At 54.0% G+C, this 54,064-nt stretch overlaps 4 protein-coding genes across 5 annotated transcripts; 2 read left to right on the forward strand and 2 right to left on the reverse strand.

Moving 5' to 3' along the window:
- Positions 1 to 3,000: 3,000 nt before the first annotated feature.
- On the reverse strand, positions 3,001 to 5,679 carry LOC123036730 (nuclear cap-binding protein subunit 3-like). Its single transcript, XM_044456151.1, has 3 exons — positions 5,468 to 5,679; positions 4,571 to 4,636; positions 3,001 to 3,671 (listed from the first exon to the last, which is right to left on the reverse strand). Exons 1-3 carry the CDS (start codon positions 5,660 to 5,662, stop codon positions 3,534 to 3,536), a joined length of 399 nt encoding a protein of 132 aa, XP_044312086.1. The 5' UTR covers positions 5,663 to 5,679; the 3' UTR covers positions 3,001 to 3,533.
- A 15,090-nt stretch (positions 5,680 to 20,769) lies between these two features.
- Positions 20,770 to 34,827, forward strand: SMTNL2 (smoothelin like 2). 2 transcript variants are annotated; one of them, XM_044456186.1, is made up of 9 exons: positions 20,770 to 21,271; positions 27,216 to 27,306; positions 27,766 to 27,954; positions 28,877 to 28,957; positions 30,560 to 30,623; positions 30,939 to 31,106; positions 32,289 to 32,406; positions 32,567 to 32,718; positions 32,989 to 34,827. In XM_044456186.1, exons 1-9 carry the CDS (start codon positions 20,882 to 20,884, stop codon positions 33,113 to 33,115), a joined length of 1,380 nt encoding a protein of 459 aa, XP_044312121.1. In that variant the 5' UTR covers positions 20,770 to 20,881; the 3' UTR covers positions 33,116 to 34,827. The 2 variants fall into 2 exon arrangements, with proteins under 2 accessions (XP_044312121.1, XP_044312122.1); XM_044456187.1 differs by having other exon boundaries at positions 30,942 to 31,106.
- Positions 34,828 to 37,718: 2,891 nt separating this feature from the next.
- On the forward strand, positions 37,719 to 45,295 carry TEKT1 (tektin 1). The gene is made up of 7 exons (XM_044456148.1): positions 37,719 to 37,908; positions 39,012 to 39,177; positions 39,880 to 40,008; positions 40,869 to 41,012; positions 42,625 to 42,847; positions 44,084 to 44,280; positions 45,089 to 45,295. Exons 1-7 carry the CDS (start codon positions 37,719 to 37,721, stop codon positions 45,246 to 45,248), a joined length of 1,209 nt encoding a protein of 402 aa, XP_044312083.1. The 3' UTR covers positions 45,249 to 45,295.
- A 908-nt stretch (positions 45,296 to 46,203) lies between these two features.
- XAF1 (XIAP associated factor 1) lies at positions 46,204 to 52,125 on the reverse strand. The gene is made up of 8 exons (XM_044456147.1): positions 51,840 to 52,125; positions 50,876 to 51,011; positions 50,012 to 50,068; positions 49,340 to 49,538; positions 48,786 to 48,853; positions 48,050 to 48,385; positions 47,473 to 47,539; positions 46,204 to 46,354 (listed from the first exon to the last, which is right to left on the reverse strand). Exons 1-8 carry the CDS (start codon positions 51,983 to 51,985, stop codon positions 46,311 to 46,313), a joined length of 1,053 nt encoding a protein of 350 aa, XP_044312082.1. The 5' UTR covers positions 51,986 to 52,125; the 3' UTR covers positions 46,204 to 46,310.
- Positions 52,126 to 54,064: the final 1,939 nt, after the last annotated feature.

Below are 54,064 nucleotides of genomic sequence, written 5' to 3' on the forward strand. Positions count from 1 at the left end.
CTTCAATGCTCCTTCCTGAATAAAAGCGGAATGATTGCACCAAGCACTAAGCTTCTTTGTTCAGAGTTGAGAAGACGGAGAACGTACACGTGATATTCTAGGGGTGCACCTTTTTATCCAGAGTATGCCAGGAACATGCATGAATGCGAACAGACCCTGAAACGGCACATGGGGTTGCACATGGCGCCACGAGTGGGAAGGGCGCAGCGGAGGGAGGGGGCGCGGGGCCCTGCAGCCCTTCTGGACGATGCCTGCCCTCAGCAGCTTGGACCAGGGTCTGGCGTCACAGGGGGTGGTCCTCCTTGGGGGGCTGCAATTTGCCTCCATTTCATGTGAGTAGCTGTGCAGCCCGAATTAGCAACACTTTTCTGAAACTCCATTTAATTCCCCCCCCCCACTAAATTCCACACACTCTGAGAACACTGCCCCTCCTCTCCCTACATCTGGGGATGCGAATGGCACCAGGGCAAGTGTGACTGGGCCCCCGGCAAGGACTGCCACCTGCCTGCTCCCGGGCACCAATCCTGCCCCTGCGGTGGAAAGGGGAAGGTGGCGGGAGAGGAGCAGGCCTGGGAGATGCCGCTGCCCCCTCCTCCCCGGCTCTCTGCGGGGGGAGCCAGCCACGGAAACGTCTTTGGGGAACAGGGCAGGAGGGGGAGTGCGGGGTTGGGATGGGACGCTCAGAGGAAGTGTCACCGCAAAGAGCTCAGCAAGGGAAACTCCAAAGAGCTGCCCGTTTCCCAGTGCAAAAGGAGCAACCGTGCTCTGCTAGGAATCCCACGACATGATGAATAGCGTGGCTGGCAGTGCCGTTGATGGAGGGAGCAGTTTCCTGCATAAATAAGTATTTCCGGAAACAGTTGTTGATCTAGAGGAGCAAGTGGAACAATAGGAGGAGGAAAGGGACTGACTAGCAGCGGCAGGGAGCATGGAAAGGCAGGGAAGCCCCAGGAAGCCCGGCCTGGAGCAGGGCTGGGCTGAGCGCCACAAAACGGGCCGCATGGATCCTGCCGGGGCTCCAGGGGCCGTGGCGGGAAGGTCCCCCAGGGCAGTGCTGAACGTTCCTTTCTGTGTAGCCTGAAATTGGCCATGGGCTCAAGTGGAATGTGACCCTTGAGGAGCTCTGCAGCCAGGGAGGTTGCCGAAGGCATTCTGTTCCCCCACTGAGTCGGGCCCAGAGCACCAGCACCAAGCGCTTCTGCCTGGCTTCGTGGCACATGGGGAGAGCTGGAAGGGGGAGATACTCCTGGCATGCGCCCTGAGGGCTCCTCCCGTCCCCCTTCGGTGGGTGCCAGAGGCCCCTGCGAGCGTCCGGGGCCGCGCTTCCTGGCATCCAAATGGAACCTTGGTCCACTGTGCTTGGCTCCGCTGGGAGTGTGTCCTGCCCTCCCCTGCAGGGGGGAACAGGTCTCTCCCCACCCCCGTGTGACACCGCCTCACATACCGGTGTGTCGCCAACAGATCCCCTCTGAGTCTCCTGAAGAGACCCAGTTCCCTCAGTCTCGCCTCATTCGGCTTCCCCTGCAAACCAGCCACCAACCTTATGGCCCTGCGCTGCACTGACTCCAACCTGGCTATATCCTTCCTGAAATGAGGGGCCCAGAACTGAACTCAATACTCAAGTTACGGGTGCACCAGAGTCATATAGAGTTCCAGTAATACCTCTCTCGATTCAGATGCCACACTTCCAGCTATGCATCCAAGGGTGGCATTCGGCCTCTTCACCACCGCATCACACTGCTGGCTCATGTTTAGCCTGCAGTTGACCAGCACCCCAAGGTCCCTTTCGCAGGTGCTGCTCTCCAGCCACTTGTCCCCTAACCTGTACTTATGACACCCGTACCTATGCCCCAAGTGCCAGGCCTTGCACTTATCCACATTGAATGCCATCCCGTTGTCTCCTGCCCACTTCCACAGCCTGTCCAGATACTTCTGGATCTGGAGTGCCTGCTCCTCAGTTGTGGCCACTGGCCCCGTTTTAGTGTCATCTGTATATTTGATCAGCACACTGGTCACCCCTTTGTCCAGGTGGTTAATGGAAGATTGAACAGGATCGGTCCCAGGACAGAGCCCTGGGGGACCCCGCCTGTCACTGCCTGCAAAGTAGGCTGGTATCCCGGGAAGCAGGTCAGGTCCCTGCCAAAGGCCCAGGACCCACTTGCCCCCAGTGGCCACTGCCAGACCCCTCCTGTTCCGCTGGTGGGGGGCAGGAGGAGGCCTGGGAGATGCTGCTCCCCCCTCCCCCGGCTCTCCGCTGGGCGAGCAAAGCAATGGAAGCGATGCTGGGAAGGAGACCCAGCAAGAGGTCCTGCGGGTTTCATGGGAGCTCAGGGAAAATGCCAGGCCAGGGATCAGCTGCCGGGAGCACGGCAGGCACCCAGCCAGGCACGCGGAGGAGCGGAATTGCAGGATCAACTTCCCATCTCTGGCTGGGGAAAATCTTGGGCTCTAGTGGAAGTAACCACAGCCCGCAGCTTCTTTGAGGAAGGCAGCAATCGGGAGAGGAATGGCAAGCAGGACACCAGTCCCCAGCTGCCGCATCCCGATGTGCGCCAAGGGCGCCTGCCACGCTGCGAGTGGGTCTTGCCACCCGCCATGAAGCGGTGANGGGGGGGGGGGGAGATGGCTGTGATCGTGCTTGGGCCCGTCTTCCCTATCTATGGCTGTGATCGCAGTCTCACTCGTGCAGGGAACATGGGCGCGATCGTGCTGGGGCGGGGGGAGATAGCTGCGATTGCCCTAGGAGGGGGGAGATGCCCGCGATTGCGCTTGGGGGGGGGGGGGGGGGGACGTTGTCAGGGTGGGGGGGGGGGGGGGGGGAAGATGGCCACAATCTTTGTTGTTCTTTGGCACTTTGCTTCAAATTTTTGTGATAAAATTAAGGATTAACCTTATTTACATTGAACCTTATGGTGAAATTTGACTTGGCTCACGACCAATTTGGGTCGTGACGAGAGTCATGGAACGGATTAAGTTCATGAGCCAAGGTACTACTGTCCATCTGCTATTATTGTTTGAATAAAACTAATGAATCTATATTTCTACATATAATAACTATAGCAATGTAATGTGCTAAGTTATATGTAGAGTATTTTACACTGTTAAACAAGAAAGTAAAAGTGCAAAATTGAAAAGAGTATGTGCATACATTCCCATTTTCTCCAAATTTTATGTTTATTTCTGAATTCTAAGAAAAAAAAGCTGTTATGCCCCACAATGCCAGAAACTAAGTTCCAATCAATCCACCACACCTTTTTCAGCTTGTCTCATACAATTTACTCTAAAGTCACTTACTGCAAGAGATCAGGAAAATGCATCTCATATTTATACCACCAGTCATTTCCTGACTTATTGAAAATTGAGTCTTTTCCACCAGTGGTCCTTTTTTCAAGTAAAAACATTTTGTTTTGCCAACAGGAAACCCCAAGGGGAAAAAATGGTAATGTGTGCAATTGTTTGGTACGGCAGTGGCATCAAAACACTGGCAGTTCTGTACAGCCAAATGCAAATGGACAGTCCTTTTATTATTAAAGTCACTTGTTCAGCAACATGCAACTCTCAGTACCTTTCTTCATCATATCCCGGTCCAATGCCACATTTCTTTGAGCAAGATTCACCTCTGCACGAAAATGAAAGCGTTTTGCTCTTTGCTCCTTCTTCTCAATTGCTTCCTACAAAAAGCGAAGGTACCCAAAGGTAAATAAGCTTACAACTGTTCTTCAAGCAAACTGGAAATCAAGACAGCTGGCCCTGGCCAATTTGCAAGGAGCAGAGACCCAATCCATGCCACCATTTCTTTTACAATGTGAAGAAATATTGGAACACCAGCTAGTACAGAACAATAACAGAAATTATGGTCTGGTGCTTCATGCAGTCTAACAGAAATGGCAGGCTGCTCCTTCCCCTCAAGTCTCCTAGGCAGCCTGGAAACTGCGGTCTCTTGCAACAGAATCAGGTGATGAAATCCAAAGTCAGAATTAAGCAAGCACTGGGGCATATTAAGATCCAGAGCAAATTTAGGATAAGCAGCAATAAAACAGAGGGCTCAAAGCAATCCATTAATACATTGGAATGAAAATGCAGGAGGCTGCATTTCCAGACAATCACATCAGAACCTCAGTAACAGGCACATGGCTACACAGGATTCCTGTCCAGTGTTTGAGATTGAAAATGGAGAATTCTTGCCTCTGTCACCTGATAAACTGGAGGAGAGTGGAGCAGGAAAGGTGCAGTAACAAGGGGCTGCATGGACCCTTGTCCATGGCTTGCTCAAACTCAGCATGATTCTGGCTGTACTGCAAGATCTGAAAGAGGCGTGGCTCTTCCTTGGAAGCACAAGTTTCAACACAGGAGGGCTGATTCCCTTTCTCATCTTACAATATGAGGTGCTTCAGGTGCTATGGATTAATTGGAGTGAAAAGCCCCTTACTCTGTGGCTTCCAACTATGACTGCTCATGCCATCAAATGGTGAGGCATTCAGGCACCCTGTATCATGCTTAGATACAGCCTCCTCTCCCAGCTACCCACTGTCACCAATGAAACCAACAGCAGAAAGGATGTGCTGAATACCTTTGAAGTAACATCTATTCCAGTGATGAAGCTCCCAGCTTTGTTTTCATATCTTCTGCTGGTATCCTGAAATAAAAGCCAATCAGTAAATAAAGCATTTTGCAAACCAACAACCAAACTAGTGGTGTCCCTTCTGCAGCCTACCCAACTAAAAATGGAAGTTGCAAGCAAACATTACGCAAGAGCTCACAAACCGTACAGCTCAAGATGTGAAAGATTAGATCCGCTAAGCACTTCAGAAAGGAGGCTGTGCATCAATCAAGGCCAGCCCCCTACCCCATCCTAGCCACAGTCCCAGATGTTCACCCCTAATGCAGCCACTTGTCCAGACTCCTACCCTGATAGTCCAAACTAACTACACACATTGTGGCTGTAGTTCATAAGGCCAGTTCCCCCACACTCTCCTGGTTATCTGTTTTTCTAGAGAAGCTGTTTTCCCATCCTGGTCTGAGAACAAATGGAGGCTTGAGGTGACTCCTAACGGGTCACAGCCTTTCCAACGGCACCTGGAGTGCATCAAAATCGCAACGAAAGCTTCACAAAACAGAACTGCCCACCCTGGTCAAGCCTTGCTCTGTCACGGGCACCATCATGGTTACTGTGGGCTCTCTGAGCTTGTACTGCAGGCCTGGGGCCTCCCAACCCACCAAGTTATCCAAGGAGCAAGGGCTGGAAGGCAAGCGCCTCGGGAGCCCCTCGGAGAGAGGACCGGACTACCTCCTCCTCTCCCCGTGGAGACACGCCTTTTACTGGGGACGGACGGGGCTCGTGAGTACTTTCCAGCATGTGTCCAGGAGACAGTGTTCCTCCCTCCAGGTGCCCGGGAGGCCCTTTCCACCGCATCGAAGGGAAGCGAACCGAGACCTCCCCCGCCACCCCGCGTCCCGGCCGCGTTACCGGCAGCAGCTCTCGGAGCGCGCGCCTCCCCGGTCCGGCCAGCTCCGCGGGGGCCTCGTGCTCGCGCCCGACGGGGCCCTCACTGACGGGCTCGGCGGGGGGTCCGGCCTGCAGGAGCAGCTCCCCCTCCTCCACCTCCATGGGTTCCGGCTCGGCCGCCTTCACCGACACGCGTAGGCCACGCACAGTGGACATCGCGAAGGCCAGGACGCGCGGGCGGGCCGGCCGGAAACAGGAAGTGCGGGCGGCGCGAGCCCAGAGCGTCGCTGGGGAGGGCGAGCCGGAGCCGCGCGCCGGCTAGAGCGGCCCCGCTGCCCGCCCTGCGCTCTTCCACGCGCGGTGCGAGTCGCGCCGGCGGCGGACCCGGATGCGGAGCTGCGCCGCGGCGCCTGCGCTCCTCCTCCGTCTGCAAGCACGCTCTTAAAACGTAGCTTGCGCGGTCGTCCTTAAGCTCCTGCAACCCAACCGAGCTGCCCGCGGTACTTTGGGGCCGCAAGCACCGGCCGCGGCTGCCTTTCTCCCTCGCCCAGGGCCGCGCAGCTGGAGGCGGACTCGGCTTGGGAAGAGTCGCGCAGGCGGCGCCCGCACTACGGGCCTTCCGGCAAGCGAGGGAGGCTCATCAACGCGACGCCCGAGCCGTTCGGACCCACTGGGGTGCCCTGCATGAGCGGGCTGCCCCGTAGGAAGCCCATGTGCGGGACAGAAGCGCGACAGCGCCCTCTGCCCACGATCCCCAGCAACGCGCACAGAGCCGGCCTTCCCCTCCCGCTGGAGACAATGCGATCATCAGCCATCGATCGCTTCTCCATGGATTTGGACGTCCCCCCCCCCCCTTTAAAATCATCCCGATAGTTCAACCGAAGTGCTGTGGTCTAGATGCCCACCGCGCACCAGCCTCCCAGGAAGGGTCAAACGAGCCCCGTGGGCTTCTTGAGGCTGACACAGCTGCAGAGGACTTAAGGGACCAGAAAAGTGGTGCCAGAATTCCAAAGGAAGGAGGACGGGAGAGGTACCGTTGCTCAGACGCTCCCGGCTCCAGTCCGTCTGTCTAACCGAGCTTTCCTTCCTCCCAAGGATCCCCAGTAGAAATTTTGTAGCTGTTAACTAACTCGCCACAGGGGCACTGGGTCCCCTCTCCCTGCTCCTGATCTAAAGGGAAACGACTAAGATAGCAGCCACTTTAAGCAGTCAGTAGGTGTCCTTCCGGATCATCAGATCTAGCTCCTTGCTTCCAAAGCCAAATACACCGCTCCTGTCAAAGGAGCTTCCAATAGGTTGATTGTCTTAAGTAATCAGAAAATTCGAAAATAACCTAGCAAGTGATCCGTGGAGAAAAGCAGGCTGCAGGGGCATTGGTGGGAGGCACTTTTGGTGCTCCATCTGCACCACTGAGTCCTGTACCAGTATCTGCACTTTTAGATGCTAAAGCCTGGCACTTTGGTGGGAGTGCCACCCCGCCAAAGCCAGTTGCCCTCGCTGGACAGATGAACTGCCCACCAACAGGACCTCCTATTTCTTCTCAGTCTGATCTTCGGTGGATCAGTTCTGAGCCCAGAAGACAGATAGGTACTGAATATTCTACAGAGGATATAGGCTGTTGGAGAGGCATCTTGTTCTTGATGGAGTGTCATGAACCATATTGAGCAAGCTGGAGACTCTTGCAAGGCTGCCATAAGAATTGGGCTCCAATTTTTGAATAAAATTTTAAAAGATCCATCGTATACATATAGTTACATACACATCATATATCTCTGTAGGTTAGTTTATGACAGAACATGTTACCCTTGTTAAACATAAGTATGCACGGATGTCAACAATCGTGCCCCAATTTGTCCAACCCAAAGGCTACCTGTTAAGCCCTTATCAAAGAGTTGTTGTATAAAAACATCACTTTTTGCTGAGTTAAGCATAGCCTAAGATCCATGACCTTGTAATAATAATGCTAATTGATGAGGAGGATTTATTTATTTATTTATTTATTTAGAAAATTTCTAGGCCACCCCATTCAACGAAGCCTTGGGGCAGCTTACAAATAAATAAAATACATAAATAACAATATAAAATACACATAACTGTATAAAATAAGTCGCCCTGGCCAAAAAACTTTAAAAATAACATTAACAATTAAAATGACGCTTGAATAAAAAGGTCTTCGCCTGGCGCCAAAAAACAAATAACGACGGTGCCAGGCGGACCTCTCTGGGGAGCGCATTCCATTGACTGGGCATGATGGTTGTTCCAGTATATTATTCCATTCCTGTTTAAGACTTTGGGTATCTTACTTAATCACCAATAATCAATAATTATAGACATGAATTGCAGGCCACTGTAACTGCTCAGCCTCAGCCAATACTTCTAATAACACAGGCAGCTCTGAATCTGTAAAGGCAAACCTGGATTTTGACAATGCAGCTGCATGTATTGCCATACAACTTTCAATTTATATACAGAAATGGCAGAAAAAATATTGTCAGGGCCAACAAGCTGATCAAAAGTAAAAATCAGCCTGCCTATCCAAGCCTGCCAAACAAATGTTCTCATGTCAACCTAAATTTAATTTTAAAACCCTTAATTTTGAATGGGAAAATGTATCAAACTGCAGTTAACATGAAAATACATGCCACAATTCACCTGCTACCACAACTGCTGGGGACATAGGATCTATTTTGGTATGTTGAAAGCACAGTGCAATCCACTTGGGAGCAGCAGGAGGGGGCTATTTCTGGCTGACTGTTGTGAGAAACAGGATGCGTAGTCCATAATCAGGTGGGCTCTTTTTATGTTCTTGGGTTGACACTCTCTCATTTCTCCTGACCCTTTTTGGCAGGCTCTCTCTCCATAAAGCTGGCTTCTTCCCAAGATGAGAAAAGCAATACTGAAGGTGTAAACGCATTGCAAACCAGATCTCACATCTCTGACATGCTCACCCAGGAGATGGGAGGAGGAGAAGGCGTAAGGCAAAGCCCCCCGCTCCCGGTACAACTTGGTTTTTCCCAGAATGATTGAGCAGAAGGTAGACATAGGATCCCATTGTAAGATAGAGACCCTGGAAGGTGCAGAGGTCCAGATATAGAATGCGTGCCAGAATGGCCACAGCCCCAAAGAAAACGCATACAAAAGGAGGGAGCTCTGTCTAGAAAGAGACAGAGCTGGACAGGATAAGAGGGAAGCATGTCCCCTGAAGGGCTGGGCTAGGCTGTGCATGCCCTCCACAGGCACCGTGCCAGTGGCCAAGATGCTTGCTGGCTGCCGCGGCAAGGAGACAAGGCAAGGGAGGGGTGAGGACCTCCAGCTTGTGGGAGCAGCCACTCCAGCCCCATGGTTAATGTTTTGGTTGGTGTGTTTGAGGTCATCTCTTTATGTGTGAAACACAAGGTAGAGTAGAATTCCTAAAAGTCATTTTTTCCATATCTCCTGCCGATTGTAGGCACAAGCCATGCTGAATCCTTCCCAGACCCAGCCGGGAGGCACGTCCTGTCAGGGGAATCAGCAGAAACCCAACTGAGGCCCATGCTTGAGCCAATCAAGTCCAGGGCCCAGAGGAAGCCCCATGGGAAAGCACACCAGGGAAGGAAGCACCCTGGAAGGTGTGGCAGCACTGGGGAGCTGGGAGCCTGGAACCAGAAGCACCCGCACATTCCCCACCTTCCCAGTGAGGGCAGGCAGCCTCCAGGGGCACTCAACAGCAGCAGCCCCCTGAGGGTCCCCAGGCCAGCTGGCCCCAGCCTTCTGCCTGCCTTCTGCCAGGGTGTCGTGTTGCCTTCCCTGGTGCAGCCAGTTAGAACCTTGATCTGAAAGGAATGGGAGCCATGCCGAGAATGCCGGCCCCGCACGGCCTGCTCGGAGGGCTCCATGGCTCTCACCCAGGGTGGTCAACACTGGACAAACAACTTTTGCAGCCATGGCAGCAGCCAGGCAGGGCTCCGGTTTCCCCAGGCAGAGGAGGGAAGGGCCCCTCTGGGACAGGAGAGCTGGTGGGCTTGGCTGGGAGCAGAGGACAGGGACTCCGTGCAGGAAGGGATCTGGCCAGTGTGTGGTCAGTGCTCTGGTTTGCCCAGGAAAATGTCTGAAGTACTGAATGGAAAGATGGTGGGGCAGGGGATCCTCTGAACAGCTGCCCTTGATGGTGGAGCAATGTGGGGCTGGGGGCACTCGCAAGCCTCAGTCCAGACAAACCACCACTCTGCATTTTTCCTGTGGAGGAGACCCCAAGCCTTGTCCTCCCCCTCTTCAAGTCACATATTCCAGGTGCATTCACTCTCAAGAGCAGAGCCAGCATCAAGTATGTTGCCTGCAGATTAATTCTGCCACCTCAGAGCAAAGCTGAGTTTTGAGGAGGGACTGAAGGAGAGGGGCAGCTGCAGGGAGTCATGGGGGCATACAAGAGAAACATGTCCCCTGCTCTGCCCCTGCTGTCTATCTTGTTTGTGGCTTCCCCCAGGGGCCCCCCCCACCATAAGTGTGCACACCAGATGGTGCTCCCCAACTGTGGGAATACAGTTACCCCTCAAAACAGAGAGCAAGGACAGCATCCACACAATGGCCCTTTCGTGGAATGCAGGGAGGGACGCTTGCACCCCACACCCTTGCCCAGAGCCTGCAGCTTCTGTACCCACCCTTGCCCCCCCCCCCCCGCTGACCCATGGCCTGAAAACAAGCCCGTCCAGCTGCATTCACTCCTGTCCCCACTGCATTTGCCCTTGTCTCCCCACCCCTGCATGCTCTTCTCCAACACGCACATGGCTATATTTAGACTGTGTCAGTCTGGAGCAGAGACTCGCCTTGCCTCATGTAAGAACCTTGGAAATGCGATGGGAGAAGGGGAGGTGGGCAACGAGCCAAGCCTTCAGCACGTAGGACAGGGGCTACCCAGAGAGAGGACGTGAGGAGCTTCCCTTCTCTGAAGGCTGCCAGGTGCTCCCTTTGGCATTTCACCACCGCCCTGTCTACGGCTGGTCTTGCTTCCCCATTGAAATGTCCCCCTTGCAGCATCTGCCACTCGCCTGCTCTCGGGGCTGCAGCCAGCACCACGCAGGGCAAAGGCTGCAAAGCCCCCTGGGCAGCCTGCCAGTCCAAAGGGCCTGAGAGAGCCAAGGCACCGAGTGGCTTGCCCTCAGGGGAAGTGAGATGCCTGGGCTTACCATCTCCTCACCACTCTGCCAGCCACTTGCCCAGGCCAATGCTGCTGAGGGCTGGATCAGGCTCTTCTCCGAGGGAAGCCCCTGTCTGCCAGAGGACCAACTCATGGCGGTTACCTTCCGCTTGGGAACTGGAGGGCCAAATGGGGGACTGAGGGGGCTAGTTAGCACTGAGATGGCAGAGGGCAAGATCACGTTGTGTGGAAGGCTGGCCAGGCCAGGGAAAGATGACCCAGCAGTTGCCAGCCATGCTGTGCTGTGCTCTCACCCTCCACACTGCAGTTTCGTGGTTGCCCTCTCAGCCTGCCTCAGGCCTCCAGATCCTGTCCCCAAAGGCCAGATCAGTGCAGAATAGGACCATCCCCATCCATGACTTAAGGGTGGGTGAGTGGCCTGGATGGGTGAGTCTCTCCCAGTTGTGAAGAGGATACTCGGTAGTCTCCCACAGGGGCCCATGGCTGCGATGGGCCCGAGCTGTAAAGTTCAGGCCTGGGTTTCTCCTTCAGAAAGTAGGCCTTCTTGGTGTGGGTACTGCTGCCTGACAGTAGCCCTGCTCACCCAATTAAAATAGTTGTTATTTCCTGGTCCTGAGGAAAATAGTCAAAGGACTTGTAACACACAGCTGTGTTTGGCCTGGGATTCTCACCTTATCAGGCCAGTTAATGAGCTTCTGCTTGGTGTTAGCTCATGCCTTGCACTATGGCCTATGCTATGGCATGTTATGAGAATCCTGATTGACATTGATGGAAAGCCTCAGGTGCTAGGGCTTGTGGCTGGCTAACAAGGATGGGAAACTTTCTGTCTCGCAGAGCACAACGATGAGAAGGTGCATATGGCACACAGTTGGGCTTGCTGTCAGTGCAAGCAGGTAGCTGTATAACACGTAGGCCCTGCCCCAGGGAACAGCTGGCCCCTTTCCCACTAGCAGTTCATAAAGGCTACCAGGTTCCCTTAGGGCAGGGTTGTGCAGACACCGAGTACCTCAAGGGGCTTTGCTGGCCATCCATTCCAGCTGATCGGAGCCTCTTGCTTGCAAATGCCTTGCTTGTGAAATCCCTCAAGGTGCTAGGTTTTTGGAGTAATTTGTCAATCTTTTCAGTAATGCCTTCTTATAAGCAAGCTCTTATATCAAGAATTGAGGCCTTTGAATTGTGGTGCTGGCGGAGACTCCTGTGAGTCCCTTGGACTGCAAGGAGATCAAACCAGTCAATCTTAAAAGAAACCAACCCTGACTGCTCTTTAGAAGGCCAGATCCTGAAGATGAAGCTCAAATACTTTGGCCACCTAATGAGAAGGAAGCACTCACTGGAGAAGAGCCTAATGCTGGGAACAATTGACGGCAAAAGAAGAAGGGGACGGCAGAGAGCCCTGGAGCATCGCTCCCTTAGTCCAAAGTATTGAGAGGTGAGACCAAGCAAAGCCTGAATGGCCCCAAGCTGGCTGTGCTGTCAGCCTCCTCACCCTTCTGAGGCACCGGGGTGGGGAAACGGTGACCCTTCTTCTGCTGCTGGACTGCTGAACACCCAGGGATGATAGGAATTATACCTCTATAACATCTGGAGGACCAGTGACTATGCAGTCATCTCAGCAGTGGGTTGCTGGCTGGCAAAGGACAACTTCCAGCTGCCTTGCAAAAGAAAGGGAATGTGCATGTTTTTATATTAGTATTATTTTGGTTCTGCGTGTGGAGTAGAAATAGCCTCTTTCCTAGAGATCAGACAAAGGACAGAATCTGGAGCTCCTCAAACCATGACGGGCTCCAGATTCTGTGTCTCTGCATGGCCCTTTTCTGGAATGAAAACTTGATTAACACCCCCTCTGGGACCCACACAGCTGCAGCCAGAAGATCTGGGGATATTTTTAGCTCCATGATGATGGACTGGAGGGCAGGAGGAAAGAGAGAATCAAGCGCCAGTGGCAGCCTGTAGCACTTTGCACTCCTGGGCCCAGGTCAAAACAGCCAAGCCAGGCTGCAAAAATCAGAGACACCCTCACCTCCTCCTCAGGCCTTCAGCTGCAGCAAGCCAGTCAGGCCGACCTGAAGCAGGTCAGCGGATGGAGAGCAGAGCCAGGCTTTCATCATGGGGAGGATAGTCCAGCTCCCCGCTGGGCTATCACTAGCTGGGAAGGTAGCACATGTACTGGTGCCATCCTTGCACACTGAATGCGCCAGGAAGGGGCATCTTCCCATCCCACATTCTCCCAGTGTGGGGGACTCTGTTCCCCTCAGGCCAAGCTCAGGCCAAGTCCAGGTTCAGGCCATCTAGGAGAGAGGCGTCCTTCCCCATTTCAGACTGGCTGAACTAGTGCACCAGCTTCAAAAAGCACACTACCCATAGCTGTGAAGAGGCTCTGCTTCTCTGTGGGGTCTCGTAAGCACGTACACAGCTGTCAGGGCAGTGGTGGTCACATGGGGTTGGCTCACACACCCTCAACAACTCTGGCAGGAGCAAAGGCAACAAACTGGAACTGAGGAGCAGCCTGCACATGTGGCACTAGCGCCTGAGCTGCCAGCGTGGAGACAACAATCCTCTGCTGCCAGTTGGTGTTGACAATACTGAAATAGATGGGCCAGAGCAGATCTGGCTGGACTACTGCAGGTTTACAGCTTCGAAAGGGGCAGCCATCACAACAAAGCAGGTTCCAGGGCTCAGATGAGGCTCAAGTAAGATGATGATCGGCCTGGAAGTCAATGATACCAGCATTTTTACTAGCCTTTGCTCCATTTCTGCAGTGAGTCTTGCCTTCTCATGATGTGGTTGAAGTACCACAGCTTCACTTTGGCCATTTTTGCTTCCAGGGAAAGTTCTGGTTCAATTTGATCTAGGACCCATTTGTTTTCTTTCTATCAGTCCAGGGTATTCGCAAAACTCTCCTCCAGCACCGTGTTTTGAAGGCATTGATTTTTTTTCCAGTCCACTGTCCGGCTTTCACACCCATCCAAAGTGACTGATGATATTGGCCTGAGTCTCCAGTGAAGCGGCCTTATGCTTGAGGATCTTTTCTCGTTCTTTAATTGCTGCCTTCCAAGTCTCAGCCTTATAATTTCTTCTTGGCTACAGTTTCTCTTTGAATATTGAAGCAGGATACACAAAATATGTCACAATTTTAATTTCTTAATTGTTATCATTAAAATCCTGTAATCCTTTGGTCATTGTAATATTTGTTTTGTTAACTGCAGCTGCAGATTTCCCTCTTAGGATGGGTGGGACAGGCATGCTTTGGAGACTTCCCTCTCTCCCTTTCTCTCTCTAGTGGTGACAATTTTCCACAGTAATTTTTAAAGTGTTAATAGGCTTTAGGGCGGTTTGTTTGTAAGTATGAGTTACTCATAACTTGGACGTTCATAACTTGGGGACTGCCTGTATTCTGTAATGTTCTAGAATTCTGTGGGGTGCTTCAGTAGTCACAGTATATTTGCAGTATCTCTGAGCCAAGAGAAACACTGCCTGTGCCTTAGACCCCTGTACAGTAGGAGGCCATTGGCAACTCTACAAGATAAACTCGTTTCCAATGCAAAGCAGAGCTGCATCCCATCCTGTCCCAACCCCTTCCCTTGAAAGATAAATGCTTGTCTTTCTAGTGAGGTCATCCTAAGGAGGCCATGAGAAAGCAAGAAGCAAGCTAACTATGGAATGGAAAAGATGAGCTGGTTGCAGGAGGTGGGGTCAGGCGAAGCAGCAGACAAGCAGGCCCAGCACGGAGAGGAAGAGAATGGAACAACGGCTGCAGGCTGAGGCAGATCAGGGGTCTTGGCCTAGTATTTGTTGGAGCTCTAATCCTGCCAGGCCATTAGAACTGCACTGAGGGAAGAGATATGGAGAGCAAAGGATTCTCCCTTTCCTTCCTCACCACAATTAGCTGCTCCTCATGTGCATCATTCATGCCTACAGAAGCCAGCATGGGCATCTTGTCCGGGCCAAGCTAACAGAACTCATCAGGACATGCTGTGGCCTGCATTGATCAGTACAGTGGCAGGGCGACTGATAACCTGTGGAACTCAGTAAAGAATGATTTGGGGACCACAAAGACCAAAGCATTTGGTCTTGTTTATCCCGAGCATCTCTGTAGCAACGAGGAAGGCACTGGCTGCATCCAGTGCAGCCTCCCCTCCCCACATCACCACCATGGTGGCTGCAACTGACCAGCTCTTCCTGACAACCCCCCTTTGCCTTCCCCCAGCCTCCTGGTGGCTTTCCTTTCCAAAGCAGGGTGGGGGTGAGGGGAGTTCAGCTTAGAAGGCTGATGGAGAGAGGATACACCATTATGCAAGGCAAGAGAGGTACAGCACCCTGATTGCAGCCCAGGGCCTCCCAAGCCAAAGCAGAAAAGAGGGTGTCAAAAGACGGGGAAGAGGCTGTGTGATAGCCATGGCCCGCCTGCACCTTTGCAGGGAATGCCCTGGCCTGGCATCCTGCAGCAACTGAGTGAATTTGGTGGACAGGGAGTGGCTTGCTGGGGAAGGCGTGCAAAACATGGCTGGCAGAGATGCTTCTGCTTGCATGGCTTTCCTGATAGCATTCGCCGGCCCTGCCAACCAGCAAGCTAAAAATAGGAGCTCTTGGAGGCAGGAATGTCCCAGCTAAGTGGTTGCAAGGTGGAGCGTCTTTGCTTGGCTTTTGCTCGTCGTTCCACTCTGCTCCCTCCACCAGTGAATGTCCAGTGGTGATCTACTCATGTTGAGGAAATGGGGTTTTCTCTGTGGAGTCACCAAGCGGTGCTGTAAACCTTGAAAGGCAGAGTTGGTGGCTTCTCTTTGGGAAGTGCCCCCTTGATGCCAGGAGACCCTAGAACAGGGGATTAACAGAGCCCCCCACCCCCACCCCGCTATCCATGGAGGGCTGCACAGCCCCGTCCACCTTGCTTCTGACCATTCACCAAGAAGCGGGCACTGGAGGGGGTACCCCGCCACCAGCCGCAGAGCAGCCATTGCTCCCTCACAGTAGCCTGGCCTGGGAGCTCCCCACCCATGGCCAGAGCTGTGACTGGGGACAGTGGGAGGAGAGCTATTTTCTTACCACAGGCTGGGGAGAAAGCAGAGGAGGCATGGGAAGGTGAAAGGACCTGGCGAGGGGCACAGCCGGACCCCACACTCAAGCGTGGCCGGGCCCAGGCCTCTTGCAAGGCTGCCGAGAATGGCTCGTTGTCCCTGACCAGAGGCCAGCTTGGCCAGTGCAGGTGAGTATCACAGTGCTCTAGAGGCCACCCGGTTCTTGCCTGCCCCTGCACAGGAAGGAGGGGAAGGCGGGGGGTCAGCACCTCCCCACTCAGGGCCCTTCTTTCATTTCAGTGGCTGAGCTCCCTCCCTCCAGGGTTTCTGGCAGGGGAGACGCATTTGCCCGTGCCCTCTTGCAGGCAGAGCGCATGGCGGCCTCCTCTTTCATGGAAGGGCTGCTTGAGACAGCTCTTGTGAGCGTGGAAGGGAGGGTTACCCCTCACAGCCTGTCCTGGGAAAAGCCATGTGCAAAGGTGTCTGCAGGCCCTGAGGCTCAGCCCCTCACCCCCTTTCATGCAAAAACTCCAAATAAATAAATAAATAAATAAATAAATAAATAAGATCGAATGTCTGATCTAAGGATTTTCTACATAGAAAATGTTAAATTGCAATTTACTGATTTTCATTATATAATTGTTGTTTGCATCCAAAAACTCTTCTGACTTTGTATATGGTACAGTGTTATAGCTATTATTAGATTCTGTGAATATGAATATTCTGTGTGAGCATCTTCATTATTTTAGTAGTAAACTTACTAAAGGTTACAAATTTATAGACAAACCTTTTTATCAGTGCTTAAACTTCAGCAATATTCTGCTTGCAATGAGTAGATAAAGAAAAGAATGAGGTTTTGTTTCTCATGATCAGATGCTATGAAGCTTGGGCCTCCCAGGGTCTCTTAGCCCAGGGCCTCCAGTTGCTTTAATCCAGGTCTTACTTTGAGTGATAGAAACTTACCCTTTCAAAACACGTTGTTGTTGTTCCTAGATGCTTGGAGTCTGGATTCCTGGGCAATGTGACAATCCTATCACCCACTTTATGGGTGCACTTTATCGCCCAAACTAAAGATGAAGCAGTTTCCCCTGAAGGGTGCCTCTGGACATCTAGGGTAAAAAGCTGGCTAATTTGTGCAGGAAACATACGTCTAGTCCAGGATGACAAGTGGAGGTGGCAGCAGGGACTTATTTATTTATTTAAAACATTTCTATGCCGCCCCCATCACAACAAAGCCTCGGGGCGGCTCACAACATTCATTAAAAAATATATAATTTAAAAATTGGTACCATCTCGGCTATATATATTAAAATCTATAAATACAACAATAATAAATTAACAGTTAAAATAACTTTTAAATAAAAGGGTCTTCGCCTGGTGCCGAAAAACAAATAATGATGGTGCCAGGCGGACCTCTCTGGGGAGTGCATTCCATAGATGGGGCGCCACCACAGAGAAGGCCCTCCTCCAGGTACTCACCCTCCTAATATCCTTCACAGAGGGTTCCCGGAGAAGGTTATCTGCTGCCGATCGTAGGGGGCAGAAGGGCATATATGGATGCAGACATTCCTTTAGATAACCAGGTCCCAAGCCTGTGACATGGGCAAGATTTTACGTATTCAAAACATTTGTATGCACCTGTTGTACCATAGCATCTCTAGGCAGCTCACAATCAAATTTAAAGCCACTATAAACACTACAACTGAAAACATCACAAGCCCCAACATGCATAAAATAACATCAGTGTAAATACAGATAAAAAACAAGTAAAGGTTTGTGACATCAGATATTAAATTGGTTTATTTTTTAAAAGGTAGGTCTTTGCCTGGCACTGAAAGGAGTTTAAAGAGAACACCAGGCAAATCTCCTTGGGGAGATTGTGGAGGTGTTTTCAGAAAATGGGCCTGGGATATATTCAACATGGTACTAAAATGTTGAATGTACCGTCTTTATTTGTTTTTCGGCGCCAGGCGAAGACCTTTTTATTTAGGCGTCATTTTAATTGTTAACAATATCTGCTTATTTATCTGGCCAGGGTGACTTCTTTTATATTGTTATTTATTATTGTTAATTTTATATTGTTATTTTTGTATGTTATTGTATTTTATTTTGTGTTGTGAGCCGCCCCGAGGCTTCGGCAAGGGGCGGCATAGAAATGTTTTAATAAATAAATAAATAAATAACTAAAATGCCTACAAGGCCCTATAAGATGTTTGGCATGGTAGTGGATATGTTTCACAGTGCTGGTATGGGAATTCATTCCAGCTCCACTTCCTTCTTCTGAAACTATTTGAAAATCAGGATCTATTTTGGAGTTGTCCGAAGGCTCCCAGGAGCATCCCAGAGCTTCTCAGTTTAGTGCATGAGGGGAAGAGCGTGTAAAGGCCTTGTCCTCCCTACCAGCCCTTGGGCAAAGTAGCCTTATGCCCTTGTTTATGCTGTTTTGGGGGACGGAGAAGGCCTTTCATCTTACTGTTTCTCGCACTTCAGTCTCCCTACCAAGCAACATCCATTAGTATAGCAAAGGACTTGCTTACTTCTCTGTCTACCACAGAGAAAGGGCAGTTTTAATACCATCTCAATAATAATTGTCATGAACTTTGGCGGCATCAAATGCCAGCTGTTTATTTGACAGCCAGGGCAGCCAAATGTCAAGGAGTCTGTCTTCTATGCAAGCCCTCTTCTCCCTGTAAGCTGGGGGGGGGGGGGGGTGCAACACTGAAACCAGCACCATGGTGTTTGCACCATGTTTGTGAAGTCAGGATCCTGCTAATGCAGCTTCATGCACAGACATCCCTTCCATCGGCCTATAAGGACACACACATTCTTGATTTTGCTGGATGTGCCTGCATGCTCCCTGCAGGTGTTCTGTCCACAGACTGAGGCTGCTATGTGGGGACCTGCTGGATGGTCCTCCCTGTTTCTCCCCAAGGTGCAATGTGCTCTGGAACAGTGGCTGGGAGGAAGAGCAGTAGCACCGGAGCAGCCTGGTTGTAGATCTTTGGCTTCATGGTCTTTTGAAAGTCTATTTTGATGGCTATATGGGTGACTTCAGGAGTGAAGCATATTTCCTAGCACCAGCCCACATCTGTTGGTCTGTGCTTATTTATTAGATTTATATCCCACCTTTTTTTTTGTTCAAAGAATTCAAAGTGGCATACATCATTCTCCTCCTGCTGCCCTCAGTCTTATCCCCAGAGCAACAGCCCTATAAGTTAAGTTGGGTTGAGGGTCTATGCCTGGCCCAAAATCACCCTGTTGAATCCATGACTGAGCAGGGACTAGACCCCAGATCACCCGAGTCCCAGACCCAGACCCATAACTGCTGCACTCACTGGTGCTCCAGTACTTGCCTGAATCTGCAGTGATTAGAGATCTCATAAGGAGAATGGAATAATCAACTCAAGTTGCAACAACCCAGATTCAGGCTAGATAGCAGGAAAAACCTCCTCACCGTCAGAGCAAAAGGGCAGTGGAACCAGCTGCCCAGAGAGGTGGTGGGCTCTCCCACAATAGAAGCATTCAAAAAGAAACTGGACAGCCATCTGACTGAGATGGTGTAAATTGGTGTCCTGCAGCAGCAGGGGTTGGACCCCATGGCCTTCATGGCCCCTTCCAAGCCTGCTCTTCTTCGATTCCATGATTCCTTTCCGGTGTGATAAGAGTACAGAGAGGCCAGCAGCAGTTCTGTCCCAGACTTTTTAAACAGCTAGTCCAGAGCCCTCATGCATGGCATTGGGAGCTGACTTCTCAAGGAAGAGAGGCTAAGTTTTCATTTTGTTCAGCACTATGCATGAAATGTTATATGGTCCAGATGCCATCAGCTTCACTTTGCTGTCCTTCCATTTTCTAGTTGCTGCTTTTGATGTTTATCTTACCATGAAAAATCCATTCAGGATGAAAAGCTGGAAGAGCCGCACAGGGGCCCACTGCCTGGAAGCGCCCGGCCCCTCCATCTGTTAGTATCTGTTGCACAAAAGGATGCCTTGAGAAGGGACAAGAGTGTGAGCCACCAAGGGCTACTAACATTTGCCTTGGCAAGTTCTACTCTGAAAATGCTTCCCTTGCCAAAGCAGTAGGAACTAGTCCAAATTATCCATTTGAGGTGACATTGATATTTGGAATTAATACTTGTGCTGTCTGTCCAAAGGACCATCTAGGAAATGGATATGAAAACCTCTCTCACTCCTCCTGTAGAATAGGCATAAAGGAGGACAAACTAAGGATCAGGGGTGAAATCTGGGGTTGAGGCCCACAAAACAGAAAAGGTTGCATATATCTTTTATAACTTCTTTTATATCTTTTATTTATTTTATATTATAAATTTTAATTTTATATTGTTAGTTTTGTATTGTATTTTATTGTGTTGTAAGCCTCCCCCAGGCTTCGGCAAGGGGCGGCATAGAAATGTTCTAATATAATAATAATAATAATAATAATATTTGCACGTACTAATTTATATTTGCTCTAAATTCTGTCCTTATGTGCTGTTTAAACAACGTTGTCTCCTAAGAACTTCCATTTGTAAAAAGAGAGGGGAGGGCCTCTGACTCTGAAGGAAGACCTCAGACAGGAAGATTCAGAGGTGGCAGCAGGACAGGAAACGGGGGGAGCGGGGAGATGGGGCAGCGCCACTAAGACCCTCGATTTCAGCAAGTGCCACGGACAAGCAGCGTTATGGGCAGGGAGCCTCTCGGGGATTCGGGGCTCCAGCCCCACTGGCTGTCTTCTAACACAGCCCTCGCCAAGAAGATGCAAGGATTTCAAATCGCCGCCCCGCGCTACGAGTGGCCAGCTTCGCCTTTGGGCCGCGACCGCCAAGCCGCTGCACGTGGAGAGGGGGCCGCTTCCTCCTCCCTGCCTCCCCCCACCGCCGCCGCCGGAGAGCGACAAGGAATGCGCATGGCTATCGCTGCCCACAGGGAAGGAGCACAGACGCGGCGAGCCCCCTCATCGCCCCCCGCTCAAAGCCTCCCTCCCTCCCTCCCTCCCGCGTCCTGCAGCTCCTCCTCCGGAGGGCGGCCTGCAGACCGAGGGCGATCGGAGCGGGCAAAGCTGCCCGCTCCGGTTGCCCCCTGCCGGGGACCTCCTCCTGCGCTCGCCCTCCCTTCCTCGGACCGGGCGCCCGGCCGGCCGCGTATAAGAAGCGACGCCCGGCCAGCAGCCGGGGAGTCGCACGAGGAGCCGCAGGGCTTGTTGGACGTGAGGCGGGCGGACGGGCCTCCCCCGCCTGCGCTTGGGTTTTGGCCGGCGGGGAGCGGCGGAGGGCGCCTTCGCGGGGTCGCCATGGAGGTGAGCGCGGCCCGGGCGGGGTCCGGCGACCCGGCCGACCTGAACAGGCACGACGCGCAGACGGTGCGCGAAGCGCTGGGCCGCTACGAGGAGACGCTCCGCGGCGCCGTCCAGGAGATCCACGTGGACATTCAGGCGTTCAAGAGCGGCGTGGACCGGCAGGTGGCCGAAGTGCTGCGGCTGGCCGGCCCGCTGGCCCACACCGTGGCCGAGCTGCAGGAGGACAACCAGCGCTTGCGGGCGCACGTGGAGCGCCTGGGCCAGCAGGTGGAGCGCCTGGGCCGGGCGGCGGGGCTTCCCGAGTCCGCCGCCCCCGCCGCCCCCAGGCAGGGCAGTGCCCGCTTCGCCAGCCGCGCCCAGCTCTCGCTGGCGGGCAGGAGCCAGGTAAACGACGGGGGGCAGGGGCGGCGAGTGGGGGGGCAGGGGCCGGGGGGCAAGAGCGACCCCCGCCGGCATCCGCCCCGACCCGGGCAGGGAGCCCTTGCCGTCCCGACCCAGCCCCCGCGGCTCGCCCGGCTGCCTCTCGCGGCCACGCGGTGCGGGCGCGGCTGTTCTGGCGGGCCTGGGCATCCCGTGGGGGATGCTCCCGCGCCGGGTGTCCCGGGCTTCGCAGGGGGCCGAGGCGGCGACCCCCCCCCCCCGAGTCCTGCCCGGGTTGCGTCTTGGAATACCCACGGGCGGCGGACGCCTCGCTCTTCAGCTGCCGCGTTGAGCACGCGCGGTTGGAGCCGAGCCGGGGCTGCCGGGTGCAGGGAAGGTGGTGGGCCGGAGAGAGGCAGCGGGGGGCGGGTGCGCCGGGCTGGGCCGGGCCGGGCCTAGGAGCATGAGCAGACAGTTTCCCTCACCGGCCAGGTCAGGGCTCTGTCCGCCCTTCCTGCCACCCCCGCAGGCTCCAGAGGGGCAACCCCCAAACTGGCCCGCAAGTCTCTTTTCAGGACGCAGGCTGGGTTTCCTTTGCAGCAAGGGCATGCACAGGATTGCCCTGACTCAGTGACTGGGGGCTGAGGCCATGCTTTCAGATGTACTTTAAGCTGAAGCAGTGTTGGTCAAGGGACAAGAAGTAATTGTGAGCATGCTCAGAGTCCTTTCCTCCAGAAGTCACCATAACCACAGGCTGAAAGGGCTCAAAGACCTGTTTGACTGGAGCAGGGGTGTCCATGCTGGCATAACCCTGGGCAGCTTTTTTAAAATGGGAAACTGTACTGTGGGAATGGCTTGTTCCAGCCCTGCAACCTCTCCAGCTCAAGATGATGCTTCTGTGTGGTGTGTGACGGTGGTATCTTTTTGCATTAGATCTTTCCTTGGCCAATGGATTGAGACTGATGAGGGAAAGGAATTCTGCAGGACTCTTGTTTCTCCTTTGAGTTCCTTACCTGCTTCAGAGCAGAGGCCAGGTCTGGGCTTTGGAGCTACATCTCAGGGCAAGGAGGTACAGGGTGTGCCCAAGCAGCATGTGGGGCAAGCACCTGGCTGTGTGAAAAGCAGGCATAGGTGTGGACTTGGCCTTTAAGGGCTCAGGGCTTGCCAGTGCCTGAAATAGAAGGATGAGCACCTGCTTGGGACATGGTGTCCCTGCCATCGGGAGCAGCACCTTCCAAGAGGGGGCTGAGATTTCTCTGCCTGGGTCCAGGATGTGAGCTGGGACAGCAAGTCCTATCCTGAGCGGTACTTGTCCTGTGCTGGGTGACAGGCGTGGGCTCTGGGTGCTTTCCTCCCCCTGCAAGCAATGTGCACTCTGGCAACACACCCTGATTCCTGGAAGTGAGCATTTATAGCCAGGGCTGTGCTCAGTCTCTGACCCGGGGAGCAGGGCCAGTGCAGAGCCCCAGGCTCTAAGGGCAGAGCAAAAGCCCTTCCCAATTGTCTCAAAGTCCCACTGAGCCCATCTTGGTGACTGGTGTGCAGTGGTTGCCCAGAGATTTGTTGGGGAAGCCCACAAAGAGAGTGGGACCCTGTTTTCAGCTAGTTTCCAGGCACCTCACCATCCAGATCTGCTCTGGGGCAGTGGCTGCCCCATTTGCTTCCAGGGCCATTTGCTGTGGGTCTTCCACACTCCTCCATGAATTTCTCTTCTCTCTGGCCAACTCAGGGCCTCTGTGGTAGCAGGTAGCCAAGAGTTCCCATCATTGAATGCTTTGTGTGTGCGCTTCTGCTCAACAAGCCTGACAGGCCAGTTGTCAGAGTCAAAGCAGAGGCCAGGCCTGGCCTGGCCTTGGGGTGGGCAGAGAATTCCCCCACCCCAGAACAGCTCAGATGGAACTGCCTTATGGAAGAAGCGAGGCCAGTGTGACATGCAGCCGGCCAGGACCTTAAGAGACTGCTGGAATCTGGTGCCTCTAGACAGTAATAGGTTCTCCTTAGTTTCGTGACCTGCGAAAGCTGCTGTCAGACATCTCTGGGGTTAGGGAGTGTTTGCTCCCCAAAGACCTCGAAGCAGGAAACTTCTTGGGCCGGAACACTGACTGCCCTGCTGGGCTGCTGTTACAGATCCACAGAAGAGGCCTGGCCTTTGATCCCACCTGCTCTGCTCACTAGTTGGCACAGAAGAGAAGGCTGCCCAAAAGCCACAGATCCAGCCGCTTCTCTTGACCTGTTTGGGAACTGGAAGTGAACAAGGACAGGGATGGCTGGATGTGGCTGAAAAAGCTCCCCTTGCTGGGACCAGGTTGTGCTGGGGGGATCAGAGGAGCATTGTCTGCAGGATCCCAACACACAGACTCCCCTAATGGGAAGTCCCCACCCATGGCCTTCTCGATACTCCTGGCTGCGGCTGAGATATGCCAGGCAGTTCTGCTTTCAGGGGTCCTTGGCACACAGCTGGCTTGCCCCAGCTCCTGCTCTCCACACCCAAATGAGAGGGAGTGGAGCAACTTCCAGTGGGTGCTTAGAGGTCCACATGGCTGGCAGCACAGGAGCCTTCTCTGCATGCTCTTTGGGACCAGCAACCCTTGGTCAGCCACCCGCCCACCTGTGGAGCTGTGCCCTTTGGCAAAGTGGCTTCAGCAGTCCTTTGCCCACCAGGGCAAGGTCCCATTCAGTTGCCACTGCTCAGAAAGTTGCGTGCTCCTTCTCACATTTTCCTCTCCTCCTAGAGATCTCTGCCCCTTCCCTGCAGCCACTGCACATTCTCTTCAGAGCTGCAGCCTCATACCGATTTCTAGACCTCTGGCAAAGGAGGTCCTGTGCTGGCTGAGTGCCGTTTTCATTCCAGGGAACCCCTGTGTGGGATGGCAGTTGGCTGGGGGGGAACAGCCATGACATCATCCTGGCAGCTGGGCTCAGAGAAGGCCTGGGGAGAGGTGTGGGGAGTGGCACTCCCCTCGCATGGCTGCCGTCAAGCAGAGCACACCGCTTGCCTCGCCCCCACGCCCGCAAGTTTTCTTGGGGCACGGGGCTGGTTTATGTTATGCTGACCCGGCGGGAGGGGGGTTGACAGCTGGGCTGGGATCTTGAGTAGGATCTGGGACTTGTGTTTTGTCCCTCAAATCTCTGTTCTGGTTCTCATATGGGGGATCCCTGAATTGGTCTGGATTTAATTTCAGCCTGACCATGACATGCTTGTTTTCTTGAGATCCTACACATGGTGCCTGCAGTCCCCCCTGGTATCCCAGAAAGAGACAAGGCGGACTGGGTTGCTCAGTTCAGGCAAAGAAAGTACGCTGCGCATGTCCAGACAGAGTTCTCTTTTACAATAGCTTGTCATGTTTCATAGGTCAATGGCCATAGGAGGAAAAGGGCTCCTATGCTTAGCTCCTGCCTGCGGGGCCTGCGTTCACTAGGCGGGGCATCTTCATAAGGGTGCTCTGCTTTTGGTCTCTGCCTATAGTATTGTCTTTTACTTCTTGACCATTCCTTTTTTAGCTGGGGGCTTGGAGTTGAGGCAGGGGAACACGGTTGTTTTTCCTATTTGGAACTTGATCTTGCAGGTTGGCTATTGTGGAGTTAAAATCTGGTAACCTTATTATCTTGGAAGGGAGCTACAACATGCTGGGAATTGTAGGCCTTTTTTCTGAACTTTCATAAGATTGTACCCTAAGTCAGAATTGCATCAAAGTGAAAGCTTCTGCCCCTACTGCCATGCAGATGTGTGTCTGGCTGGCTGGTCTTCTGAGTCACAAATGCACAAGGAGCTCCTTGTTACTGGTGAAGACAATACCTGGCTGTATGCAGTTATAAATCTGGTCCTAAACCTTTTCCAGGTGTCTATGATGCATTCTGTATGGATTTGCAGCCTGTCTGCTGTGCAATGTCTGTCCGTGACATCTGGGTTGTTTGCCTCCTCCTATATTTGACACTGAAGCGAGGCACGTGCTCCGTCTTTTGCCTTTAACAGCAGCTGCGGGAGCACAGGCAGCTTCTGGCAGCTGATGCCTGACCTAAAACAAGCTGAGGGACAGCCACGCATGCGGTGACAGTAAATTGAATTTAGAATCCCACACTTTGGATGTTAAAGTTGATAATAGGTTCAAAACAATAGGTTCAGATATGTGGTGTTGATACAAACTTGGACATTTTCTAGAATCTTCACTAGTGCTTCTCAGCTAAGCATCCCTTTTAAATAGACAGTATGCTGATCCCTTTTCTACCAGGAGTTGATCTTGCTTCCTGCTGGCTTCTCAGGTTATGGGACACGTTGGTGACTTGTATGTGGAGTCACTTACCTCCATTGGCATTCATTTGTTCAGGTGCTTTAAGATGCATTGTGACAAGGTAAGCAGACCACGTTGGAGCAGCTGTGCACCCTTCTCCCTGTGGGCATCGCAGTTACTAGCTGATCAGTGCAGTGCAGCCAGATCTGTGTCAGACAGACAGACAGGACCAGCATTTCTGGCCCTGCCCCGGAGGAAATCTTGTCTGGACCAACAAAGGGAGCACATGAGTGAACCTGAGGAGCAGCTCCTCCGCCCCCTTGCTGCCTTGCACCACCGTGGCTCTGGGTCACAGAACCGTGGTGCAGCATTTGCCTCAGCCGAATGTGGAAAAGGAACATGTCACAAGGCCCCACGGTGCCCCAGCTGGGGACAACCAGAAACAGTCCTGCGAAGTGCTGCACTGGCGAGGGCTGCTGCTCCAACAGAGCTCTCTGTTGGGGGCCATGAGTCAGGCGGATCGTCTTTCCTGGCATGCGGAGATGATCCTCGGGCTGGCCAGTCCATAAACAGCAGAAGGAGCAGCTGTGCTTTCATGCTGGCAGGCTGGAAGTCCCTAGGCCGGGTGTGAGAAGTGGTTGGAGGGCTTAAGCTTTGCATTGGCCGCCATGCCACTCTGGCAGCAGAGACCACCAGTTAGAGCAAGCAAGAATGGTTGAGCTTCCCCTGCATGCCAGCTCTTGCCTCACCTCACAGGGGTCTCTGAGGGCCTTGGCAGTTTGCAGTAAGAGTCTGAATCCGCATCTTGGCCTGAGAGGAGATCCAAGCAACCTGCCCCTCGTGCAGACAGCCCAAGGGCACCCACCTGATTGAATCCTGCAGCTGCCGGCGTGGCCTCGGGGTGCTGGCGCAGGCCCACAGACGATGGCGAGCAGACCTGTGGCCTAATGTTCCTCTTGAGCTGTGGAGCGCTCTGCTGGGAGGGCCTGCTGCCTGGCCCAGAGGGGGCTGTGTGCAGGAGATCACCGGCTGGCTCCCGGGGGCCCTGCTTGGAAGTCAAGCCTTCATTCCATGCATACAGTATCGCTTGATGATACAATCAGGAGCTCAAGCAGCCCATGTTCCTGTTCAGCATGCACCACCATCCCCAAATCCTTGCAAGCCCAGCCACTCCCCCCTGCCTAATTTCGAATGCAGCTGCCCTTAGTTCAGGGTTGGGAATGAGTCTGCTTTCAATTTCTGTCAGAAAGAGCCCCCAACCCCACCTTGGATGCATTTCCATGATGTTCTCAGCTGGGAAACTGGGCAGTGCCCAACCTTGAAGAAGAAAGCAAGCACGAGCCAAAATATCCACTCTGCTTGTGAGAGGCTGCTGCTTCAGAAAGTTTCAGTTACTTTCAGAGGAGAAGAAAAATGTGGACATTTTTACAGCCACTTGCAAACCCGTTTTTCCCCCTGAAAAAATGTATTGACATGTCAGTAACACCATGGATAAGCATAGCTGTGTGTGGCCTGGGGGCAGTTCCCTCCATTCAACAGGCTTGAATTCAAGCCTCCAAATCTGGCCATCACAAAGATGAGGCCTTCTGTTCCCTCCCCCCGTAAGCAGGGTGCCCTGCCCCTCCCTCATTCAGGGCAGTGGGGCTTGCAGAGTCTGCGGGTTCCAGTCCTGAGGCAAGGGAGGTGCTCCTCAGGCTTGCATCTGGGTACAGCCTCTTCTCTTCTTCTTGTTTTGGCAGAGTGTGGACTTTGAAGATCACAGTGACCCCGAGAGCAAACGAACCCCCAGTTCAGCCGTAACGGAGAATGGGCACCAGCTGCCATCAGAAGGTGAGGGAGGGGGGATGTCTGGACAAAAGCCCTTCCTTGAGGACGGTCCCCAGTTCAGCCTGTTGGTGACCTGGTGGTGCTGTCCAGGCTGTGGGTCCTGCCTAAAAAGGACCTCAGCCCCTGCTGCCCCACCCGGAAAGCTTCAGCAAAGGTCGGCTCCCTTCACTGCCATCTCAATTACTTGGTCCTGGTCATTCACCAATGGGAACCTCCCATCAAGAATGATGCTCCAAGAAATAACCAATGGCAAACTGCCTGGAGTGATTCCCCACATCCCTGAAAAGGCCCCAGCTGTGCCCCACATGACTTGAAATGTGCTTGCTCTCTTAATGCTAGTCTGTTCCTCTTTTTGCGGCAGAAGGAGGGCGAGTGCCCAGAGCTGCTTCCCTGGCAGGCCAGCTTTGCTCTCCTCCACCCCGGAAAGACCTTCCTTATTCTCATCTTCTGCTCCTCTGCCAGATCCTCCACTGGAGGCTCATGCTCCAGCAGTGTCCGTGCGGATGCCACATCTTCCCGTGACAGCTGTTACCAGGACATCCGAGACTTTCTCAGGAGAAACGGTTGGCTCGTCAGTTGCTCTGAATTCTCCTGGGGGCCTGCAGAGCAGATGCCACAATGAAGCACTGTCAAAACCACCAAACCAAGCAGGTAAAGGAAGCAGCAAATGCTGGGCAGACATGTTCCCTTTGGCCATTCATGGCACAGAAAGCATCCCGCACCCCCAGAATAATGCAGCACTCCTGTTTTGTTTTGTTTTGTTTTTTTTTTACCAAGTTCAGCTCCCAGCCCACTTCCTCGTGTTTAAAGCAGAGTTTGCACATGGGCGCCTTCAAACACATTTGGCTGGGAGGCATGAGTACATGGAGGAGCTTAGGATTGTACCTGCACAAACACATTTGTGGGGGGCCTTCACTGCATGTGCAGGGCATTCCCATCCCGTTTCTCTTCTGAGAGGCCCGTTCCTGCGCTAGAGATCAGTGTTCCGTGTTGTGCTGAATGCTCTGGCAGGGTCCATTTCTATGAAACAGCCCTTTGCTTTTGGGGAGGGGCAATAGAAGCTGGCCCTGCCTGGGAGCAAACGGTTTGTTGGAGCTTCTAACTTTGTGCCTTCCTTGGGGATATCCATCTTTTCTTTGTCTGGGATCGAAGACGGGGGTGGCTGACCACTCTGAGAATCAGGCAGGGCAAGATGTAGTCTTCAGGACCCATGTGCTTTCCAGGGCCCAAGTGCCCCAATTTGGCTGCGACAGCAGAAGAACAATTGGCAGTTTGCTTCCAAATGTAGGCAGCAATTCCAAACAATGGCCTGAAAAAGTCCACATCACCCTTAAAATGTGCTTCATTTGGCTTTTTTAGGCTACCACCATGCTTGAAATTCAGTGGCAAACTGCCAAATGTTTTGTCAACAAAAATTCAGCAAAATTCAACAATGCTGCCCTTGGGGGTTGAAATTGGTCCCCAGAAACTGCAGAGTTTCCCATCCATGAACTGGACTGCTCCAGCTTCAGGGCTGTCCTTGTGCTCTTGCCTCTCCTTAAAACCAAATGACACTTCCACCTTCTCACCAAAGGTGCTGGCATGTTGGTTGCAAGTGCTGTGAAGAACTGGAGCCCAAGCCCCGCTGGGACGACAAGCACCTCCGTCACTTCAGGTTAGACAGCATCTTTGACTATACTGCCCTCACTTTTTGGAAAACCTATTTCTGTCACAGATGAATTCGTGGCCCAGCCTGGAGAAGCCAGAAGGCCACATCAGCTGCCAGAGTTTCCCAGAATCCTCTCTGCCTGGGTCCCAGGATGGGAATTGTGTGCACAAGCCAAGGGACAGGGACTTTGCTAAAGACCCAGTTTTGATGGTTGGCCAACACTCATATCACGTTGATTCTGCTGGTGGAAGTTAAGTGGAAGTTAAGTCTGGAGGTGAATTAATTCATTTTGGGGGGGAAGGAAATAGGGGTACCACATTTAATAAACTTTTAGAACTCACTGCCATAGGGTGGAGTGACAGTCCTTTGCTTAAATCACTTTAAAAGCAATATCTGGCAGCCTCCATTCGATATCTAGGAGAGGAGAAGGAGCTCCCCAAGGGAAATTTAGAGCCATCTCAGGCCCCCTGTAATGTTTTTGCTAGGCACTTCCAGGACAAAATCTCTTGTATCTACCAGGACTTGGATTCTAATGTTACAGCAGAGGAATCAGGTGAGATATCCAGAGCACAATCTGTTCTGGTTGTTTTGGATGAGTTCCAGTTAATGCAGCTGAAGCACATCCTGAAGCACCGCAAGGTGCTTGGACAGGTTCGTGTGGCCACAACTGTACTGAATCCTTGCCCCTTTTGGCTAATAAAAGCCAGTTGGGAGGGAACTGCCAGGTGGGCCAGGCAGGTGAGTAATGCTTCTTTATGAGAAGGATGGTGATGAGGGTGGGGGTGGTGAGACCACTCCTGAAGAAATCTTCCTTGGACCAGAAGAACTCAACAGTTTCCTTTTCCTGGGCAAGGCTTTTGAGCAGGTGATGGCCATCCAGCTTCAGGCCCTCCTGGATGAGACTGATCCATTTCAGTCGGGGTTCAGGCCTGCTTTTGGCATGAAAACAACTTTGATCACCCTGTATGATGACTTGTGTCAGGAGCGAGATGGGGAGTGTGACCTGTTGGTTCTCCTGGACCTCTCAGCAGCATTCACAGCATTCATACTATTGACCATGGTGTCCTTCTGGGGTTCTTCCAGGCTCTTCTGTCCTCCACCATCCCTCAGAGTCCAGCCAAGCTCACACCCACCACCCCAGTGACCCCATACAGCCACCTCATTCTCTGCCGTCCCCTTCTTCTTTTGCCATCAATTTTTCCCAGCATTAGGCTCTTCTCGATGGAGTCCTTCCTTCTCATTAGGTGGCCAGAGTATTTGAGTTTCATCTTCAGCATTTGGCCTTCTAAAGAGCAGTCAGGGTTGAAGAGAGGCATTCGTTTTGTTTATATTCATTAACAGAACTTAAGAGTACTTCTTAGAACTTCTTCAGTTAGGGGATAAAACGTGAAAATGCAGTAACAACCATAACATATGGTTTAGCATTTTCTGTGTGTGTCATTTGAATATGAACCCTGCCTAGTGAAGAAATTGTTTTGCGCTTCGTATAAGGAACTTTCCCCAGTACTAGCCCCCTGCCAATTTGGCTCCCGTGTCTGCGTTAGGGTGGGCCAGAGCCCTGTAAGCTGTGCCAGCTGCTTTGACATCCATGTTTCATTTCCTCTGCAGAGAATGTCTCTTCCATGACCAAGCCCATGCCAGCTGTGAGCTCTGCAACTCCGGCCCGTGACAGGTGAGCCCCTGCGGAGGTGAAGCTTTGAGGTGGGAAGTGCCTGTGTTCTGGCCATAATCTGGCTTAGAATCAGACCTGCTTTGACTGGGAGCATGTGGGGTGGCCACACTTGGGCTTTCCAGATGTTTGGGCCTGCAATTCCCATCGGCCCTAACCAGCATAGCAACAGGAGTTGGAAGCCCAAATATCTGGAGGGCCACAAGATATCCCCCTGCCCCGGGGCAATTCGTGTGCTGCCCCATGCAGGGAGGTTCCCCTGGATCTCTCCTTGGCTGCCCTGTTCTCTTTGACTAACGTCTTTCTTCCCCGCTCCAGCAGTGCCAGCCAACCGGATGCAGCTCTGAAGTCCGGCTCCCCACCTCCAGCAGCCCGTCCACAGGTGGAGAGGCGTAGGGAGCTGGTGCGATCACAGACGCTGCCCCGCACCTCCGGGATGCAGGCCAGGAAAGCCCTTCTGGAGAAATTTGAGCAGGAGGGCAGCAAGTACGTGCCTCCCCCAGACCCAGTCTGGCTGCAGGGGCAGGGCAGGTGCAGCAGTCCTTCTGGCAGGGCTGGGCCTTCCCTCCCAGGACAGTCTGGTCGGCTGGCAGGGGTTTTCCCAAGTTTGGTGGACCCAGTGGGAGAGTCCACTGGTCTTGGCACAGCCAGCTGTCCCGCTGCCGTTCATGACTGTGCTCAGGGCATCACTCCTACTGGGCTCTGTGCCTGCTTGGCAGGCACTTGGTCTCACAGTACTTCTGAGCCCCGCATCCTGGACCACCGGGATGGGAGGAGGGCCCCATCTGGCACAGGCCGATCCCTGTAGTCTGGGCTGGGCTCAAGAAGAGGTCTCCCTTCAGGAAGAGCCCTGGCCCAGCTGGTTTCAGAAGGGCTTGCCTGAGTGGTTAGTCCGTGCACTAGTGGGAGGAAGAAAGCTTTGGAGACATGGGGAGTCCGAGAGCTGCCCGAGTGAGGGAGGTGCCCTTCTCTCTCCAGTACTGCCTGGCTCTGGGGCAGGGGGAAGGTTCTTGTGGGAGGGGATCCTGGTGCTGGAGGGGAGGGGGCCAAGGGGCCCTGTCTGGTCTGTCCTCTGTCCCTCCCTCCTTCCTGCCTCCTGAGAAATTCAAGGGAAGATCCCTTTTCTACCCAGCTGCACATTGTCCTCACAATGAGCCTGTGAGGTCAGCTTGCCCGGGAGTGGGTGATTAGGAGATGGTGGAGGACAGGAAGGCCTGGAGAAGCGTTGTCCATGGGGTCGCGATGGGTCGGACACGACTTCGCGACTGAGAACAACAATGGGTGCTTGGGTGCCTTTCAGGTGTTTTAGACTCCGCTCGCAGCAAGTACAAGCAATGGAATGGGATCATGGGAGCTAGAGCCTCAAGCACCAGGTTGCTTCTCCCTGGAGAAGGCCACTGGCAGCCAGGTAGCTTCTGTGTCTCCTGGAAGGTCCCACAACTGTACCCATCTCCTCTGTGCGACCTGAGCTCTCCCACCCCAGCTCTTTCCTGGGGAACGCTTTCCTTGAGGAGGCCACGGATCAGGTGCCAGGAGCAGCCAGAAAGCTGCGTTTGTCAGGAACTGGCAAAGTTCCCGGAAAGGGAACAGACCATCCCATTGCACCATCACATGCTGAGATGGGCCGGAGCCTGACCCTCCTTCCTGCCTCATTGCTCCTTCCTGCAGGGGCAGTGGCCAAGGCCGGGCCAAGCTGAAGAGATCCCAGAGCTTTGGGGTGGCCAGTGCCAGCAGCATCAAGCAAATTCTCCTGGATTGGTGCCGCTCCAAAACCATCGGCTATAAGGTAGATATTGCTCCCTTTCTCTGCCGCCCCCGACGCATCCCTTCCCTGCGATGCTTCCAGGGCCTTGGCGCTCCTGTGTCTGCCCCTCAGTACCCAATCCCCACTCCCATGTTAGAGCTGTTCCCTGAATGGCGGTGCTTGGATGCTCATCCCCCCACAGCACATCGACCTACAGAACTTCTCCTCCAGCTGGAGCGACGGAATGGCGTTCTGTGCCCTGGTCCATTCCTTCTTCCCAGAGGCCTTTGAGTACCACATGCTGGACCCCACCAAGCGCAAGGAGAACTTTGAGCTCGCCTTCACCACGGCGGAGTAAGTGGGGCGAGTGGAGAGCGCAGACAGGGGGTGGCTGTGTGGTGGAGCCAGGCATCGCGGGCATCCCAGCGGCTTGCGGTGCCTGTCAACAGCCCCCTTCAAGCTCTCTGGTCAGGAGAGCAACCCTTCTCGGTGATGCTGGGCAGTAGGAAAAGTGATGGGGCTCAGCCCGGGGGGCGCTCTGTAAGGTGGTGTGCCTGTGGCAAGCCCGTGAACACGGCCGACTTCCTGCAGTCCTTGACCGACTCCACCTTGCCTTTCTGGTAGGAAAATGGCTAACTGCGACCGCTTGATTGAGGTGGACGACATGATGCTGATGGGCCGCAAGCCAGACCCCATGTGCGTCTTCACCTATGTGCAGTCGCTCTACAACCACCTCCGACGCTTTGAATGAGGCTGCAGCGGACAGACCGCCGGGCCCACCAGGACTGCACGGCCCCCACGGCTGCTTTCGTGCCAGCATGCTGAGAGGGCCCAGGAGCCGAACAGCGCTGCTTCCATGAGCCAAGGTGAAGGAAAGCGGCGGATGCTTCCAGCCCCTGGGCCGTTTGCAGGGCTGACGTGCAAGGATGGAAAAGGCCAACATGTCCCCCACTTCTCAGTCCTGTGTAGGCTCTTGTGAGCGTTTCCTTTCCTGGCACTGTAAGCTCAGTTGGCCAAGGGGTTCCAGAGTCACCCAGAGACAATTCAGGCAGATGGTATCCGCACCAAACGCACAGCATGTCCCCCCTCAAGGTGGTTGGGTAGCCAAAGGCAGTGCGTGAAGCCTTGCCTGGGCAAAGAGCCAGGCTCCAGTAGAGAGCATAAAACCAGAATGTCTTTTTCTGGGAAGAACTCAGGGTTGCCACGGGTGCTGGTGGAACCTGAACCAGTTCCAAATGGTGTAACACTGGCACTGCCTTACCTGCACACCTTAGCAGTTCCTGCCCCAAACAAGTGGGCAGTACTGGATAGGGCAAACTAGACTTTTGGCCCATGTGGCCCTGGACCTGCCAAGCCAGTCTAGTCTTGCTCTTTCCAATCAAGCCTCAGTGCCACCCATTAACGCTGCACCCGAGGGTGTACATGCTTTGCCTTCAGACACATGAGAGGGGGGCTGGAGTGCCCGAGGGCCAGAAACAGCAGGGCTCTCTCCCTCTGGCTTTGCCACAGGAGCACCCATCCCAGGAGGGCCCTACACGGACTGCATCCCCCTCCTAGGCAGAATTCAGAAGGAAAAGAGACACCCAGGTCCGTACCCCGCATCAAATATGCAAATGAAGCAAGCGCTCCTGTGGGAAGGAGCAGTGAGGAAAATTGTTGGGGGGGAGGCCCCCCCCCCTGCAGGTTTGACTGATTCATCAGGAACTTCTTTTTTGCGGATGCAAGGAATCCTTCCATGCTGATTTTTGTACCAGGAAAACCAAGCTAGTGTTTGCAACATGTGAGGGGAAGGTATGAAACACGCACATGTCACTCAGTGGGACATGACATGTCACTCAGGCATGGCACTCAGTGGGAGCCCAGGAAGAGGTCATACTTTTCCTGTGTGGTGTTGCAGGTCAGCCATTACTCTTGAATCACATCTGGGTGGGGGGGCGCTTTACCTGCAAGGAAAGGCGCATTAGCCATGCTCTAAAATATGAGGATGCCCCCCAAGTGCTCCAGCCCTATTGGCCAATTCAGAGTGGTACTGACCGATGGCACCCCCCATTTCTAGCTTTGGGGTTTTAAGGTGGGAGGAGCCTTGGGAGTCCCTTGCAGATGGTCCCTGGAGCTTCTTCACAGGGAGCTGTAGCATTAAAGACACCTTCAGGCTGAGGAATGCTGTGAGAGCCTGATGCTTTCCTGACGCCTTGCGAACCCAAGGAAATGAGACCTGCTGTGTGGCAACCCTGAAGGGCACGGCTGCCAGGGTGGAGAAGTGCCACCTGTGCTACTCGAATCTCTCTTCTTGAAGCGATTGTGCCCCTACCTGCTTCCAGCCTCCCTGCCACTGTCACCCTTCCAGGCTCCTGGAACTGGGCTTCTTTCCTGATATGGAAATATATATAAAAGTGACTTGCTGTATACAGGTGGCTATTTCTAATCAAATATACTGAAGGCAGCTTTCTGTTTTAACCCTCATTTTTTATTTTTAGAAGCAATAAGTGTGTAACTGTAAATGGTATCTCGGCATTAAATTAGATAATAGCAGCCAATAGGCTTGAGACACAAACATCAGAATCAGCTGAAATTTCCTTCAAAGGAGTTGGGTACAGGCTTGGCTCCCCCGCTGGGGAAGCCAGCCACCTGAGGAGGAAGGTGGAGCTGAATTTTGTGGCTTTGCCACAGCCTCAATCTGGGAAAGGGGGCTTTTTTCCTTGCCTGTAGGGGCTGCAGCCAGAAGAACAATATTCTGTTGGGATTAGTTGTCCATACTTCTCCTTTGCAGGGGCATTTGCCAGCCTTTGTGAACTCCACACAAAGACGCTGGCCCCCAAAGGGTTAAATGAGCCTTGTTTCCGCTGAAGAGGCACGACAGAGAGCCACTTAGCTTCTGCAGCTCAATGCACTCTCAGGAGGAGAGGAAAAGTGAGACTCTAGCAGTGCCCAGCACTACAAACCAGGACACAGCTGCTTGCCCTTACGAGTGCCCAAAGGATGCTGGGTGTGGTGGTGAGAAAATGCAGCAGGGTAAACATTACAGGTGCTTTAGGGAGAGATGCGGCCCAGCCCAAAAGATGCGCACCAAGAGCATCTCTTGGTTTCCCAGACCTTGTTGAAAAGTTTCGTCGCTGCTCCAAAAGCCACATTTAGCTTGCCACATTAGAGAACACTGGCTCAGAAAAGGAACTGTCACCTTTTAGAACCTGCACAGGGAAATGCCTTTTGAAGCGAAGAGGCGAGCAGATGGAGAAGCGCTGAGCGACGTCCCCTCTTGCTCACGGCTGCTGCTATGACTCCCCTGCCGCAGTGGCAAATCCGGCAGATCCGGCTCCCCGGAAGGCAGTTTTTGATGCTGCGACAACACACTGGCACATCCAGCCATCCCTCCCCCTCACCTCTCTGTAGGCAGCAGAGGCCCAGTCTAGCCATCGTGAGACTGCTGGATGGAGAAAACCTGGGATTAAATCCCCACTTGACTGCATCCCCCTCCCTGCCTCTCAGTTTATCAGCCTAGTCTACCTCACAGAGTTGCCATTACCATAGCATGGTGGGGGGGGGGGGGATGTATGCCAATACAGTAGATTGAGCACGGGGAGCAGGGGCACACAGAGAGCACCCTGAACCCATTCAGTGTCTTGAGGGAACAGACAAGGAGCTTCGGTATCAAAGAAACCACTGGACCCCCCACTACACACACATCAGGACAGATTTGGACAAGTCTGAAAATACTACCTGACGCTGCCCATTTGCTCCCTGCTCGGACATGGAGCCAACTGGGTCAGTCACAGCCGCTCAGCCCAAATACCTTACAGGGTTGAGGGGATAAGACTTGGAGGAGGAAAATGATGCAAATTGCTCTGAGTTCATAACATGAGAGATAAATCTAATAAAATGTCCATATTACTGTCTACATCATTAATCTAGGTTAATCTAAATCTTGATTTATGATTTTTTCTTGATCAAAACACATGAAAAGGCTTAAATATATACTTCAGATGCAGTTCATTTCTTAAATTTCAGCCCTTTTAATTTTTACACCCTACACAATACTTTTGCTTATTAATTGGTTCATGAAAACCCTGGATGAAATTGTTTGATGCTTTTCCATTTCCCACATACCCTTTTTCCTCTCCAGTGCCGAGCTAAAGAAATGTTCTAATAATAATAATAATAATAATCTCTTTGGATATTAAATGAGCTGCTTTGCCAATAACATTTTTAAAACAATTGTCTAAAGCTCATTGTGAACTTGGCCTTACATTTCCTTTTTGCACCACTTTATTCCCTTCTTGCTAATTACCATAATTAGGGGCTGGCAGTTTGCTTATGTGTCACCAATCTTCATTACAAAAGAAAGGGGGCCTAAGGGGGGGCCACCGGCCGTCTGCCCAGATAAATCATACAAACCCCAGCATCCACAGCCAGCCATGGGGAATGCTCGGCCCTGGAAGGTTTTCTTCCGTCTACCAGGCATAGGATCGCCTCCTAAGAATGCCGATTCCTGCAGTGCCGCTTGGCTTCCTTCCCGTTTCCAGGGGCTTCTTCCCTGCTGCTGCTCTCGTCAGCGTGCTTGTAGGAGGCTCTCTCCGAGGCCCCAGCAAGCCGCTGCGGGCGGCAGGCTTTCCTTGCAGAAAGGCTGCCCGAGGCGCCGCGAGAACCGCTCCGTCTCCCGCCGCCCGTGCACAGCCTCGGGGCGGGGCTTAGCTGCGTTCCACGCCAGGGGGGCTCCTCGCGCACCGCCCCCCCATCTCTGACGTGCACCCAAGATCTGCCTACTGCCAGAAGGCACGTGCGCGCGGGCCACGCCCTGCGGGCCGAGCGACCCACCAGCCGCGAGACTCGCGGGGCGGGGCTTTCTCGGCCTTGAAGGCCCCACCCCCGAGTTTCATTCGTCCTTCAGCCCCCACATCCCCCGCTCTCCTAGGGAGCGTGGCCAATCAGGGTGCGCCCTGGAGCTCCTCCGCGCGCGGCGTCGCCAAGGCGACGGGTTTGTGTGCCCGCCGGCTCCTGGGCAGTCGCGCGCGCCCTGGTGCCGCTGCAGGAGGTGGGCGGTGGCGGCGGCGAGCGCGAGCGGCAGGGGCTCTTCCTCGCTCGGCCTCCTCCCGGAGCCCCGCCAGACTGGGGCCCCGCCGCCTCCTGAGACGCGGCCCGGGGCTGCGGAGCCGCCGTTCGGCGGGGACCGCTCCTAGGCGCCGCTCCCCCGCTGACTCCGCCGTCGCTGCCGCGAAGGGGTCCCTGGCCGGACCAGGGAGGCTGCTGTTGGCTGGGGAGCGAGCAGCCGTGCCCGTGCGGCCTTCCGCGGCGGTGGGAGGGGGCTCTGCTCTCCGGACGGACTTTAGCTCTCTGTTTCTTCGCAGGACCTGACCCCGATGGCCAAGTTGCTGCAGGCGCCCCCTAAATTCCTGCCCCCTGAATGGTACGTTGCAAACAAGGTCCAGTACAGTGGGGCAGAGGCTCAGCGGTCGCGCTCAGAGCGCCTGGTGGATGAGAGCCAGCGGCTGGTGGATGAAATCGAGAAGACCACCCAGAAGACCCAGAGTGATGTCAACAAGAAAATAGGTGATGAGGCTGCCTGGTTGTGGGGGTGCCTCTGAGGCTGCCATCGAGTGCACAGAGGCCCAACTGGAGGGCTTGGTCACCAGCCTTCTCTTGGGCCTCCACTACCATCCTGGTTGCCATAATTTCACCTATAAAATGGGTCCTATAAGCAAAGGGGCAAAAATAGGAAATACCCCACCTTGTACATTTTTGGGGCAGTGATCCAGAAGACTGAACCCAGGATCTCTATTTGGCCCGCAGTGTAAATGTTCTACTGTTGAGCTATGACTGCCTCAAAAATAAAGTCCCAGGCCTTGTAGTTATGCAAAAATGGAAGAACATGGGGCTCGTTTAAATAAGAACACAGAAAGCTGCATTATACCAAGTCACACCCCGCCTCCTGCCCCAGCTCCAGTCTGCTTCTTTGCAGCTTTCTGGGATTTCAGGTGCAGATCTTTCCAAGGTGCCCCTAGGGACTGAACTGGAGACCTTCAAGCAGGTGAAGCAGGAGCTCTGCCATTTGAAGTACAACCCTTCTCCAAGACAGGCAGCATTTCAGCAGGCATTATCTCATTCTATCTTTATGTAATCTGTCTGATCATGGATGCCCCCTAGATGGGTTAAAAAGGGTACTAGTGAAAACATCCAAGTACCCTGAACTGAGTTCACTATATGGAAAAGAAGCAGAGCTGCATCTGCTGGCTGGAAAGCACGAGGCTTCACAGGGGATTCAGACAGAGAGGCGATATTCCTGTGGTTGGAACGGAGCTGCAGGTGAGGGCCGGAGCCCCAGAATGCACTGCATGTGTGTGCTGAGGAAGGTTCTCTCTCCCCCTCCCTCCCTCCTTGCTGGGTGTAAGTCTTTTGATGAGGGTTAGATTTCACACCTTGCATCCATGGTAGGAAGTGCCAGGCAGGACTCCTGGTGTTTTCTTTCCACATCTTCCCGCTCAGCTATGGCAAAGCCTCCTTCCCTGGCACAGTCTGGACCCCTGAGATCCAGCCCTTTAACCTTTTTGGTTTCTTACCAGTTCTCTCCCAGTTGTGTTGAGAACCCCTCCTCCCACCCCCAAGACTTTGCTGCTTCTCTCATTTGAACTGATCTGTCATTCCTACTCCTGCAGAACAGAGACTCCAGGAGATAAAATTCTGGAAGCAGCAACTGAATGACAAGCTCGATCAGATTACAAAGGAGACTGAAGCGCTTTTGGCATTCAGGAGCAGGCTAGAGAAAGCCCTGGAGGGCTGTAAAGAGCCTCTCTTCATTGCCCAGGAGTGCCTCCTGAACCGGTGAGAGGGTGTTGTTTCTCCTTCTGTGAGGGAATCTGGACTGGATGGTGGCAGCTCTTTCACATTCAGCTCCTTTTCAGGGTGCTCTAAAAAGACTGGCAATTTATCCCTTGGGCTGAACTGCCCTGAGGTCATCTCATTGGGTGCCATTTTCAAAACTATGTCTTCTACGTAAAGGAAGTTCCACAGCTTCTCTAGAAGTCCCTTTGATGGTGTCACGGCTCCATTCCTCAGACAGGCCCCACAGTGAAAGGGCAGTTCATGAACAATTCCTGCATCCATGCTGAGGCAATAAAAGGGAATGGAGGAACAGAGGAAACTTTTAATTAATATTGCAGGAACACCTGGTGAGCACTGTGAGACTAGACATTGATAAATCAGCACAGCATTATACTAAGTGCTGTGTGGAACTGCTGTTTAAACTCAGCTTCTGACCAAGCAAAATGATGCTTGTGTGGAAATGGTCTTGTACTTGCTTTCACACACTCCTTGTAGGCAGCAAAATTCTGTCCACCCCTCTCTCAGAACACAAGCAAAGAATCCCTAAGAAAACATGCATCTGTCACAAGGAGGCCTCACAAGTAGCCAGTTATTGGACTTGTTGCTATGAACATATCTGCACCCCTGTCAACATGCATATCTATATTTGCACAATCCTTGTGTCGGAAAAAGAAAGCCAGGATTCTCCTTCCTTCATTTCAGGGAGAGGCGGGTTGGGATTGACCTGGTCCATGATGAAGTGGAGCGGGAGCTGATCAAGGAGGTTGAGGTTCTCCAGGGAGTCATCGCTCTGCTTGGGCGCACGCTGGAGCAGGCCAATGAGCAAATCAGGTATGGGACAGCCAAAGCAGGGCAGTGGGGAGAAGAACTTGAGGGGCTCTGGAGAGGATCTGGACGGCAGGACAGGGCTGAAAGTGTGTGTTTGCACAAACGCAACTAACAGTTCAGTTGGTGACGCATACTCTTTTCATAGCTTGGAGCCAAGTGATATTAACACGGGAGCCTGCCGTGCTGATCCAAGGGCCTAAAGTGGTGGTGGTGGTGGGGCAGCGGCGGGGGGGGGGGGGGATAGTTCTGCAGCACAGCAGAAAAGTGCTCGCTTTGATCATCAAAGGTCCTGGGTTCTTTGGCTTTTCCCCCTAGAAAGAATCATTGGTTTTATGGGTGGAGGTGTCTGGTCTGGACCCTGGGACAACAGCTTTCAAACAGAGTTGACAGTTCTGAGCTAGCTGGACCAGGGACATTTTGCTCTCTCCCTCCCACTGCTAGCATGGTGCTCTAGATAGACATGTACCTGAGACTGATGTCCTACCTCTTAATGACCCTTCTGTCTGTTCCTGTGACCTGCAGGGAAATTGCTTTTGTGCAATGCCCAGCCCATCATCTGTTCTGAGATGCGTTTCTAAGAGCACAAATCTATACTTGCAGATTAACAAGTCTAGGATTGTGCCTTCATAGGCTTTTGGATTGTTGGATTGCGCTTGCCCAAGATGGCTCACTGAGCTTGGTGAGGCAGAGAAGCCATTTTGCAAAGCTGTTCTCTGCTCTGTGCAGTTGGGACAGTAGTGTGTGCACACAGTACTGTACGTACACCTTCCCATCCTACTTGGTCGCAGCACCTTTTTGGCCCCAGGATGTTTCTAATACTTTATGCCCAGGTAGGATTCACTTGGTTTCCTTTCCTCTTCCAGGCTTAACCGCTCGTCCAAATACAATCTTGAAAAGGACCTGAAGGACAAGTTGACAGCCTTAAGCATCGACAACTACTGTTCCAGCCTGACCAACAACACTCCTGACGTTGCCTATGCCCAGAACGTTGTGAAGGTTGAGGAAAAGTGAGTCATAGCCGTGCAGTGGTGCACTCGGGCAGCCACCCGGGGAGAACCTGCAGTTGCGCCCTCTCTGCCAGGGCTCTGCTTTCACTGGGCTTCTGTTCATTTCCATCAAGTTCAGCACAGGAAGGGAACTGACCAGAAAGAGGAAGTCCTTTGGTCCCCCTCAGACAGTGCAGCCACCTTTCTTCCTGGCCTGCTAGGATCACCTCCCAAAACACTTGTATGATGTAACATAGAAACAGAGCGAGTCAGAAGGTGCCTCCGAGGCCATCTAGTCTGACCCCTGGCTCCAGCCATCTCCACTCATGACATGCCTACCAAGTGCATGTCCAGCCTGTCCTTGAACTCCCTCACCAATGGGGCTTCAGTCGCCTTCCGTGAAAGCCCATTCCATACCCCAGGCGTCCTAACTTTCAGGAAGTACTTCCTGGCATCCACCTTGAATGTTGGTTCCCTGAGCTTTGCCCTCCTGCACAGGGGAAAGCAGGTCTCTGCCCACCTGCATGTGGCACCCCCACCGCCTTCCCACAAATCCCTTATCAGAATCCCCCTCCAAGATACCTTCAGCACAACCCAAGTCCTTGTCTGTGGCTGAAGTGACTCTGTTGCTGCCATCTACATGCTCCATCTTCCCTCCCTCCCTCCAGTTGTAAGCTCCTTGGGGCAGAGGTCAGTCTGCATGCACATCGATGGCCTGATTGTCCATGTCCAGTCCTGATGGACATGGACTCAGGGACCGATCACCTCATCTTCGTTGGGCTGAGATCCCCATCAAGTTCCATCTGCTCCAGGGTGGGTTTTCACTCCGAGTGGTGCTTTCCTCCTTCCCCGCTGCCCCCCATGCTACCATCTCTTGCACTCCTTGTCCTCTTTAACCTTGGACTGTGCTTTTTTCTGGGGTAACACTAGCTGTTCATTTGACAAAAAGCAATGATGGCTGACTAAGAGAAGAATGGGAAGGGGGGCTGCTGCACCCAGAATGAGGGGAGTCTGGCACCATTCTGAAAGGTCCCTCCTGGAAATCAGTGTGATCTCAACTGATGGCCAAACAGGCCAACACAGTGGAGCATCCAGGTCAAGACAGTTTTAATTAAGGGGAAAGTAAGGGTGGGAGGTGAGAGCTGCACCTCGTGTGCAGCAGCTTCCATGTTCATTCTGCAGCACCATGGGCAGGTCGGAGGGGCTGGGAAAGACCCCTGACTCCCTAGAGGGCCACTGCTCCCAGCTGGCATCATCAATACAGGGCTCAAAGGACCGAGTGGCGTCTGGCTCTTCTGAAGGCAACTTCCTAACCAATGTTGTTTGTGGGGCTTGTTTGAAGGAGGTGCTTGCTTTTGCTATTCTGAAACCCAGAAGTGCTGCACTGCTTGGGATGGAATTTAGGGCAAGGAGACTGGGGCTCAAGCAACTGGCAGAGCCTTCAGAGGCAAAGTCACTTAAAAGAGTGCGTGGAATCGTTTGCCACTGCTTCTTGATCTGATTGCGGCTTTGCCACCTCTGTATTTTGGAACTTTCACTTCTTTTTGGTTCAGCATCCCTGAGAAATCTAGCCCTCCTTTTACTCATATTCTGTTGCTGTGAGTGACTTGCCTTTTCCTCACCTCTCCGACAGCTCAGTGAGCCCCAAGGAGTGGGTGGATTTCTCCAACATGAACGTTGAGAAAGCTGACAAGCAGAGGAACAATTCCTTGGCCCTCCGGGCCCTGATTGACACCATCCTCTCCCAGACTGCCAGTGACATGCGCAAGCAGAATGACGTGGTCAACACGGCCTTCCGGGCCCGGGTGAAGGAGACCGAGGATGCCAAAAGCAAGCTGGAAATGCATCTGGCCAAGGTGAAGTGTGGGTGAACAGGTGGCTGCGAAGCAGGGACTGGCTGATTTCTTTTGTTCTGTTCATTAATTGCTTCCAATCCATCTCCATGTCAGCACTTGACAACTTGAACAGATTATTAGTTCAGAAGAAAGCTAGGTGTATGCCAACATCTGCTGTTCGTTAGTTCTGATCATAAAAGTCCACCCCAAACGAGGCTGTCTTGCCAGGTTTTCACATACGGCCACCTTTGGAGAGGGAGGCTCCATGCTGCATTTATGCAGAACCACCCTAAGGTCATTCCCCAGCAGGCCAGGGTGCCAAGACCCCGCTAGGAAACCTGCAGAGCCACCAGTCGGAGTAATCAGTGTATGGCTCTCCAGGCTGTTTGACCGAAAGCTCACATCATCTCTCACCAATATGCTTGCTAGGGTTGACAGGAGCTGTGCCCCTCTGGGCGCTTTGGCCTGCAAGTTGCTTGCATCTGCTGCAGGCAGATGTGAAATAAAAGGGTCAAAGCTCTGACCTTGTCAGGGCAGCTTTTTTCTATGTCCCTATTAAGATCATCACTTTATTCAGCATTTTAAGGACTGGAATCTTACTCTCTCAAAAAAAAAAAAAAAAAAAAAAAAACCAGATGCAGCTCAGTGGCAGAGCATCCGCAGTGCCTGCTGAAGGCCCCGGGTTCAGTCCCCAACGGGGGTGGACAGGAAAGGTCCATCTCTGTCTGTCAGCAGAAAACCTCCTACCAGGCAGCACCAGTTCTTCATCCCAGCCCCCTGGGCTCCTAAAGGCAGGCCAGCACCCCCATGCTCAGGAGGCAGCCCCCAAGCCTCTCTTCTGGTGTTGGGGACATTCATGGGCTCTGATGATGCCTCCTGCAGCATCCAGGCCTGCTGCTCCAGAGAGGCTGCTCTGACTGGCCTCCCGCAAGACTCAGCAGAGGGGGGAGGGCTCTTCCTTCATTGCCTGGCTGCAGGTCCATCTTCCAGCAGGGAGGGCGGCCATAGCAGCATCCTGCACACACAGCAGGGCTCCCCATTTAGGCCAACATTTGCAGGAGCCATGGAGCCCGTCATGGGAGAAACGGAGCACTGCCTCATTCCTGGAGTAGCCTGTGCAGGTGGTGCTGGGTGGAAAAAACAGGCAGGACTGGGGGTGGGGTGGGGCGGGCTTCCTGCTCAGCCATCCTTGCCTGGCTCGTCACACAGGGGCTGCCCAGGGCACTTTACCCACTGACCAGCTGCCTTGGGCTGCAGGTGATGGAGGAGATCAGTTCCCAAGAGAAGAACGTGGAAAGTCTGTGGAAAGCCATCTTGGACAAGGAGGGGCCAGCCAAGGTGGCCCAGACACGCCTGGAGACTCGGACGCACCGCCCAAACGTGGAGCTCTGCCGGGACAAGGTGCAGTGCCGGCTCATGCATGAAGTGCAGGAGATCAGCCACAATATCCAGAGGCAAGTTCAGCCCCGAGAGAGCCACAAGGCCTGGCTCCCCAGCAGGGTTCTCCCAGGGACTAACCACCATCCTCAAGGGAGTGCAGGCTATAGTGAAGCCGTTTCTGGTGGTCTTGGAGGCTTTGCTGCATGATGCCCTGAAACCCTCTGGGTTTGGGCTCCATAGTCTGTTAAAAAGGAAAGTGGCTTTCCACAGCACACTAAATCTGCAGTCTCAGTATGGAGTTAGGTTCCCCCAGCTGTGCTGGAACTTGAAGGGGCTGTTCCATCGGGGGTTATCAGGGGAAGAGACCAGGATGGATCCAGCCCAGCTGGGGTACGCAGAGGCATCGTGCCCTCCAAATGGGTCAGACTTTTGCAGCTGGCCAGATGTCCCACCTTCTCCCAGAGAATGAACAAAACCTCCCATGCCTCTCGGAGAGCACGTGTCTAGTTCTTATGGATTGCTGTGAAGAGAAACATGAAGAGACAAGGGAGGACATTCAAGAATCCCAGGAAGCAGGGCAGAGCAAGCTGGGTAGGAAGGGACTGGCTGTCTTTCTGACAAACTATGATGCAAAAAGCCATGTTCATCCCAACTAGGTTTTATTTTTATTACTCTTTTGAGGGCTTTTGTGGTGCACAATTTAGACTGCCCTGTTAGCTCCCAGCAGCTATTCCACTGGACTGTGCGTACACACAGATACTTGGGAAGAGTTGGCGTACTTGGGACTGGAAAAGGGCTCGCCCTGTTCCCAGCAGCAATCCTGAGAAGGAAGTGGTCGCGATCCGGACCTTGCAGTTACCCCTTTCTCTGCTCCTCCCGTAGGCTGAAAGAGACCCTGGCTCAGGCCCAAGCAGAGCTGAAGGGTCTGAACCGCCGGCAGCTTTCCTTGGAGGAAGAGATTGAGGTCAAGGCCAACACCCTCTACATTGACCAAGTGCTGTGTATGCAGATGAGGGAGTCTATTTCCATCAACAACTACTGACCTTGTGCAGGACCCCTGCCCTAAACCCCCCCCCCCCCCAAAAGGGCCAGGCTGCCCTGAATCCTCTGGTGTCCGTAGCAGGTGCTCTGCTCTAAACTTTCTAAAGGACAATGAAGTTGTAAGCGAACGAGGGCAAAGTAGCTGATCATGAGATGCATGGCTTGATGCAAACTTCTCTCTGGTGCTTGTATTGGATACGCTCCGCACCGAGGCAGCAGCTGGGCCCCCATTTTGAGGGACCGTTTGCTTCGGGGAAACTGGATGGGAAAACCCTAAATCGGACACAAGTGGGTTCCCTCAGGCTTTGCAAAGCCGTGTCTCGTCGCACCACCTTTCACACATTCACAGCCAACCTGAACAGGCAGATTGGGGTTGCCCAAGCCACCTTTTACATCAGCATATATTAGTTTGGGCGCAGTGCCGTTTGGGAGGGAAAGTACAGCAAAGCTAAACTGGTGAGGGGTGTCAATGTGTGTACTCGCACTTTGCACAGGAGAATTGGTGTGAGCTACAAATAGGCAAGGGCAGTGAGATTAACGGGAGGGGAAGGCTTCTGCCTCACTGTGCTGGATTCAGGGAGTTGCTGTGGGGGCTGCCTGCACACAAGGAAACCCTCAAAGCCGAGGTCCTCCCACTGTGTGTCCCACAAGGATTTAAAAGGGCTCTTCCTGTCGGCTCTTCCCTCACAGTCGTGTGGGCTCTGTTCAGCCACACTGTCCTTCCAATCACCCCCCTTGCCTCTTAAGATGTGAAAAGGCTCCCCACCCCTCTCTCTGTGTTTTCCTTTCTCGAGGGCGGTTGAGGGGGAATGCAGAGCAGCCCTGCTTGGCTCTGTGGCCTGCAGCACCCCACTTGCCAGGCACTGCACACCCGCACGAGGGGCTGAGGGGCAGGGCACGTCTCTGCGATTCCTTCCCATCCCAGAGGTCACGCATTCCAGAATGGCTGCCTGTGCTCAGTCTTGGGCACAAATTGTAGCTCCTTTATTCTTAGTGAGGCAGAGCGAGGCCCATGCAAGGCCAGGACAGGACAGGAGAGGAAGCTCTCGGCCACAGGGAGGTGTTACTGCCAGCTGGCTTCTCCGGGGGCTGTTTGCGGCGACTCTCCTGCAAGATGAGACAAGGAAAGGGGTTGGTTCTGGAGCAGGTCAGCCCTTCCTTCCCCATTTAGAACAACGGCCATAGGGCATGCAGCTCTGTGGAAGGGAAGCCCCACACACTCTGCCCTCCCGGAGTGCACCTTGAGCAGGTGCCAGTGCCACCCTTTGGGTGGGTTCAGGGCCACTGCCTGGGATCAGTGGGACCAAGTGCTGCCCTGGAACAGGCCGATTGCCACAGTGTCCCCTCGTGTGTCTGCTTCCAAGGCTGCTTCCAAGCACGCCGAGCGCAAGCAGAGCAGCTGAAAGGGGATTTTGCATGGGGAGCTTTATGAAGCACCAGCTCCATCCTTACCAGCAGAGCCTCCCCATCAGATAGGAAGGGGCACAACAGGCTGCTGGGGAAAAAGACACCGCCTCTTCCCAGCCCTCCTGAATGGAGGCCCACCTCCCACCTGTGGCTGCCTCTGCCGCACCAGAGTGGAGGCAGGTGGCACTGGGGAGGTGGGTGTGGCTGCTACTGGAGAACTGAAGAAACCCTGGTGTGTGTGGGGGGGGGCACACCCCCCTTATGTGCCTTGGGGGCGGGAGCATCTGTCATGCAACCACTACCTTACAGCACAAATATTGTCTTGGGGTGGCTTTCTCATTCCTCGATGCAGAGAAGTTTGTGTGGCCACGTTTTCCCACCTGTGGCTAGTATTGTTTCTTAGACTGAATTTTCTCTTGCTGCTGGATGTGGCCTTATTGGGTGGAAAAGTGGCATGAAAAGGGGGGTTGGGTCAGGAAATTAACTAGCTTCATTCAAGTTGTGATGGTAGCGGGGGCAATGCAGGGGTGACAAGATAGGGCTACCCCACCCAACTTCTCTAGCAGCTAAGAAACGAGGAAGTGCATCCTCCTTAGATCACAAGAGAAGGACCCTCTCTTGGTCAGGACTGTGACCCTTTTGCAACTATTGGGTTCCAACTCCCATTCGCCACAACAAACTATCATAGCCAGTGATCAGGGATGCCAGGAGGGCTGAAGAACTGACAGTGGGAGGGCTCTGTGCTTGCCACAGCATGGCCCTTGCACGCGGCTGGGCTCAGCTCTGGCACAGCCCATCAGGAGCAGCAGCAATGGTACCTCCTTTTCCCAGAAAACGAGGACTCCGCCGAAGGCTCTGCAGGGATGCCGCCCGCTGGCACTTTTTCTGAAACAGGATTAATGCAGAAATGCACCAGGATGTGTCCACAGCTGCCACGCACGGTCACCTGAGGAATGCCCACCCCAAAGCGGAGCCACCCGGATCCCTTCGACAGCAGTGTCCACTGCCTGCAGTCAGCGCGGCCATTGGGAAGCACTGCGTTGGGGAAAGGGGATCCTGGGCTCACTCAAAAACAGTGCCGCTGTTTTTCTTTCAGGTTTTGTACACTTTTCATGTTTAAAAGACAGTTGAGCATAAACAGTTTCATTTAATCTAAAGAAAATGAACCTTCCTTCCCCACCGCAAGGTGCCACCCGCTTGATGGGCTCTGAAGGAAACCGCTCCCATCCCCCAGCTGGGAACTTTTTGGTCAGTTGTGCTGAGCAAACACGTCAGGAAATGGACAGGGCAATTATTTCAGCACAGGAAGGCTTGTGTGGACTCCACCAGAGAATGTGCCCCCATACTGAGAAACTGCCCCTGCTGGAGGCAGCTTTTGGAACTGTCCTGACTCACCTGGTGCTTTTGCAAGGTGGGCCTTGGGAGGAGGATGTTGCAGTGGGAGCAGCTCGCCAACTGGTCATAATCAGTGGAATCCAGGCACTGTGGCTCTGCTGAGGTCAGGGTGGAGGTGAAGGCCAGGTGGGTGGCCCCCTTCTTGCTCTTGGGGGTCTTCAGGGAGTGCCTGACGAGGTGTGGGGGCTCATGGTTCTTTCTCCTGGGCTGCACATCCTTCTCGGCTGCTGTGTCCAAAGTGGGGGGAGGCAGAGTCTTCAGGGGAGGGGGACTGTGCTTTGTGGGGTAGCTGGTGCTGAGCGTCTCCAGGAGCTGAGGAAGTGGGGTGCACGTGTTCTGCAGAGGAGAAGGGATGTCAAGGCAAGGGGACATAGTGAGCTTGTCAGAACCTGAACTTTCCTGCAGGATGTGAGAACTGACCAGGAAACAGAACCTGAAACAAGAAAGATTCCTGGAAGTCTGTGGTGAGCCACTAGGCTAACTCAGAGTGATGAGGAAGCACATGGTTTCTCCGCTCACGGATGCACAACCAGAAGTCCAGGGTCAGGACGCCTACTTCGCACAGAGGTCCCCGCCAGCAACACTCCAGTACAGCCAGCTGACTGGGCAGAGGCCTTTCCTTGGGCACCTCCGCCGCCTCCTGCAGGTGGCCATCCAAGTTTCTGTTCAAGGTCAGCCCTACCTCCCCCCCCACCAAAAAAAAGGGTTGGCAAAGGCAGGGGGCTCACGGGCTTACCAGATGGTGTAGATACTGCTCATCTGGAAACCACTGACCGCACTGTTGGCACAAATTGTTCTGTGCCGCTGAGGAGGGAGGGAAGAGTTACTGGCATCCTGTAGGTCAGGGACTAAGAGAAATGTTCTGCTGCTCTGGCAAGGACAGCAGCAGGCCTCCCCACAGCCAAGAGGGTCAGTGGCAGCTGCCATGCCTCTGTTGCAGAGGACTGACGTCTCTGTCGAGGTCTGGAAACCCAGCAGCCACATCGCCCTGAACAAGTATGACCCCTGTCTAGCAAGCTCTCCTGAAGGGAACAGATAGTGCAGTGGGGGGAACCCCCTCTCTCCACGAGTCTCTGGGCAGCCAGATGTGCTGCCAAAAATACCCCCTACCCATGCGCCACTTGTCTCTGTGTTTCTGTGGCAGGCTCTAGGGGAGCTCAGCCAGACCAAGGACCCCACAGTCGCTGCTCCTTCAGGTACTGCCTCTGAGAGGGTGCCTGAGGGACAAGACCTGGTCTCTGGCCGGGAGGGTGTGGGGAGACAGCAGCAGCAGGTCAGATGCCAACTCACCAGGGTCCCTTCTTAGCAGGTCACTGGCCAGGCACTTGACTTTGTGGCACTCGAGGACTCTGTTCATGACATACTTGCCACAGTCCTTGCACAAGGTGGTGCGGCTGCCACACGCATCCAGGTGGCCTGGCAGCTTGTTGTGGGGCAGCTCCAGCTCACAGAAGTGGCACCTGGAGACCCGAGCTGGGCAATCCTCAGCCTGCAGGGGCAGGAGAAGTGAGCAGCAGTTACCCTCACACTGAGGCAGGGGGGAGGGTTGCCCCCCCGGGCAGCAGCACTAGAGAAGGAAGCTCGTCCAGCCTCTCTCAGGTGGGGCAGAGTTCCTGGGAACAGGAGGGAGGCTGGGAGTGGGCCCTGCACCTGCAAGCGCCAGCCTGTGCGGAGGCCTGCTGCCCCTTTGCACATGGCAAGGCTGAGGTGTGCACTCTCTCCCATGACTGTTCTGGGCACAGATGCTGGGGCAGGGCTGCCTCAGTGCAGAGGCCTCACAAGTGCCTCAAGGGCAGATGAATACCCCAGGGAAGAAAGCCATGCTGGCACACCAGAGCCAAAGGGATGGCCTGTGCTTATGCGTGACAGCCTGGGGGAGCTCAGAGTCCGTTTGCCTGGAAGGAGGGAGAGCAGCAGCCAGTTGCCGATGGGAGCGCTACCCTCCTGCCAGGGCCCTCCTACCTCATGGCTCTCCAGCAGGTACTGCTGCAACAGCTGATGGCAGAGCTGGCACCTGACCTGCAAGCGGAGAGGATCCCGTTAGCTTCTTTGCTGGAAGGCCCCAGGCCAGCGCACTGACCTGCTCCTGGCGCTTCTGGGCCACTTCATGGGCTGTCTCTGGTTCTGCCTGCTCAATCAGGGAGCTTTCTCTCTTGTGCCAAACTCCAGGGCACACGCCACGTCCACTGGGGAAGCAGGCATGTGGAGTGCTGAGGCACAGCCTGTACGAACAGGGCAGCTCTGTTCTGGAGGAGCGGTTCCTCTCGGGGCTTTGGGGCAGCAGGACCTTGCCAGGCTGGGTCAGTGGCACCTGCTCTGCTGACGTCTCAGCAGATGTCCCTCCGCCAGGTGAGGGCATGGAGAGGGGACTGCTGGGTCCAGGGCAACAGCCAGCCTTTCCCCTTAGTGGGGAGCTCCTGCCCCAAGGCAGCGTTTTGACAGACCTCACCTGCACTGTAGGGGAAGGGTCAGATTCCACAATGTCGCAGAAGTTCCCTCCCACCCATGCTACCCTAGGTATGCGAACGGGAGGTGTATGAATGGGGTATGTGCTGGGTAGTGGGAAAGAGATGGGGTGCTCTCACCCACTGTGGACTGTAGCCCCCCTGCCTCCTCCCGTAAAGGAAATGTGGACTTCAACCCCCCCCCCCCCCCGCCCCCTCCCCCCATAAGAGGCTATTCTAAGGACACAAGCCATCCTGGGCCATCTCTTCCCTCTGCAGAAGAGAACATGGGCCTCATGGGAGCCTGGGGCCCAGCTGCAGCTGAGCACCTCTGCCCAGTAGGTCCGTTAGCGACAGATGGGGGGAAGGGGCTGAGTCGTACCTGCCGGTGTGCCTCTTCAACGTGCTTCTCCATGTCCTTCAGGGCAACCAGTTCCTCGCACTGGAGGCAGATGGTGAGGAAGCGCCTGCAATGAGCTTCATGGAGCGAGAAGTTGGCTGCAGCGACCTCCCGCTTGCTGGACAGGCAAAAAAAAAAAAAAGGGCAAACATGGCCATGGACGGAGAAACCACAGAGAGAAACTCCAAAGCCTCCCTTTGATGGGGGGCGGGGAGGTGGCCTCCTCTTGCAGAAGGGCCTGTGCCTGATTGTGGGTACCCTCCCCCGCTCGCCCCGGTTCCGAGGGCGCCTGCTTTGGAAAGCGGGGCAGGCAGCTCCACTTCTATCATCTCGGTTGATCTAACGTAAATGTGGGTTCGGCGCCATTTTCGCTTCTGATACAGGGTCGGGCGACTCCCGCTGGTTCTGCTGGTGAGGTCCCATGGAGACGGTAGGTCTGCAGGCCGGCTCAGGCAGCCCACGCACTCTGGAGAATGATATCCGAAGCAAGTGCGTGCGTGCGAGCGGGGTTCGGCTAAGGCATCGGCGGAATGTCAAGGGATGCTGCAAACAGGCCGCCACAAGGCTCGTGGGCGAAGGTTTTGCAGGCGTTCTTGAAGGCCCAAGCGGCAATGCCAGGCTTTCCTAAACCCCACGAGGGCCGCCCGGGCTGGCTGGAGCACGCTCGGCCCAACACAGATGGAGGGCACAGGGCTGAAGAAGGCGAAGCCCGAAGTTAAAAGCCGCCCTGGTACGCTTGAGAAGCTCGGGGTAGAAATATTGTAAGTAAGTAAGTTGCACTTTGCAGGAGGCCCCTAAGGCAAAGCGAGGAAAGCGCGGCGGCTTGAAGCCCCACCCGCCCCGCTCGCGCTGTGCTGGGGCGACCCTGCTGTTCCGTTTGGAGGGAACATCTCTCCCCACCGCCGCCCACCCCTCCGCTGACCCACAGCAGGCAGGCAGCACCTACCAGTTCTCGCAAAGGCACCTCGGCTCCTCCATGGCTCCGCCAGGCTCGCCCGCTTTCACTTTCATTTCTGCGACCTGCCGTGACAGAAGCGAAACTGAACCGCCGCGGGGAGAGGCGCTCTCGGGCGGGGGCCAGGGAGAGGCCATTCTCCGGCCGCTCTGATTTACACACCAGGGAGCCCCAGAGAGCAGTATCCGTAGTTAAGAGTGTTGGGAATTGTAGTCCCGCTCATCTGGAGGGAGGGGAGGCTGCCCTGGAGCGTTCCTCGGACGGAGCGCTCAACGGCAGCCCTCCAGCGCACGGAGCGCCGAGGTGGCCACGAGGAGGCGGCAGAGAGCCACTCTCGGGCCTTTCTGCCTCCGCTTTCCCGGGAAGGGCCCCGTTCCGCCGGGGATGCGCAAGTCGCGGGGGGGGGGGGGCGCCGGAGGCGTCTTCGCTTGCGCCTTCTGCATGCGGAGCAGGTGGTGCGCCGCGCAGCCCTGAGAGACGGTGCCTCAGAAATCCAGGCTTGACCTCGCCCTCCCGGGTCCCAGCGCCGGTCCCAGCTTTGCGCAATTGCTCTGCACACCCTTCTCCTAAATCAGAGCCTCGGTCTGGAGGAGGTTTAAGCGACGGTAGGCTGGGATTTCGGCAGCGCCCTGTCTGTCTTTATTTTATTTATTTATTTAAAGTTTTTATATGCCGTCCCCTTGCTACATAGCCTCGTGACGGCTCTTTGGCCCCGCCCACCGCTGGGAAAACCCGCCCCACTTCTTTCAAAGGAAACGTGGCCCTTGGGCTGAGCCACCGGCTGCACGGCTGTCGTGACTGAAGGACTAGCCCCGGATGACCTCGAAGCAGGCCCCCCACGGCAAGGAGCCTGGTCAGGACTCACGGGATCCATGCCAGAGCCTATGTGGACAGAGGAGATGAAGCTGCCAGCCTGGGTGCCCTGGACCTGGGACTGGCTCCAGTGGTGTCAGGCCTCCCAGGTTTGGGCTACTGGCCAGTGACTCTCCAGGGTGCCTGGCGGAAGGCGGCAGACTTGGCCTGGCCCCGCACCCTCTGAGCTCTTTCCCACTGGTGGCGCTGGAGAACTCCAGCACATGGCTGCCCTTCAACCTCCACTAAGCAGTGGCCCTCCCTGCTAGATTTTGGAAAGTTCTGAGGATCATGGAGATCCCTTCAGATCTGTTCAGATTTTATGAGGGAGGGATTACATGGCACCCTGCACTAAATTCTAGAAGCCTTCCTCAGAGCCTGCCATGAAAGAAACCTCTGTTTTGCAGGTGTATTTTAAGGAAAACATCAATATAAAAAGAACTCTCCAAAGCTGAATAGTAGGCAGCCACTGGAGGACCCCCCTCCCCTGGACACCCACACTGGCTAAGAGAAAAGCAGAGCAGTGGCACAGGGTGGAAGGGAAGTCAAAAGCAGATTTCTTAGCCAATTCTTTTTCATGGAAAATCTGTACATCACTCTTGTGAAATCCAGCACAAATGCTGAGGTGCCATTTCCTCTAAACCCCCCCCCCCATCCATTAGTGGTGGATGCGAGCTTTGGTTCCCCAGGGTCCCTGGCATCCAAAGCATCTTCAGTCATATTTCATATGGAGCACAAAAGGCTCTGCTCTGATAATTGCTCTGCTTTTGGGGGTCCCACGAAACAGTCTGTCTTTTTTGCTGAGAGTGCTTAACATGGTGGTGTGACAGCAGCTGCTGCTGGAGTACAAACACAGTAAGGATGCATTGGCTTCTCAAAGCAAAGCAGTTCATAGAAACATAGAAACAGAGCGAGTCAGAAGGGGTCTCCCAGGCCATCTAGTCTGACCCCCAGCTCCAGCCGGCTCTGCTCACGACATGCCCACCATGTGCATGCCCAGCCTGTCCCTGAACACCCGCACCGATGGGACCTCAACCACCTCCCGTGGAAGCCCATTCCATGCCCTCGGGGTCCTAACCATCAGGAAGTGCTTCCTGGCATCCAAATTGAACCTTGGCTCCCTGAGCTTGGCTCTGTTGGAGTGTGTCCTGCCTTCCTCTGCAGGGGAAAACAGGTCTGTACCCACTTCCATATGACATCCCCTCATACACCTGTATGTCGCCAACAGATCCCCTGAGTCTCCTCCAGGCTGAAGAGACCCAGTTCCCTCAGTTCAGACAGGAGGAGACTGAAGAGGGTGGAAGATGCAAAGCAGCCCCTCAAGAGCTTCTGTCCTGTTAAGAGTGGCAAAGAAGGGGGAGTTC

Source organism: Varanus komodoensis, unplaced genomic scaffold (genome assembly GCF_004798865.1).
Source record: "Varanus komodoensis strain SLA01 unplaced genomic scaffold, ASM479886v1 scaffold81, whole genome shotgun sequence".
Lineage (NCBI taxonomy): Eukaryota > Metazoa > Chordata > Lepidosauria > Squamata > Varanidae > Varanus > Varanus komodoensis.

Bases quoted from the DNA above. Each gene is read 5' to 3' on its own strand.
- LOC123036730 (XM_044456151.1), bottom strand. From the start codon at position 5,662: ATGTCCACTGTGCGTGGCCTACGCGTGTCGGTGAAGGCGGCCGAGCCG. The intron at 4,637-5,467 runs GTAACGCGGCCG...CTTTTATTTCAG, and splicing joins CGCTCCGAGAGCTGCTGCCG to GATACCAGCAGAAGATATGA. The intron at 3,672-4,570 runs GTATTCAGCACA...CGCTTTTTGTAG, and splicing joins GAATAGATGTTACTTCAAAG to GAAGCAATTGAGAAGAAGGA.
- SMTNL2 (XM_044456186.1), top strand. From the start codon at position 20,882: ATGGAGGTGAGCGCGGCCCGGGCGGGGTCCGGCGACCCGGCCGACCTG. The intron at 27,307-27,765 runs GTGAGGGAGGGG...CTCCTCTGCCAG, and splicing joins GCACCAGCTGCCATCAGAAG to ATCCTCCACTGGAGGCTCAT. The intron at 32,407-32,566 runs GTAGATATTGCT...ATCCCCCCACAG, and splicing joins CCAAAACCATCGGCTATAAG to CACATCGACCTACAGAACTT.
- TEKT1 (XM_044456148.1), top strand. From the start codon at position 37,719: ATGGCCAAGTTGCTGCAGGCGCCCCCTAAATTCCTGCCCCCTGAATGG. The intron at 37,909-39,011 runs GTGATGAGGCTG...CTACTCCTGCAG, and splicing joins TGATGTCAACAAGAAAATAG to AACAGAGACTCCAGGAGATA. The intron at 42,848-44,083 runs GTGAAGTGTGGG...CTTGGGCTGCAG, and splicing joins TGGAAATGCATCTGGCCAAG to GTGATGGAGGAGATCAGTTC.
- XAF1 (XM_044456147.1), bottom strand. From the start codon at position 51,985: ATGGCCTCTCCCTGGCCCCCGCCCGAGAGCGCCTCTCCCCGCGGCGGT. The intron at 50,069-50,875 runs GTACGACTCAGC...CTCCGCTTGCAG, and splicing joins TTGAAGAGGCACACCGGCAG to GTCAGGTGCCAGCTCTGCCA. The intron at 47,540-48,049 runs GTGAGTCAGGAC...ATCCTGTTTCAG, and splicing joins CCACCTTGCAAAAGCACCAG to AAAAAGTGCCAGCGGGCGGC.